Genomic DNA, 72,089 nt, shown 5'->3' with positions numbered 1-72,089 from the left:
AATCAACGTTATGATAAGTGAGACTTCGTTGCTAGGAAGCACGGTAAATAAAGAGAACCATGGGTTCAGAAACCCATGCCTTTTCCTCCTAAACCATCCAAGAAAAAGGATGATGAGGATTTTGAGCGCTTTGCTGAAATGATTAGACCTATCTTTTTGCATATGTGTTTGACTGATATGCTTAAAATGAATCCTTATGCTAAGTATATGAAAGATATTGTTACAAATAAGAGAAAGATACCGGAAGCTAAAATTTCCACCATGCTTGCTAACTATACTTTTAAAGGTGGTATACCAAAGAAACTTGGAGATCCAGGAGTACCAACTATACCATGCTCCATTAAAAGAAACTATGTTAAAACTGCTTTATGTGATCTTGGAGCCGGTGTTAGTGTTATGCCTCTCTCCTTATATCGTAGACTTGATTTGAATAAGTTGACACCTACTGAAATATCTTTGCAAATGGCTGATAAACCAACTGCTATACCTGTCGGTATTTGTGAGGATGTGCCTGCTGTGGTTGCAAATGTTACTATTTTAACGGACTTTGTTATTCTTGATATTCCCGATGATGATAGTATGTCGATTATCCTTGGTAGACCCTCTTTGAATACTGCAGGGGCTGTTATTGATTGCAACAAAGGCAATGTCACTTTTCATGTTAATGGTAATGAGCATATGGTACACTTTCCGAGGAAACAACCTCAAGTCCACAGTATCAATTCTATTGGAAAAATTCCAACGATTACTATTGGAGGTTTTGAATTTCCTCTTCCTACTGTCAAGAAGAAATATGATATTCTTATTGTTGGGGATGTGCATATCCCCGTTGAGGTAACCTAGTGCTATTCGAAAATTCTCTGGTTTCATGCGATTCTGAATGAGTTTGTTAACAAGACTTGATCAACCTTGTTAGTGGATTCCTTTTGATGAGCATGAGATGGATGAAGTTAGAGAGCACAACCTTCTGTACCCTCCTTTTACTTTCTGCTATTTAGATTAAATAAAGTAAAAATAGTATTTTTTGTCTATTTTCTGAATTATCCATGCAATAAAAAATATCCCAAAAATAAAAGTTCTCCAAATGCCCTGAAAATGAAATATGATTTTTTTTCTAGAATATTTGAGAATATTTGGCACTGAGAACACACCAAGGGGAGCCAGCACCTGGCCACGAGGGTCCAGGGCGCGCCCACCCCCCCTAGGCGCGCCCCCTGCCTCGTGGGCCCCTGGTGGCCCCCTCCACTTATTCCAGTACCCACACACTCCTTCTTCCTCCCAAAAAAATCACCAACCAGCTCAAGCACGAGTTCTAGCTCATCTTGCTGCCATTTTCAATCTCCTTGCTCAAAGCTCCACTCACAAAACCGCTTTGGGGGATTGTTCTTCGGTATGTGACTCCTCCAATGGTCCAATTAGTTTTTGTACTAGTGCTTTATTCATTGCAAATTCTTGCCGCTTAGGTGACCCTGTTCTTGAGATTGCATGTCAAATTTATTTGGTCCCAAGTAGTTCTGATGCATGATATAGTCTCTAGGCACTTGTGGGAGTAGTTGCTATCAATTTTGTTGAGTTTGGTTCACTTTTATTTTGAGTTACTAAAAATTTCAGAAATTGATGAAGAGAATTTTTAGGGGCTCTTCGAGCCGAAGCTCGAAGGATAAGCAAAGTGAAGAGGATAAGAGGCTCAAACATAATCTCCCTCGCACCGCGGAGGTTCGGCCGTGTGAATGGCCTTGTGATGAATTCTTGAGAGCAGCCGGGATTCATGATGATTTTTATCATTTGGCTGAGAATGCAGGCCTCATCAACTTCCTCCACGACCAGCTCGATCAGTATCTCCTACTCACTAATATTTTGTGCAAAGTTTTCATTTCCATGCTAGGAGATCACCACCTTCGGTGGATTTTTATTTATATGATGAGTATGAGGAGATGTCACTTCATGACTTTTGTGGGGTTTGCAAGTTGCCCTTTGAGGGCAGCATAGAGGAACCACACTGTAATGATGTGGAAGGGTTCATTGATATGATCGCTGTAGCGGAGATGAGGAAGGTTTCCGATGCAAGAATTACTAGCATACACTTTCCTGTTCTACGTTACTTTGCAATATTTGCTAGTAGATGCTTAATTGGTCGCGGGAACTGTGGAAACCTTAGTGCCCCTGATATTGTTATTTTGTGCCATGCTTTGTTTCGTGATAACACTTTTAGTTTAGGCGCTATTGTTGCCAAGCGGTTAAATCTGAACCGTACGAAGGGTCCCATCTTTGGAGGTATCTTTGCTTCGCAGCTTGCTAAATATTTTGAGATACCTATTAGACACTATGAGAAAGAGGAAAAGTTGTTGCCTCCTATTTTTCTAGACTATAAGAGTATGGTAGCGCATGATTTTCTTGTTAAGAATAAGAAAAGGATGCTTAACTATAGACTGATATTTGATAAAAATTATTTTGAGACTATTACCTTGCCTGCTCCTTCTTTGTTCAACATGTTTTCAGGCAAGTACCTTGTTCTGCCGGAGGCCATTCATGCCTACCGGAGCCTAATATCAGCTCCAGAGCCCGAGCCGGAGCCACCACTTGATCCTCACCGCCAGTCTGTTTATCAGTGGGATCCGGAGGGGATCGCCAACCAGTGGCACCCCAAGGATCCTTCTCAGTACGACCCCAACTACAACTTTTATCCTTGGGCATAGACCAACTTAGGCCAAAAGCCTAAGCTTGGGGGAGTACGTATTTCTCACCGACATTACATTCATGTTCACACACTCATTCTAGTTGTCGGTGCTCATACTTTTTCATTGTACTATCCATGCTAGTTTATTTCCCTTTTCTAGTCTTCTTCTTGTGTGTTTGAAAAAACTTAAGAAAAAACAAAAAAATTAGTTGTAGCTTTCGGCTAGTTTACTTTCCATGCCGGTAGTAATAATAATTAAAAAGAAAACCCAAAAAGATTTCTCGTTCTTCTTTTGCTTGTTGGGAGCTTTCCCGTGTAAATAGTTTTGTTTTATTTCTTTTCTTTGGGGGTCGAGAGGAGAAGACCATAATGAAAATGTTGAAGTGTCTCTTATATGCATTATCATTGATTTAACCAAGAGCCTATATCACCTTGTCTTCTCCCTTGAATTAAATGCTTGCAAATTCCAGCTTAGTCCAATTGCACGTGCACCATTATTATTATCCACATCGTTCGGTAGTGCAAGTGAAAGGCAATAATGACGATATATGATGGACTGATTGAGATGAGAGAAGCTAGTATGAACTCGACCTCTCTTGTTTTTGTAAATATGATTAGTTCATCGTTCCTGATTCGGCCTATTATGAATGAAACATGTTTGCAGTGACAATTAGAGATTATATTTGCTTATGCCATGCTTAATTTGCTAGGAGTTTATAATGGTTTACCTTGCGTGCCAACATGCTATTAAAATGGTTGTGATGTGGTATGATAGGGTGGTATCCTCCTTTGAATGATTCAAGTGGCTTGACTTGGCACATGTTCACACATGTAGTTGAAACAAAATCAACACAGCCTCCACGATATTTATGTTCATGGTGGATTATATCCTACTCATGCTTGCACTCAATGTTTATTAATTTTAATGCATGTTCATGACTGTTGTCGCTCTCTAGTTGGTCGCTTCCCAGTCTTTTTCTAGCCTTCACTTGTACTAAGCGGGAATACTGCTTGTGCATCCACTTCCATAAACCCCAAAGTTATTCCATATGAGTCCACTATACCTTCCTATATGCGGTATCTACCTGCCGTTCCAAGTAAATTTGTATGTGCCAAACTCTAAACCTTCAAATGAAATTCTGTTTTGCATGCTCGAATAGCTCATGTATCAACTAGGGCTGTCTGTATCTTCCATGCTAGGCGGGTTATTCTCAAGAGGAGTGGACTCCGCTCCTCACTCACGAGAAAATGGCTGGTCACCGGGATGCCCAGTCCCATGCTCAAATCAAATCAAAATAATTGCAAACAAAACTCCCCCAGGACTGTTGTTAGTTGGAGGCACCCGTTGTTTCGGGCCAGCCATGGATTGATGCTTGTTGGTGGTGGGGGAGTATAAACTTTACCATTCTGTTTGGGAACCGCCTATAATGTGTGTAGCATGGAAGATATCGAGATCTCTCGGTTGTTATGTTGACAATGAAAGTATGCCGCTCAAAATATTATTTATCTCTATTTCAAAACCGAGCTCTGGCACCTCTACAAATCCCTGCTTCCCTCCGCGAAGGGCCTATCTATTTACTTTTATGTTGAGTCATCCTCCTCTTATTAAAAGGCACCAGCTGGAGAGCACCGCTGTCATCTGCATCCATTACTATTAATTTATATTGAGTATGACTATGACTGGATCTCTTTTACCATGAATTACAATGTTTAGTCAGTCCTTGATCTTCAGAGGTGCTCTGCATTTATGTTTTGCGGTCTCAGAAAGGGCTAGCGAGATACCATCTTGTTATATCATATTATGATTGTTTTGAGAAAGTGTTGTCATCCGAGATTTATTATTATTGCTCGCTAGTTGATTATGCCATTGATATGAGTAAACATGAGACCTAAGTGTTATGTGAATATGGTTAGTTCATAATCTTTGCTGAAAACTTGAATGTTGGCTTTACATATTTACAATAACAAGAGCAAACAGAGTTTGTAAAAGTTTTTCTTTATCACTTTCAGTTTGTCAACTGAATTGCTTGAGGACAAGCAAAGGTTTAAGCTTGGGGGAGTTGATACATCTCCATCGTATCTACTTTTCCAAACACTTTTGCCCTTGTTTTGGACTCTAACTTGCATGATTTGAATGGAACTAACCTCGACTGACGATGTTTTCAGCAGAATTGCCATGGCGTTATTTTTGTGCAGAAATAAAAGTTCTCGGAATGACCTGAAACTTCACGGAGAATATTTTTGGAATTAATAAAAAATACTGGCGAAAGAATCAAGGCCAGGGGGCCCACACCCTGTCCACAAGGGTGGGGCGCGCCTACCCCCCTGGGCGCGCCCCCTGCCTCGTGGGCCCCCTGGTGCTCCACCGACCTCAACTCCAACTCTATATATTCACGTTCGGGGAGAAAAAAATCAGAGAGAAGGATTCATCGCGTTTTACGATACGGAGCCGCCACCAAGCCCTAATCTCTCTCGGGAGGGCTGATCTGGAGTCCGTTCGGGGCTCCGGAGAGGGGAATCCGTCGCCGTCGTCATCATCAACCTTCCTCCATCACCAATTTCATGATGCTCACCGCCATGCTTGAGTAATTCCATCGTAGGCTTGCTGGACGGTGATGGGTTGGATGAGATTTATCATGTAATCGAGTTAGTTTTGTTAGGGTTTGATCCCTAGTATCCACTATGTTCTGAGATTGATGTTGCTATGACTTTGCTATGCTTAATGCTTGTCACTAGGGCCCGAGTGCCATGATTTCAGATCTGAACCTATTATGTTTTCATGAATATATGTGAGTTCTTGATCATATCTTGCAAGTCTATAGTCACCTATTATGTGTTATGATCCGTTAACCCCGAAGTGACAATAATCGGGATACTTACGGGTGATGACCATAGTTTGAGGAGTTCATGTATTCACTAAGTGTTAATGCTTTGGTCCGGTACTCTATTAAAAGGAGGCCTTAATATCCCTTAGTTTCCAATAGGACCCCGCTGCCACGGGAGGGTAGGACAAAAGATGTCATGCAAGTTCTTTTCCATAAGCACGTATGACTATATTCGGAATACATGCCTACATTACATTGATGAACTGGAGCTAGTTATGTGTCACCCTATGTTATAACTATTGCATGAGGAATCACATTCGACATAATTCTCCATCACCGATCCAATGCCTACGAGCTTTTCACATATTGTTCTTTCCTTAGTTACTTTTCCGTTGCCACTGTTACAATTACTACAAAACTGCTACTGTTACTTTTGCTACCGTTACTGTTACTTCCATACTACTTTGCTACTAAATACTTTGCTGCAGATATTAAGTTATCCAGGTGTGTTGAATTGACAACTCAACCGCTAATACTTGAGAATATTCTGTGGCTCCCCTTGTGTTGAATCAATAAATTTGGGTTGAATACTCTACCCTCAAAAACTGTTGCGATCCCCTATACTTGTGGGTTATCAGGGAGCCCTTGAGCTCAGTGCCTAGCCTCACCTCGCTGCTTTCCCCCGGGAGGGTAGCGCGAGGGGGCTGGGCACGGGGGTTGCGCTCAAGTCACGCCTGGCGTACGCCCCGCCAGGTCCCTCGGACCTGGTCGTCGCGCGCCCCTCCCGAGCGAAAGCCCGACGAGGACAGGTATGAGGTCTGTTCGTACATCAAGGGGGACCCTTGGGCATCGTGACCCAAGGGCCTAACTGGTCACATAGCCTCTCACTCCTTGGTCTCGTCCTGGCGATCCGGATGACCCAACGGCGGCTGAGGTACGCGCGCGGCCGGGCCCTGCCGACGCAGAACGCTAAGGCATGTTCTTGCATTTCCTTCTCAAAGGCCGTTTGAGCATCAAGGGGGACTCCTGTGCATCGCGACTCGAGAGCCTAACTGGCCACGTAGCCCCTCACTCCTTGGTCCCATCCTTGTGTTCCGGACGGCCCAATGGCAGTAGAGGTATGTGCAGGGTCTGGCCCTGCCGACGTAGAACACTAAGGCCTGTTCCTGCATCTCCATTCTGTAAGCTGTTTGCGCGTCAAGGGGGACTCCTGAGCATCGCGACTCAGGAGCCTAACTGGCCACATAGCCCCTCACCCCCTGGCCTCGTCCTGGTGTTCCGGTCGAGTCAGCGGCGGCTGAGGTATGCGCGGGGTCGGGCTCTGCCGACGTAGAACGTAAAGCAAATGGGAAGGAAATCGCAAAATCTCAAGCAAATATTACAAGACATATTGTTCTCACAATACCAAATGCAAGTTTAAACGCCTCCATGAGGCATGGTGCATGTTGCAGGAGTTAAACAGGAAAGGAGCTGCCGGCAAGTCATTCCGTCATCCCTGGACACCGCCGTCGCCCGCAAGGGATGCTTCTTCCTTGGTGGCGACTGATAACCCACAAGTATAGGGGATCAATTGTAGCCTCTTTCGATAAGTAAGAGTGTCGAACCCAACGAGGAGCTAAAGGTAGAAGAAATATTCCCTCAAGTTCTATGGACCACCGATACAACTCTACACACACTTGACGTTCGCTTTATCGGAAACAAGTATGAAACTAGAAGTACTTTGTAGGTGTTTTTGGAAAGGTTTGCAAGAATATAAAGAGCACGTAAATAAAAAGTAGGGGCTGTTTAGGTAAAGAAGCAATAAAGTTAGTATAGCGAGTGTGGAAAAGTGGTGGTAGGAGTTGCGAAATTGTCCCTAAGCAATTGACTACTTTACTAGACCGATAGCAAGTTTTATGTGGGAGAGGCCACTGCTAGCATGTCATCCCTGACTTGGAATTCCATGCACTTATGATTGGAACTATTAGCAAGCGTCCGCAACTACTAACGTTCCTTAAGGTAAAACCCAACCATAGCATTAAGATATATTGGTCCCCCTTCAATCCTGTATGCATCAATTTCTATGCTAGGCTGAAGCTTCTGTCACTCTTGCCCTCCAATACATAGTCCTATCAACATACAACTAACCCTATGGTGTGATCCACGCGCGCGCTCATATGATGGGCACCAAAGGACAGCAACATAACCACAAGCAAATTAAATCAATCATAGCAATTCATCAACCACCGATAGGACAACGAAAATCTACTCAGACATCATAGGATGGCAACACATCATTGGATAATAATATGAAGCATAAAGCACCATGTTCAAGTAGAGGGTACAGCGGGTTGCGGGAGAGTGGACCGCTGTAGATAGAGGGGGGAAGGTGATGGAGATGTTGGTGAAGATGGCGGAGGTGTTGGTGTAGATCGCGGTGATGATGATGGCCCCCGGCGGCGTTCCAGCGCCACCGGAAGCGAGGGGGAGAGAGCCCCCCTCCTTCTTCTTCTTCCTTGACCTTCTCCCTAGATGGGAGAAGGGTTTCCCCTCTAGTCCTTGGCCTCCATGGCGTGGGAGGGGTGAGAGCCCCTCCGATATTGGATCTGTCTCTCTGTCTCTCTCTGTTTCTGCTGTCTGGTCTGCTGCACTTTCACCGTTTCGTGTATATATGGAGAACCGTAACTCCGATTGGGTTGAAACCTTCGCCTAAATCTTTTTCCAAAAATTAGCTTTCTTGTGGCCGAAGAAGGGCATCAACCGCCTTACGGGTGGCCCATGAGGGTCAGGGGCGCACCTGCCTTGAGTGGGTGTGGGCCCCACCCTCGTGGCCACCTCGGGCACCGTCTCCCGTTGATTCTAATTCCCAAAAATCACAAATATTCCAAAATAATTCTCCGTCCGTTTTTATCCCGTTTGGATTCTGTTTGATATGGGGTTTTTGCGAAACATAAAACATGCAACAAATAGGAACTAGCACTGGGCACTGGATCAATATGTTAGTCCCAAAAATAGTATAAAAAGTTGCCAAAAGTATATGAAAGTTGAATAATATTGGCATGGAACAATCAAAAATTATAGATACGATGGAGACGTATCAGCATACCCAAGCTTAATTCCTGCTCGTCCTCGAGTAGGTAAATGATAAAAAAAGATAATTTTTTATGTGGAATGCTACCTAGCATAGTCTTGATCATGTATCTAATCATGGCATGAATATTAAGACACGAGTGATTCAAGGCAATAGTCTATCATTTTACATAAAAACAATAATATTTCAAGCATACCAACCAAGCAATTATGTCCTATCGAAATAACATAGCCAAAGAAAGCTCATCCCTACAAAATCATATAGTCTGGCTATGCTCCATCTTCACCACACAAAGCATTCAAATCATGCACAACCCCGATGACAAGCCGAGCAATTGGTTCATACTTTTTAACGCGCTTCAGCCTTTTCAACCCTCACGGAATACATGAGCGCAAGCCATGGATGTAGCACTATAGGTGGAATAGCATATGATGATGGAGGTTGTGTGGAGAAGACAAAAAAGGAGAAAGTCTCAGATCGACGCGGCTAATCAACGGGCTATGGAGATTCCCATCAATTGATGTCAATGTGAGGCGTAGGGATTGCCATGCAACGGATGCACTAGAGCTATAAGTATATGAAAGCACAAACTGAAACTAAGTGGGTGTGCATCCAACTTGCTTGCTCATGAAGACCTAGGGCATTTGAGGAAGCCCATCATTGGAATATACAAGCCAAGTTCTATAATGAAAATTCCCACTAGTATATGAAAGTGATAACTCAAGAGACTCTCTATATGAAGAACATGGTGCTACTCTGAAGCACAACTGTGGTAAAAGGATAGTAACATTGCCCCTTCTCTCTTTTTCTCTCATTTTTTTCTTTTTTCTTTTTTTTCTCCCTTTTTTTGGTGGGCTTCTTTGGCCTCTTTTTTTATTTGGGCTTCTTTGGCCTCTTTTATTTTGGTAACCTCACATGGGACAATGTTCTAATAATGATGATCATCACACTTTTATTTACTTACAACTCAATATTACAACTCGATGTCTAGAACAAAGATATGACTCTATATGAATGCCTCCGGCGGTGTACCGGGATGTGCAATGATCTAGTGTAGCAATGACATCTTATGATCATGCAAAGCAATATGACAATAAATGCTCAAGTCATGTATATGATGATGATGGAAGTTGCATGGCAATATATCTCGGAATGGCTATGGAAATGCCATGATAGGTAGGTATGGTGGCTGTTTTGAGGAAGATATAATAAGGCTTATGTGTGATAGAGCGTATCGTATCACGGGGTTTGGATGCACCGGCGAAGTTTGCAAGGGCAATGCACGGTACCGAAGAGGCTAGCAATGATGGAAGGGTGAGAATGCGTATAATCCATGGACTCACATTAGTCATAAAGAACTCATATACTTATTGCAAAAAGTTTATTAGCCCTCGAAGCAAAGTACTACTACGCATGCCCCTAGGGGGATAGATTGGTAGGAAAAGACCATCGCTCGTCCCCGACCGCCACTCATAAGGAAAGCAATGAAAGAACACCTCATGCTCCGACTTCGTTACATAACGGTTCACCATACGTGCATGCTACGGGACTTGAAAACCTCAACACAAGTATTTCTCAATTTCACAATTACTCAACTAGCACGACTCTAATATCACCGCCTTTATATCGCAAAACTATTGCAAGGAATCAAACATATCATATTCAGCAATCTACAAGTTTTATGTAGGATTTTATGACTAACCATGTGAATGACCAATTCCTGTCATCTCTCTAAATAGATATAAGTGAAGCAAGAGAGTTTAATTCTTTCTACAAAAGATATGCCCACGCTCTAACAAGTATAAGTGAAGCAAAAGAGCATTCTACAAATGGCGGTTTTCTATGTAAAGAGAAACAGGCAATCCAAACTTCAAATGATATAAGTGAAGCACATGAAGCATTCTATAAAGCCATACTCAAAAGATATAAGTGAAGTGCAAAGAGCATTCTATAAATTAACCAAGGACTATCGCATACCAGCATGGTGCATAAAAGAAAAAAATGAAAAATAAATGCAAAATACGCTCCAAGATTTGCACATATCACATGAACGAAACGAATCCGAAAACATACCGATACTTGTTGAAGAAAAAGGGGATGCCTTCCGGGGCATCCCCAAGCTTAGACGCTTGAGTCTCCTTGAATATTTACTTGGGGTGCCTCAGGAATCCCCAAGCTTGAGCTCTTGCCTCTCTTCCTTCTTCTCACATCGAGACCTTCTCGATCATCAAACACTTCATCCACACAAAACTTCAACAGAAAACTCGGTATGATCCGTTAGTATAATAAAGCAAATCACTACTCTAAGTACTGTTGCAAACCAATTCATATTTTGTTTTTGCATTGTGTCTACTGTAATATAGATTTTCCATGGCTTAATACACTGATAGAAATTGATAGTTTCATCAAAACAAGCAAACTATGCATCAAAAACAGAATCTGTCTAAAACAGAACAGCCTGTAACAATCTGAACATTCACCATACTTCTGATACTTGAAAAATTCTGCCAAAATTAGGAAATATAAAACATTTGCATAGAAAGACAGTGCAAAAATAATCAGAACCATTTGACGTTCCAGTAAAAAATTAAAAATCACGCACTACAGCCAAAGTTTCTGTCCTGCACCGCACAAACCAACAAGCATTGTAAACATCCTAAAGGCAAACCTTGGCACACTATTTTTATAATACAATGGAATTGTACAAGGGGATAATTAATTTTTATTGAAAAGTTTCTGTGATCAAGATTCACAAAGTTTCCGTGAGCATGAACAAAGTTCAAGGCTAGCTCCCACTTCAACAATGCTTGTCTCTCTCACTTTCACTTTCCTTTTTGAAAAAGTTTTGGGTTCCCCTCTTTATTTTTGTTGTTTTTAAACTATATAAGAGCACTCAACAGAAATAAATGACTCTCTAAAACTTCCGGGTTGTCTCCCTGGCAGCGCTTTCTTTAAAGCCATTAAGCTAGGCATATAGTGCTCAAGTAGTGAATCCACCCGGATCCCAAGGTATATCAAAGCCAATTTTAATTAGCAATGATTTGTAATTTAGTAGTGAGCACAAAGCAACATATATCATGTAATGACGAAGTCTAACTCTCTTCCTATGCATCGGCATGTCATAAAAGAACAATTCATGCACACATAGTAAAGGCCAATGCATAGTATAAACAGTTTCTTGCGATTTTATCGTATTGGAAACATAGAGAGGTGGAGATATAGTTCCCCTCTCATAATAATTGCAAGTAGGAGCAGCAAGCACATGCATATTATATTCATCAAAATCATCATGTGCAAGGGTAAAAGGCAACCCATCAATATAATCCTTAATAAGTGCAAACTTCTCCGATATAGTGTAGTTGGGAGAATTCAAAAAGATAATAGGACTATCATGCGTGGGTGCAATAGCAACAATTTCATGTTTAACATAAGGAACTATAGCAAGTTCATATCCATAAGCATAATTTATATTGGCATCTTGGCCACAAGCATAGCAAGCATCATCAAAACGGGATATTTCAAGAGAATCAACGGGATCATAACAATCATCATAGCATTCATCCTTCGGTAAGCACGAAGGGAAATTAAACGATGTATGAGTTGAAGAGTTACTCTCATTAGAAGGTGGGCACGGGTAGCTAATCCGCTCTTCCTCATTTTGTTCTTCGCTCTCCTCATCATCTTTTTCATCCAATGAGCTCACAGTTTCATCAATTTCTTTTTCCATAGACTCCTCCAAAATATTAGTCTCCTTTTGGACAGAGGAGTAGTCCCCAATATATGGTTCAACATAGGCATTAGAAGCATAATTATTATAGCAATATTTAAGTATGGCAAAATTTTCAGATTTGTAAAGAGTAGCACCATACTTTTCAATCAAAGAAGCAATTTCATAAGCACCCTTAAATGCAACAAATTCTTCAATTTGTTGAACATCATAGTAATTATAAACACCCTTAGCATACGAAGATACGATTCCATTATCACTAAACTCACATTGATAGGGAAGGTGTTTCTTAGGGTTTTCAGAACAACAAGTAAAATCATATATTTCACATAAATTCCAAGCATAGCATTGCAAACGATGAATTTGACCCAGTAAAAGTTCCCTTTTTCAGATATACGGTGTCGCACATAACAAGCATGCTCATCTAAAGATTTGCCCTCAACTAGGCTAGTTGGGGTTTCAGCACGAGCACAAAGGGATCGAAGATGATCCAAGTAAAAAGCTTCAGGAGTGTGATAGATTTTGAGTGGTTCTTCAACCATTGGTTCAGTAGGTACAACTAATTTTTTTGGTATTTTGCGTTTCCTACCCATAACTAAAGACAGAAAACAACTAAGAACAGCAAATAACTTAGTGATAAAGCAAACAAGCACACACGAGAATATTCACCCCACGCTATGACTCCCCGGCAACGGCGCCAGAAAAAGGTCTTGATAACCCACAAGTATAGGGGATCAATTGTAGCCTCTTTCGATAAGTAAGAGTGTCGAACCCAACGAGGAGCTAAAGGTAGAACAAATATTCCCTCAAGTTCTATCGACCACAGATACAACTCTACGCACACTTGACGTTCGCTTTACCGGAAACAAGTATGAAACTAGAAGTACTTTGTAGGTGTTTTTGGAAAGGTTTGCAAGAATATAAAGAGAGCGTAAATAAAAAGTAGGGGCTGTTTAGGTAAAGAAGCAATAAAGTTAGTATAGCGAGTGTGGAAAAGTGGTGGTAGGAGTTGCGAAATTGTCCCTAAGCAATTGACTACTTTACTAGACCGATAGCAAGTTTTATGTGGGAGAGGCCACTGCTAGCATGTCATCCCTGACTTGGAATTCCATGCATTTATGATTGGAACTATTAGCAAGCGTCCGCAACTACTAACGTTCATTAAGGTAAAACCCAACCATAGCATTAAGATATATTGGTCCCCCTTCAATCCCGTATGCATCAATTTCTATGCTAGGCTGAAGCTTATGTCACTCTTGCCCTCCAATACATAGTCCTATCAACATACAACTAACCCTATGTTGTAATCCACGCGCGCGCTCATATGATGGGCACGAAAGGACAGCAACATAACCACAAGCAAATTAAATCAATCATAGCAATTCATCAACCACCGATAGGACAACGAAAATCTACTCAGACATCATAGGATGGCAACACATCATTGGATAATAATATGAAGCATAAAGCACCATGTTCAAGTAGAGGGTACAGCGGGTTGCGGGAGAGTGGACCACTGTAGATAGAGGGGGGAAGGTGATGGAGATGTTGGTGAAGATGGCGGAGGTGTTGGTGTAGATCGCGGTGATGATGATGGCCCCCGGCGGCGTTCCGGCGCCACCGGAAGCGAGGGGGAGAGAGCCCCCCTCCTTCTTCTTCTTCCTTGACCTTCTCCCTAGATGGGAGAAGGGTTTCCCCTCTGGTCCTTGGCCTCCATGGCGTGGGAGGGGCGAGAGCCCCTCCGAGATTGGATCTGTCTCTCTGTCTCTCTCTGTTTCTGCTATCTGGTCTGCTGCCCTTTCACCGTTTCATGTATATATGGAGATCCGTAACTCCGATTGGGTTGAAACCTTCGCCCAAATCTTTTTCCAAAAATTAGCTTTCTTGCGGCCGAAGAAGGGCATCAATCGCCTTATGAGTGGCCCACGAGGGTCAGGAGCGCGCCTGCCTTGAGTGGGCGTGGGCCCCACCCTCGTGGCCACCTCGGGCACCGTCTCCCGTTGATTTTACTTCCCAAAAATCACAAATATTCCAAAATAATTCTCCGTCCGTTTTCATCCCGTTTGGATTCCGTTTGATATGGGGTTTCTGCGAAACATAAAACATGCAACAAACAGGAACTGGCACTGGGCACTGGATCAATATGTTAGTCCCAAAAATAGTATAAAAAGTTGCCAAAAGTATATGAAAGTTGAATAATATTGGCATGGAACAATCAAAAATTATAGATACGACGGAGACGTATCAGCGATGCCTTCACCTGCACCGCCAGCCGAGGTTGCAGGATCAGCGGCACCGCCGGAAGGCGCGGGAGCGAAGGCGCGGAACTTCTTCAGCAGGGCCTCCGCCTGACCCTTCACGGCTGCGGCAGTGGTTGCGCAATGCTCGTCGTCCACAGGCTCCAGCAGCTCGTCAAGGCAGGCGGCGGGATCGCGAAGGTGGAGGTGGCTGAAGATGCGCGTCAACGCGGCTGAGGAAAGAACGCGGGCTTCTTCCTCTGCCAAGGGGCCGATACCGCTCACGCCTTACTCAAGCACCTCAACCAGATAGGGAAGCAGCTGGGTGGGGCCGTCTTCGTTGGTGGTCAGCGGCTCCTCCAAGCCCTTCTCGTAGAGTGCCTGCAGTGCCACGCGGGACCTCTCCTCGAGGAGCTCGAAGGCCGCGCGGTCCTCGGCCAGGACCTTCGCCTTGGCGTCAAGTTCGGCCTTCTCCACCTCCACCTTCTGCTTCAGCTTCTCCAGCCGGCTGCGCTCCGCGGCCTGCGCCTTCCCTGACTGCTCCAGCTCGGCGTCGTGACCCTTGATGGTGTCCTCCCGGGCCTTCATCTTCTCATCCTCCGCCTTGCGGCCACGAGCTTCTTCCGCACGCTCGTTGCGCAGAGTCTTCAGTTCAACATCCTTCAGCGCCACCTCACGAGTAGCTGCGGCTTGGGCGGCGGCCTGCTTGTCCTTCTCGGAGGTCGCTGCGGCCTGGCTCAGCGCCGCCCGAACGGACACGTCTGAATGAAGCCAGCCGGAGATCAGCTCCAAGCGCCCGGCTACCAGGCAGGCGGAGAAACGACCTTGGCCTTTCGGGGCACCATTGGTTGGAAGCTCGGAAGGGGATTGAAGCAAATCTGGAGATTTCGGAAGCAAGGGGCGAGAAAGGGGATCTGGAGCAAGACGAAGGAAAGCAATGAAGGCAAGCGTTGCCCGCGCCGGCCTCTTGTCAGGGGCAGTTGTCGAGGCAGCGTGGGGAAGCATAGACTCCCACGTCCAATCGATTGCCATGCGTCGACCAAGGCCGCATGCTGTTGGGGCCTACGGCGCTCCGCACTTGCCCTTTGGCTTCGCCTCGAAGCCAAGTCCGAGCGCGCCTTGGGCCCGGGGGCTACTGTCGGCGTTCTGGGAACGGGGGTCCCCAGACTTGCTTGCCTGCGGCCCATGGCGTGGCTCCACCAGCGGCCCTGTACGGCCCGTCTTCACCAACAAAAACTCAAGACCCTCACGAGGCGGACGACGCAAGACCTCCTCGGGGGCAGCCTCACTAGGCTGGCTCGCGAGGGGCGGAGAGATCAAGGCGAGGGGTACCTCGCGAGGTTCCTGTGACGTAAGCTATGACGACCAAGGCCAGGCGGGCGCCAGCGAGCACATTGTCCTCGTTTCCTCTTTGGTGCTAAAGAGGCAAGTGCAGGCGAGGAGTCCCGAGGCATCGGTCAAAGGTTTACATATCGGGGCAACGAGACCAAGACCAGCAGGACGGAGGTCACCGTGGAGCCCAAGACGGCGTCACCACCAGAGCCTTTGGCAGGAGAAGACCACCTTTAGTCAGGATAGCTTGTACTAGTTGTCCCCCTTCAAATTGGCCGTTGTGGCATCCCTTCCCGCTCAATATTTGGGAAGAGGACCAAGGCCTCTATAAATAGGACTAGCCACCACCGTAGGAGGCAACTCATCTTGGACTAGATCCATTCGATCCACTCACTCACCAAGCACAAGAACACCTCTCCTCAGGAGGTTGTTCTTCCCTTGTATTGTTCATCCTCAGCCCAAGAGGCAATCCACCACACCACACTGGAGTAAGGTATTACACCACATCGGTGGCCCGAACCAGTATAAATCTTGTGTCCCCTTGTTCCTTGGGTTCGTCGAGCTAGGCCGTGAGATCATGATGCGTGCGATCTAGAGGGAGGAGAGATCTTTGTGTGCACCCCAGTGTTCGAACCTCAAGGGTTTTGCCGGAACCCGAAATCCGACAACCTCCGTCATCTTCACCAACATCTTCATCACCTTCCCCCATCTATCTACAGCGGTCCACTCTCCCGCAACCCGATGTACCTCTACTTGAACATGGTGCTTTATGCTTCATATTATTATCCAATGATGTGTTGCCATCCTATGATGTCTAAGTAGATTTTCGTTGTCCTATCGGTAATTGGTGAATTGCTATGATTGGTTTAATTTGCTTGTGGTTATGTTGCTGTCCTTTGGTGCCCATCATATGAGCGCGCGCGTGGATCACACCATAGGGTTAGTTGTATGTTGATAGGACTATATATTGGAGGGAAAGAGTGACAGAAGCTTCAACCTAGCATAGCATGCGGATTGAAGGGGGACCAATATATCTTAATGCTATGGTTGGGTTTTACCTTAATGAACGTTAGTAGTTGCTGATGCTTGCTAATAGTTCCAATCATAAGTGCATAGAATTCCAAGTCAGGGATGACATGCTAGCAGTGGCCTCTCCCACACAAAACTTGCTATCGGTCTAGTAAAGTAGTCAATTGCTTAGGGACAATTTCGCAACTCCTACCACCACTTTTCCACACTTGCTATACTAACTTTATTGCTTCTTTATCTAAACAACCCCTAGTTTTTATTTACGTGCTCTTTATATTCTTGCAAACCTATCCAACAACACCTACAAAGTCTAGTTTCATACTTGTTCTAGGTAAAGCGAACTTCAAGCATACGTAGAGTTGTATAAGTGGTCGATAGAACTTGAGGGAATATTTGTTGTACCTTTAGCTCCTCATTGGGTTCGACACTCTTACTTATCGAAAGAGGCTACAATTGATCCCCTATACTTGTGGGTTATTAGCTATCAAACGTCACAACATAACTGGGTGATTATAAAGATGCTCTACAGGTGTCTCCGAAGGTGTTTGTTGGGTTGGCATAGATCGAGATTAGGATTTGTCACTCCGAGTATCGGGGAGGTATCTCTGGGCCCTCTCGGTAATGCACATCAAATAAGCCTTGCAAGCAATGTGACTAATGAGTTAGTTGCGGGATGATGCATTACGGAACGAGTAAAGAGACTTGCCGGTAACGAGATTGAACTAGGTATGAGGATACCGACGATCGAATCTCGGGCAAGTAACATACCGATGATGAAGGGAATAACGTATGTTGTCATTATGGTTTGACCAATAAAGATCTTTGTAGAATATATAGGAACCAATATGAGCATCCAGGTTCCACTATTGGTTATTGTCCGGAGATGAGTCTCGGTCATGTCTACATAGTTCTCGAACCCGTAGGGTCCGCACGCTTAACGTTCGATGACGATTTGTATTATGAGTTATGTGTTTTTGGTGACCGAAGATTGTTCGGAGTCCCGGATGAGATCACGGACATGACGAGGAGTCTCGAAATAGTCGAGAGGTAAAGATTGATATATTCGAAGATGGTATTCGGACACCGGATGGTTTCAAAGTAGTTCAGGTATTTTTCAGGGTACCGAGGGGTTACCGAAACCCCCCGGGGAAATATTGGGCCTACATGGGCCTTAGGGGAGAGGGGAGGCAGCCCACAAGGGGTGGCCGCGCCCCCCTCCCATAGGGAGTCCGAATTCTACTAGGGAGGGTGCGCGCCCCCTTTCCTTCTCCTATCACTCTCTCTTCCCTCTTTCCCCCTCCATGAGAAGGAAAAAGGGGGGGCGAATCCTACTAGGACTGGAGTCCTAGTAGGACTCCCCTCTCCTTGGCGCGGCCCAGGTGGCCGGCCTCCTCCCCTCCTCCTTTATATACGGGGGCAGGGGGCACCCATAGCACATCAATTTTTCTTAGCCGTGTGCGGTGCCTTCTCCACAGTTTACTCCTTCAATCATATCGTCGTAGTGCTTAGGCGAAGCCCTGCGCAGATCACATCACCATCATCGTCACCAAACCGTCGTGCTGACGAAACTCTCCCTCGACCCTCTGCTGGATTAAGACTTCGAGGGACGTCATCGTGCTGAACGTGTGCTGAACTCGGAGGTGTTGTACGTTCGGTACTTGATCGGTTGGATCGCGAAGACGTTCGACTACATCAACCGCGTTAAGTAAACGCTTCCGCTTTCGGTCTACGAGGGTACGTGGACACACTCTCCCCCTCTCGTTGTTATGCATCTCCTAGATAGATCTTGCGTGATCGTAGGAATTTTTTTGAAATTGCATGCTACGTTCCCCAACATTTGGTGCACCGAAGCATGTGCATGTAGTTTAATTTTGAATTGTGCACCTGAAATGCCTAGAAAACCAAGTTAATGTATAAAAATGTCCAAACAAACCGAGAATAATTCCAATTTTTTGACTACACACCTATAGTTGCATGTTTACTACAGATAAAATTTCTAGCAATTCAAACACCCTCCTTTGCCGCTGTGACCCCATTATGTAATTCAAATCAAGACGAAAAATCAAGTAGATCGCACACAGTTTATTATCACCAACTATGTGAGATGCAGTACAAAATATCTTGGAGCACCGTCGGAGTATAGTACGCATATGGCTTACGCAAGAAGGTGCATCGGCTACAGTCCATAAACGGCGTGTCAAGCACACTAGCTTGCTCCCCAAATATCATTTCACTGTTCAATCATCACCGGTGAAAGATGGGGACATGGACCCGCGTCGGGAGGGCAACTTCGGCGGCCCACTCCGGCGAGAGCGCGGCCGCAGTCGCCATGCGTGTGCTAACAAGCTGCTTGAGCGCGGCCGCAATCTGCGACCGGGCAGCCAAGGCAGCCCAAACGGCCGTTGTTGCTTCTCAGGTGGCGACAGCAACATCTGCCTCGGGGATAATAACTAGCGAGAGCGCCACAATAGCTGTCAGTTCCGCAGCGATGGCCTTAGCCCTGATGGAGGCCGCCCACGACCATGCCGAGGCCACCCACGCCCAGCTCCTGGCGGTCATCACACAAATCAAACGAAGCTTCTCGGACAACGGTCGTCAACCCACGGCCGAAGAGTTGGCAATCACCGAGAGCGTTTGAGCAGCCATCCGTTCCTTCGCGGCATACCTTGCCACAACGGAGCCTGTCCAGGCCCAGATCGCGGCCGCCCACGCCCAGCTCATGGCGGCCTTTTCCAAAGAGATGGCGGACGCGGATGGCGAGATGGTTGCCGAGTATAGTGCGATGGATGCCATGGAGCCCCTTCCCTAGGACATCGTCGAGCGCGAGCTGGACATGGAGGAGGCGGTGGAGATCGACGAGCACCTGCCGGAGTAGTACTCTTTGTTTTGTTTAATTATAAGAGCACAGATCTTTAATTTGTTAGAGTAATGTTTAGGTCAGCTAGATCTGTTTAACTGTTGAACTTGCTCGATTAAGAAGTGTGGGTGTGTTGTAGTCTCCTTTGTGTACCCAAATTATGCAATGACATGGATGACCACAGTAACCAGGGAAATTCGGACCAAAATTTGCATGTTCAAACTCATCACACACGAGGTAAGCTATATGAATTGTTTGTGATGTTCACATATCGCACACAGTGCTGAATAAGGGACCGTGTCTGATGACACTTTGCTCGCCAGTTTTTTCGCCGCACCGATCTAAAATTTTCGGCTTCCGCGGAAATATCTACCTCCCCGCCCCCTCCCCCTTACCAAAAGCCACATTTCCCCTGCTTTCGCCTTCCTTTCTAAGTTGAAACCTTCACTCCTTGCTTGCAGCGCCACCTCCTCGCCGGTGACCCTCCTTCACGCTGCTCGGCCTCGTCGATCCAGGCAGGTAATCCACACCTGACCCCCATCCTCCTCCTCCTTACAGATCCCACATGCCCCGACCGCCGGCTTGACACCTTCCACCCAAATAAGCGCTGCCCTAAGCCATGGTACATGTAGTATAGCCAGGAGCTCAAGGAGCATTTGGCAGCGGAGAAGTAAATCGCGGCCGCACGCGCGGATGAGGTCGCGATGGCTGCCATTCCTGCCGACCCCCAGATCTTGGAGGAGCACCTCGCTGTCGAGGCCACCATCGATGCCTCGCGCGCCGCCGCCGCCGCCGCGGTTGGCTGCTTTAAATGATAGTTCGTGGCGTTTTCTCAGGGCCATCGTCGGTGCCTTCGACAAAGACTACGAGGTGTTTTCTCAGCGTGCCCGTGCTTACCTCAATTCGAGAACTAGCAGGTTGGTGCTCGGAGCGGCTCAGGCAACTCACCACTACGACGAGGGCACCTACGATGTGGAGGCCTTGCCCTCTTCCATGTCCAAGGAGCCAATCATCATCGATATATCCGACGATGAGGAGTAGCTTGTCTTATTATCTCACTATAGGGACTTATGTTCAGTTTGCTAGCTATGCCGGTAAAGCATGCTCGGTTCACCCATTGCATGTGTTGCTCCTGCCTTTCCTTAACAAATTCTAGTGAATTGTCCTATCTACTTTTACCATGCAATCTGTTGCTCTAGTGTATATGTTCTATATGTCGTGCAATGTGGTGCTCACTTATTACTGTTTGGTTAATTAGTTGTCGTGTTCAGTTAACTGTTTGGTTCAATTCTGCTAATGTGATGTTCAATTCTTCAGGGTGGAATTTTGTATTGTCTTCCATGTGAGAAATAAATCGAATTTATCTGTACAAATACATGAGAAACAAATACAATTGCTATATTTTTAAGTTGTCAAGCATGCTTGGTTTGGTTAACTGGCAGATCTTCTAGTATGTTATATATTGTGCAATGTGGTGCTTAGTCAATGTTTGGTTCATTTGTTGTGGTGTTTAGTTAACTGTTTGGTTTAATTCTGCAATGCAATGTTCAATTGTTGTGGGTGCATTTTGTTATTGTATACCACGTGAGAAATAAATCGAATTTAGATGTAGTAAATACATGAGAAACAAATACAATTGCTATATTTCCAAGTTGTTAAGCATGCTTGGTTTGGTTAACAGTCTGATCTTCTATTAAGAGTATGTTATATTGTGCAATGCGGTGCTCAGTTAATGTTTGGTTCATTAGTTGTGGTGTTTAGTTTACTGATTGGTTTAATTATGCAATGCGATTTCCAATTGTCGTGGGTAGAATTTTGTATTGTTGTGCATGTGATGAATAAATCGAATTTGGCTGCACTTAATACATGAGAAACATATACAATTGCTATATTTCCTAGTTCTGAATCATGCTTGTTTTGGATAAATGGGTTTTCCATGTGTCTCGAATTAATCTGATGAATTTGCAATGTGTTTATTTTTCATCAACATATTTTACTGATAGCATGCGAACGCTCACTTAACCTGATCACTAACTACCTTATATGTGTTGCAGGGAAATAATGGGAAGCACTGAGGTTTACAATCGAGGTTCACACATGCATGGTCCTTTGTCTAATAGCACATAATTGTGCAATTGCAGGAACCATTCTAATATTTAGTTTTTTAACAATTTGGTCTTGCACGTGTAAGTCCTGCTGTCAGAGGTTTTGACCTACTGTTCGACCCTTTTTGCATATGGGGAAATGATTTATCCATGAATATCAGTCAAGTCAAGAAACTCGGAAAGATTGTTAGGATAAAGAAATTAGCAACAAAAAATAACAAGATCTTTGTCTGCACAATAAAGAAGATATCAGCTCACTACAGGATGATACTAACTAGTATACCTTGCCTTTTTTATTCCTTTGCCCCATTTCCAATATAGAGAACACATCCTTATTTTCAGGCATTTCCAAAGCAGTTCACTGATGATTACCTCTCAAACCACTTGTATGGTCATTAGGTGAGGAAGGTATACACACAACATCCACGGCTCAATATTGAAGTGTTCCTGAAGAGGACGAAGGATGGACGGTCAATCATCTAGAGGCACTGGCCTAAAGTTACAAAGACCTTCAACATCAATAAAGGCTCAATATTCGCCTTTCGCTTCAGCAGTTTTCCAGATGAGATTCATCTGTCTATGTCCCGTCTGTGATGCTAATTTCGAAAGGTTATAGATGTTGCATGTGAAACTTGGTGCTGGTGCAGTTGTGTAATGGGGTAGCTGAGTGCTGAAGTTATATGATGTTGTACTCTGATGTATTTCAATTATGAAATTCTGCTTCCTTAATATGAAAATGAAATATATTGTGTGCTTAATATGAAATATCAATTAGATTAATATATGGATTATTAATAATAGGACAAATAGCCTGCTAACGGCCAATTAGACTGCTAATTGTGTTTTTCTATTGCAAACGGTTATTGAGAAAACACCGTGGGCAATGACCTCAGGCAACTCACACAGTTTTTAGGAATAAACCGTGTTGGATCAATGAACAATCAAACACGACATCCTCTTGAAAACTATCTGTGTTACTCCACCTTGCGCAAACGTTTACCACATAAAAAGCGTGTGTGATCGACAGCCTATGCCACACAGTTTCTTCTACGCGCCATGTGTGATGCATTCAGTAACGCAAACGATAAAATTGTTAATATCGTCTGCAATGGCAACACTATCACAAACGATTTAATGAGAAAAATTGTGTGTGATGTACCTACGAACGGAAACATTTTCTGAAGTGACTGTGTGGGATGTATATACGAACGGAAACATAATTCTTCGATTAATTGTGTGGGATGTACATACTAACGAAAGCATATTCCTTGGATTGACTGTGTGGAATGTACATACGAACAAAAACGTTTAGCCGAGACTGACTGTGTGGGATGTACCTACGACCGAAAACGATTTGGCCTATATAATTGTATTTTTTTAGCACAACTGTACGTATAACCGTATTTGATCGCTCGCCCGTCGCACACGACCTCATTTTGCCGAGCGTGTGTGCCAGGAGGGCCTATCCCCGATGGTTTTTGGATCATGTGGGAAGGATCCCCTATCGCAGTCACTCACTTGGAGACGGTTCAGAACGCCGTCGCGGAAAGGGATTAGAAACCGTTTGTATAACACCTCGTTGTACCAGTGACATCATGTCATTTTGCTTACAACATTACTCCGTTTCTCCATGAACTTAATATATTAGATGCATGCTAGATAACGGTCGATGTGTGGAATAATAGTAGTAGATTCAGAACCGTTTCGGTCTACTAATCTTGAACGTGATGCCTATATATATGATCATTGACTTGGATATCGTCATAATTATTAGTTTTTCTATCAATTGCCCAACAGTAATGTGACGCTCGGGTAATTAAGCTACAGTAACCCTCTGGTATGATGCCACGTCACCACGATTACCGTTGCTAATCTCGTGTTAGTTCAGAACCGGTCCAAATTCAAATTCGAATTAAAGTCAAACAATAAAAGTTTTCAAACATAAAAACTAAAATGTTCAAAGTATGGCAAATAATCCCTAGATATTTGTCATGTTGAAAACCACATTTGGTAAAGAGTTTAAATGCCCTTTGGTGAATAAAACAGTGGCTTACACATTAAATTAAATGCCTTTTATAATTTATAAAATTTTAAACTATTTTAATTTGGTGTGAAACCTTTTGTGGCAGTGGTAAACCTAGTCACACTAATTTAGGTGCTCTTGTTTGTATTTTGTAAAACAAAAACAAATGGGAATAAAGATAGAACAATATAGAAAAAATTACTAAAATAATAACAATAATAATACCTCCCCCCCCCCGACTGGGCCTTGGCCCAGTTGGCCTGGCGACCAAGCGGCCTGCCGGCCCACCCCCGCACGTTGGCCTACAAGGCCTCCCTTTCCCCCACCGTAACCCTAATCCCCACTACCCCCACGATCCCCAACCGCCCCCTCGTTCACCCACACCGCCACCACCACACGCAACACCCACACACACACACACGCGCGCATCGTGCCTAGGGGAGGGGCGCCCCTGCTCGATCCCCTCCTCCCGCACGGCCGCGCCCGACGCAAGCCACCACTCCGCTACGGCCACCGCAGCAGGCACCGGTGCCGCCCCCCCAGGACCTCCTCTGCGCCCCTCCTCTCCCTCGCGCGGCGCCCGCCTAACGCCGCGGCCTCGCCTCGTCACCGACCCCGATCCCGTCGCACCTCGCCGGCGCCTCGACGCCCACCACCGTCGCCGGACCTCCCCGCGCCTCGCCGCCCGTCTTCGTCCTCCTCCACGACCGGAGCTCCTCCGCCTCGTCGCGCCTCGCCGAATCCACCTCGCCAGCCTGCCTCCTCTTTGTCACCGTCGTCCCCGACGACCTCCTCGCCCCCCCCGCTGCCCCTGTCCCTACAAATCCCGGTGAGGCCATGGCCTCCGCCCTCCTCCTTCCCCTGTCCCCGCGTCGTCCGCGCCTCCCTCGGTGCGCCACCGCGCGCACACGCGCCCGCGTGCCGGAGCTCACGCTCTGGGCAGCACGCGCTCACCCCGCGCCCTCCGGCGCTCCGCTCGCTCCCTGCACTTCGGTCGGGGACGAGCCCCGCCGCTGCCACCGTGCGCATACGCCCCCGCTCCCTTGGCCTCGTCCGTAGCCCCCCCGGTGCCCTGCCCAGCATCGCCTCCGTTCGCCGACCCGCCGCCGTCCGCCGGAGCCATCCGTGGCCGGGCTCCGGCGAGCCACCCGCCCGTGCCATGGTTTTGCCCGTTCGGGCGCCCACTGCCCGCTGGCGCCCGTCGCCTGTTCGGGTATTACCTGATGCCCGCACCCGCTTAGGCCCCTGGGGCCTATGACATATGGGCCCCACCCCCAAAACGAAAAGAAAAAATAAAAATAATAAAATAATAATAAATAATAAAAATAAATTTAATTAATTAATTAATTAACTAAATTAATCAAGTTTAAATTAATCTAATTAATTAGTTAATTTAATTAAACAGTAATTAATTAGCTAAACCCGAATTAAACTAAGCAGTGTATGACATGCGGGACCCGCACGTCAGTTCGACCCAGTCAACGCCCTGTTGACTGCTGACGTCATGCTGACGTCACGTCAGCATGCACTGTTCTGGATAATGTTGTATTAAATTAATTAAATAAATGCTAAAATTAATTTAAATCTTTTAAAATTCATATAAAATAAACCATAGCTCGGATGAAAATACTTTGTACATGAAAGTTGCTCAGAACGACGAGACGAATCCAGATACGCAGCCCGTTCGTTCGCCACGCGTCCCTAGCATAGTGAACCTGTAACATTTCACCTCTGGTTCATCTGTCCGAAAACGCGAAACACCGGGAATACCTTCCCGGATGTTTCCCCCCTTCGTCGGTATCACCTACTACCGCGTTAGGGCACACCTAGCACCGCATATTGTCATGTTACGCTTTGTGTTGCTTTGATTGCTCTGTTATTTATTGTGTTCCCCCTCCATTACTTCTTTCCGGTAGACCCCGAGACTACCGGCGACCCCCAGTTCGACTACGGAGGTGACGACCCCTACTTGCCAGAGCAACCAGGCAAGCCCCCCCCCCCCCTTGATCACCAGATATCGCCTATTCTTCTCTATACTGCTTGCATTAGAGTAGTGTAGCATGTTACTACTTTCCGTGAACCCTATCCTGATGCATAGCATGTCATTGTTGCTACAGTTGTTACCCTTACCTGCTATCCTACTGCTTAGTATAGGATGCTAGTGTTCCATCAGTGGCCCTACACTCTTGTCCGTCTGCCATGCTATACTACTGGGCCGTGATCACTTCGGGAGGTGATCACGGGTATATACTATATACTTTATATACATGACACATGTGGTGACTAAAGTCGGGTCGGCTCGTTGAGTACCCTCGGAAAAAGGACGACCCAGAGTTGTACCTTGACCTTATGATAACTAGAACTGGATACTTAATAAAACACACCCTTCCAAGTGCCAGATATAACCCGGTGATCGCTCTCTAACAGGGCGACGAGGAGGGGATCGGCGGGTAGTATTATGCTATACGATGCTACTTGGAGGACTTCAATCTACTCTCTTCTACATGCTGCAAGATGGAGGCTGCCAGAAGCGTAGTCTTCGACAGGATTAGCTATCCCCCTCTTATTCTGGCATTCTGCAGTTCAGTCCACCGATATGGCCCTTTACGCATACACCCATGCATATGTAGTGTAGCTCCTTGCTTGCGAGTACTTTGGATGAGTACTCACGGTTGCTTTCCTTCCTCTTTTCCCCCTTTCCTTTCTACCTGGTTGTCGCAACCAGATGCTGGAGCCCCGGAGCCAGACGCCATCGTTGACGACGACTCCTACTACACTGGAGGTGCCTGCTACTACGTGCAGTCCGCTGACGACGACCAGGAGTTAGTTAGGAGGATCCCAGGCAGGAGGCCTGCGCCTCGTCCGATCTGTATCCCAGTTTGTGCTAGCCTTCTTAAGGCAAACTTGTTTAACTTATGTCTGTACTCAGATATTGTTGCTTCCGCTGACTCATCTATGATCGAGCACTTGTATTCGAGCCCTCGAGGCCCCTGGCTTGTATTATGATGCTTGTATGACTTATTTATGTTGTAGAGTTGTGTTGTGATATCTTCCCGTGAGTCCCTGATCTTGATCGTACACATTTGCGTGCATGATTAGTGTACGGTCAAATCGGGGACGTCACAAGTTGGTATCAGAGCCAACTGCCTGTAGGAATCCCCCCTTCCAACTCCTTGGCCGAAGTCGAGTCTAGTCATTGAAAAACTTTTACTAACATGGCTGTGTGGCTTACGGGCCCACGTCGCCATTGGGTGGTATTAGGATCTTTTACTCCTTGTCTATACTCTGGGACTCCGATCTCTCTTCTATTCGGGTTAAATGAATTTTGCTAATTCTAACATTAGGATCTCGTTATCACTTTCACCCGGAGAGCCCCTTATTACTGATGATCGTCTGCTGCACGTGAGGACCCTGAAGACACTCTCCGCTGTTAACCCGAGAACTTGTGTTCATCACTTTTGCAATTCCCTTCCATCGATAAACTCGTTTGGATAACCACGTATACTCGCCATTCATACAATGTTTCCCAGTTGATCTTGTTATTACAAGATACCCCGAAATTCTCTCTGTTGTTCCGAGAATCCTTTGAGCTTACTGCCTTGCCATTCTTTGTCACCTGAATACCCCTACGGATAATTCTCGCACTTACCGAGTATCCGCTCACCCCCAGTTGATTCAAGTATTTCACAGAAGTGTTCAAAATACGATTCGATCTTCCGAAAATCCTCAGGAGCCTTTTTGCTCTTGAAATTCTTGCTTACTTGCATTATGATTAATCTTAAGTCTCATAATCTTATTGGCATCTCTTGTCATTATCATTTTGAGTCCGTTGATTCAATTTGTTGCGAATGCTCGCAATCCTCAATCAGATCCTAGAATTCATCCTTCCGGCTTAGACGTCATTTGAAACGTGAGCTGGTTCTCGCCAATCAAATTGTCGTTGATTGTGCCCCTATGTCTATTGAACTTATCCATCCTTGATCAGAGCGTCTGTTTCTGATCCTTCGCTTTGTAAATCATAATTCCTTTGCAATTGAGCTCTAAGTTACTTAGTTGTTTCTATAATCCAAGGTCTTTGCATTGATTCTTCCTCGGGTTGTGTGCCGATACTCACCTCAGATCCTTTATGGACCATCAGAACCTTGTTGGATTTTGTCCGACAGTGTCCTTCATATTCAATCACCTTGTGACATCTTCCCCTGATACATAATGCCTTTGGTACATTGTATCCTCTGCTTGGCCAACCATGCTCTGCTTTCGAGCTTGTGTATTTACTTTTGAAACTTGTGGTATATGTTACTAAGATGCCCGATGGGTTGAACCTATACCTTCCCTAAAAACCGTATGAACTCGAAAGTTTTCATGAGTCATACTCTTCTAGTATTTTGCCAGATAAAATTTTCAACACTGCAACTTCATCAAACGCGAGAAGTGAATAAAAGGTTATGCATTGAAGAAGTGGGAGTCGACCTTGAACCTTTGTGTTCATGCCCATGGACACGATGTAGATCCTATCATGGGAGCTTCTTGTAATAATAGCTATTTCCTTGATATAATATCCTTTGGTATCGGAGAATTGATCCTTTGCAATTGTGGTTCCGACCATATGTTCTTCTTTGATTCCATTTCTCGGGCAAGTTTAAGCACTTGTCTTCTGTGGATCAATACACCAGTCCAACCTTTACTTTGATCTTTCGTCGAGTATTACACCCTGGTATCTCGAGATTATCACAGAAGTGCATAACTTCTTATGAGTTCTCCATCAAGTACTACATTCCCATTGATTCAAAAAAATCATGGGCTCTGAGTTATTAAACACTCAAAGACACCTATAACTGAACCGAGTCTGCACTACGGTTCAACGACACTTGATAATCTTCTTTAAGTACGAGTTTGTACCCGATCACGCCATTCCTAGCCTGTATGGCTATATCATTGTCGTGGTGATTTTAACTGTGCTACCTGGTCCTTATTCCCGGAGCACCACTTTCGACGATGAGCTAAGCTTACGTCGATTTTCCTCGTCATATCATTTCGCCTTGAACAACAAGCTTGATTTTGAGTTTGCGTCGTACGCATGGTTCCAATAACCTTTTGCTTCATAATTCCTTTGACTTGATGTTATCTCCGATCGATTACATCTTCATGAAATCTCTCGACAAATGTGTCGTGATCATCATCAGCATTCCGAGCTCTTCCATGATATCAATTGAATTCATGGTGAGAAATACCAGCCTTGCCCTCGATGATTTGTGTTATCATCGACCACATCCTTGTCTTCCCTCAACACCGAACGTGTTCATGTTTTGGATTGAATCTTGAGTTCCTTGCTATCCAGCATATGTTCTTCTTCACCTTGGAGTATTACCATCTTTTATGTCAAGAAGGTCGTGAGAATTGCTCCGCCTCTTAAAATTTCTTGGTATAGTGATACTTCTCACCATCACCATTCTTTCTTGGCCCCAATGTTGATTCTAACCAGAATGCCAACAAGTGAACGGTGCTGCTTGGATTCTGTACTCCTTAGCAACCCTATTGCTTTGGAGTTAATGGTCGACAGTTCATCCTTAGACTATTGGATAACGAATCACCATTCTAACATTGATCATGCTATCTAATCCCACATTTCAGGTGCACCCTTCAACCAGTATTTAATTATGTATGTTTTCCTCGAGCACACACCATTATGTCATTTGCTCTGACTAATGTTATCTCCTTGTTCACATAATTGTGGAAATCCATCTTGTCAGAGATCTCGATGAATTGTCGCTGAGACCTCAGCCACCTCCTCATCCTCTCCTTGGTTTAATTATGAACTATTGTTTCAGGAAACCGCTCCCATAGTTTATTTCCCGAGAATCTTGCAATGTCATTTCATCGATTTGTGTTGCACCTTTTCTTCTCGGACATCCTGAGTCTGAGGTATCATGACACCAATCGGATCTGAATCTCGGTCAGATATGATGGTTGGGACAACTTTCCAGGAGTTATGATGTTGGTCCTTTGATGACCCGGTAAGGTGGTGTCATGCCGAGTACACCTGGCCGGAGGACCTATTGTTATAGTTTCCATCTTAGCAAGGTTAACCATTCTTCCATGAGGAAATTGTGAGACTTATTCTATAAGTTGTTCCTGATGAATCCTTTGTATATCCAAGTCCGACCTTTGCTTGAAGACCATGTCAATGCTATCTCAAAGCATGTCTGTGGTACTCCAATTTTCAACAAGAACATTTAAAGCCCAATGCTAAATGTTTCTTGCTCAATTATCCAAAAACCGTTGTATGGGTAATGTCATGAAGTTTCTCTCCCCTTACCTAAAGGGTTTTCTACATTATATCTTGTCACAGATATCAGGCTCTGCTTGTCCTTGGGAAGGATATGCCCCTGAAATATGTGTTTAAACACATTTTTCCTTTCCATTGTTCTATTTAATCAGATAATCATATTTTCCTTTCCATTGCTTGGTTTAACCTTTCTTGTGATCTATATGATCTAAGCAGTATTATTCTCCTGCTTATGTAAACACCATGGTGTACAATTCTGTCAGTAAGACCCTGTTGCTATTGTTGATGACATTCCAGTAACCACCGATGGACAAGAACTTTGCCTATTGGTCCGCCTCATTCAACGAGCAGGAGAATGGTTCTCTTCGTCCCTCGCCCTTGGTACCGATGATGTTGCCGACATAACTGACAGGCTATCCTCTGACTGGCCTTGCTTACATGATCGTGCAAGATGTCAGCACCCCTTTCTACTTTTAACCCACATGGTGGGCCCATAACCCACAGGTCCACTGGATCGAAACCTGACTCTTCGTTACAACCCGGATTCTAATGTATCCTTTGCACCTGGCTTCGTATGTGATTCACGAGCTAAATGCTATACCATTATTCATCCTGGCAATCAAATACCATGTTATTCTTGTTGTTCAAACCCCCATTCCAGCTTCTGTCTAGTCATCGAATGATTGCCTAACCGTTTGAAACTTTGGTACCATCGTATATTGCACTCAACGAATTCACTGAAATACAACTCGTGGGATACCTTATGTATTTCCCATTGAGTCCACTGTCAGATGCCCAGCTTTGTGGAGATGCGTTCTTCCGAAGTTTTTCCCCTTGGTCGCATTCGTAGGACGTTGCAGTTCCCGAAGAAAATGATAACTTCATCATGATTACCTGAAGCAGAGAAATGAAGACATCAATGTAATGGATCGACCTCTTCGAGAAGAGCAACCAAGACCGAGAAGATTCGTTAGGATTTCGTAACCAGACCTTTCCCCCTTATTCCACCTCTTAAATCTCGGGACGAGATTTCTTATAGTGGAGGGGAATTGTGACGCCCGGGTAATTAAGCTACAGTAACCCTCTGGTATGATGCCACGTCACCACGATTACCGTTGCTAATCTCGTGTTAGTTCAGAACCGATCCAAATTCAAATTCGAATTAAAGTCAAACAATAAAAGTTTTCAAACATAAAAACTAAAATGTTCAAAGTATGGCAAATAATCCCTAGATATTTGTCATGTTGAAAACCACATTTGGTAAAGAGTTTAAATGCCCTTTGGTGAATAAAACAGTGGCTTACACATTAAATTAAATGCCTTTTATAATTTATAAAATTTTAAACTATTTTAATTTGGTGTGAAACCTTTTGTGGCAGTGGTAAACCTAGTCACACTAATTTAGGTGCTCTTGTTTGTATTTTGTAAAACAAAAACAAATGGGAATAAAGATAAAACAATATAGAAAAAATTACTAAAATAATAACAATAATAATACCCCCCCCCCCCGACTGGGCCTTGGCCCAGTTGGCCTGGCGACCAAGCGGCCTGCCGGCCCACCCCCGCACGTTGGCCTACAAGGCCTCCCTTTCCCCCCACCGTAACCCTAATCCCCACTACCCCCACGATCCCCAACCGCTCCCTCGTTCACCCACACCGCCGCCACCACACGCAACACCCACACACACACACACACACGCATCGTGCCTAGGGGAGGGGCGCCCCTGCTCGATCCCCTCCTCCCGCACGGCCGCGCCCGACGCAAGCCACCACTCCGCTACGGCCACCGCAGCCGGCACCGGTGCCGCCCCCCAGGACCTCCTCTGCGCCCCTCCTCTCCCTCGCGCGGCGCCCGCCTGACGCCGCGGCCTCGCCTCGTCACCGACCCCGATCCCGTCGCACCTCGCCGGCGCCTCGACGCCCACCACCGTCGCCGGACCTCCCCGCGCCTCGCCGCCCGTCTTCGTCCTCCTCCACGACCGGAGCTCCTCCGCCTCGTCGCGCCTCGCCGACTCCACCTCGCCGGCCTGCCTCCTCTTCGTCACCGTCGTCCCCGACGACCTCCTCGCCCCCCCCGCTGCCCCCGTCCCTACAAATCCCGGTGAGGCCACGGCCTCCGCCCTCCTCCTTCCCCTGTCCCCGCGCCGTCCGCGCCTCCCTCGGTGCGCCACTGCGCGCACATGCGCCCGCGTGCCGGAGCTCACGCTCTTGGCAGCACGCGCTCACCCCGCGCACTCCGGCGCTCCGCTCGCTCCCTGCACTTCGGTCGGGGACGAGCCCCGCCGCTGCCACCGTGCACACACGCCCCCGCTCCCTTGGCCTCGTCCGCAGCCCCCCCCCCCCCGGTGCGCTACCCAGCATCGCCTCTGTTCGCCGACCCGCCGCCGTCCGCCGGTGCCATCCGTGGCCGGGCTCCGGCGAGCCACCCGCCCGCGCCATGGTTTTGCCCGTTCGGGCGCCCACTGCCCGCTGGCCCCCGTCGCCTGTTCGGGTATTACCCGATGCCCGCACCCGCTTAGGCCCCTGGGGCCTATGACATATGGGCCCCACCCCCAGAACAAAAAGAAAAAAATAAATAAAAAATAAATTTAATTAATTAATTAAGTTAATTAATCCTATTTAAATTAATCTAATTAATTAGTTAATTTAATTAAACAGTAATTAATTAGCTAAACCCGAATTAAACTAAGCAGTGTATGACATGCGGGACCCGCACGTCAGTTTGACCCAGTCAATGCCCTGTGACTGCTGACGTCATGATGACGTCAGCATGCACTGTTCTGGATAATGTTGTATTAAATTAATTAAATAAATGCTAAAATTAATTTAAATCTTTTAAAATTCATATAAAATAAACCGTAGCTCGGATGAAAATACTTTGTACATGAAAGTTGCTCAGAACGACGAGACGAATCCAGATACGCAGCCCGTTCGTCCGCCACGCGTCCCTAGCATAGTGAACCTGTAACATTTCACCTCCGGTTCATCTGTCCGAAAACGCGAAACACCGGGAATACCTTCCCGGATGTTTCCCCCCTTCGTCGGTATCACCTACTACCGCGTTAGGGCACACCTAGCACCGCGTATTGTCATGTTACGCTTTGTGTTGCTTTGATTGCTCTGTTATTTATTGTGTTCCCCCTCCGTTACTTTTTTCCGGTAGACCCCGAGACTACCGGCGACCCCCAGTTCGACTACGGAGTTGACGACCCCTACTTGCCAGAGCAACCAGGCAAGCCCCCCCCCTTGATCACCAGATATCGCCTATTCTTCTCTATACTGCTTGCATTAGAGTAGTGTAGCATGTTACTGCTTTCCGTTAATCCTATCCTGATGCATAGCCTGTCATTGTTGCTACAGTTGTTACCCTTACCTGCTATCCTACTGCTTAGTATAGGATGCTAGTGTTCCATCAGTGGCCCTACACTCTTGTCCGTCTGCCATGCTATACTACTGGGCCGTGATCACTTCGGGAGGTGATCACGGGTATATACTATATACTTTATATACATGACACATGTGGTGACTAAAGTCGGGTCGGCTCGTTGAGTACCCGCAAGTGATTCTGATGAGGGGGCTGAAAGGACAGGTGGCTCCATCCCGGTAGAGGTGGGCCTGGGTTCCTGACGGCCCCCGACTGTTACTTTGTGGCGGAGCGACAGGGCAGGTTGAGACCACCTAGGAGAGAGGTGGGCCTGGCCCTGGTCGGCGTTCGCGGATACTTAACACGCTTAACGAGATCTTGGTATTTGATCTGAGTCTGGCCATTTGGTCTATACGCACTAACCAACTACGCGGGAACAGTTATGGGCACTCGACATCGTGGTATTAGCCGAAGCTCTTCTTGACGTCAGCGACGGAGCGGCGCGCGCCGGATTGGACTGGAACGCCTGCTAGGCTAGGTCTGCTTCCGGCCGCCCTCGCAACGTGCAGGTGTGCAATGGGCGATGGGCCCAGACCCCTGCGCGCATAGGATTTAGACCGGCGTGCTGACCTCTCTGTTGAGCCTAGGTGGGGCTGCGACGTGTTGATCTTCCGAGGCCGGGCATGACCTAGGAAAGTGTGTCCGGCCAAATGGGATCGAGCGTGTTGGGTTATGTGGTGCACCCCTGCAGGGAAGTTTATCTATTCGAATAGCCGTGTCCCTCGGAAAAAGGACGACCCAGAGTTGTACCTTGACCTTATGACAACTAGAACTGGATACTTAATAAAACACACCCTTCCAAGTGCCAGATATAACCCGGTGATCGCTCTCTAACAGGGCGACGAGGAGGGGATCGCCGGGTAGGATTATGCTATACGATGCTACTTGGAGGACTTCAATCTACTCTCTTCTACATGCTGCAAGATGGAGGCTGCCAGAAGCGTAGTCTTCGACAGGATTAGCTATCCCCCTCTTATTCTGGCATTCTGCAGTTCAGTCCACCGATATGGCCCTTTACGCATATACCCATGCATATGTAGTGTAGCTCCTTGCTTGCGAGTACTTTGGATGAGTACTCACGGTTGCTTTCCTTCCTCTTTTCCCCCTTTCCTTTCTACCTGGTTGTCGCAACCAGATGCTGGAGCCCCGGAGCCAGACGCCATCGTCGACGACGACTCCTACTACACTGGAGGTGCCTGCTACTACGTGCAGTCCGCTGACAACGACCAGGAGTTAGTTAGGAGGATCCCAGGCAGGAGGCTTGCGCCTCGTCCGATCTGTATCCCAGTGTGTGCTAGCCTTCTTAAGGCAAACTTGTTTAACTTATGTCTGTACTCAGATATTGTTGCTTCCGCTGACTCGTCTATGATCGAGCACTTGTATTCGAGCCCTCGAGGCCCCTGGCTTGTATTATGATGCTTGTATGACTTATTTATGTTGTAGAGTTGTGTTGTGATATCTTCCCGTGAGTCCCTGATCTTGATCGTACACATTTGCGTGCATGATTAGTGTACGGTCAAATCGGGGACGTCACAAGTAATTTGTTTACTCGTCGTATGCTATTTTCTCGAGAGAAGCCTCTAGTGAAAACTATGGCCCCGGGGTCTATTTTCTATCATATTAAAACCCAAAATACGCTGCTGCTATTTTTTCTTATTTATTTTATTTTGTGTTTTAGTTATATCTATTTCTCAAAACCTATACAATTTAATATTTCTCTTGATCGTTGAGGGATTGACAACCCATCTACGCCTTGGGTTGCGAGTATTTGTTGTTTGTGTGCAGGTGCTGTTTACATAGTGTTGCTTGGGTCTCCTACTGAATTGATAACCTTGGTTTCATAATTGAGGGAAATACTTATCTCTAATGTACTGCATCATCCCCACCTCTTCGGGGAAATCCCAACGCAGCTCACAAGTAGCAGGCACCTAGATCTATGTGCTTCGGGTGGCAAAGTCGACGAGGGAGACTACGAATCGGGCACCCCGACAATCGCGTCCATGGAAACGAATTCCTTTCCTCCTCGTCTCATCACAACTCCTCGTCAGCACTTGTCATCGGCCTCCTCGCCAGTGACTAGCACGGACATCGTCGGCTCGATCCCCATCTAGGCAAACAAGACTGAGAGAAACGAAGATAGACGAGCTAACATTTAATATGGCACGACTACCTACCATTTATTTCTTATGCATATTGACCCGTATTTTTCACATAAAAATCGAAAAGGACACACATCCCGAGGCATCTGGATGACCCAGGCAACATGTGTGTTATGGAGCTAAACCGTTATTCTGAACGAGGATCAATTTTTCATTTTTAGGGCATTTCAGCATTCGAAAATTCAGGACCTGCAACTTTAATCTACAGGCTAATCTCCACCCTTGATCTCATCTGAAACCTTCCCCATGATTTTAACCGGTCTCCCTAATTTCACCCAGACCCTTAATTTTCCTCATGTCAATGCGTAATACTATTGCATAAGAGCAAGTATAATAAGATACAATCAGCATACTATAAGAATTAAACTATTATATGTGTTGACTTGGATGAGAGAGAAGAGGAGAGAGAAGAGCAGCCGGGTGTAGATTAATAGCCGGCTGCATCACAGACTTCAAAAAACATTATGAGAGTGTATGGTGGGTCATAATTAATAAAGTAGTAGTACTGCTTAGCAACTACTCCCTCCGTTAGGGAGTAGTAGTTACTACACATGTTGACTATTAGGTTGAGTATACGTGACATGAAAAAAATAATACAACCCTGCTGGCTATATGATGTTGCCATGTCATATATAGTCATCACTTATAGTCACTCATATAAGGTTATCTATAAGATTGGCTATAAAAATACTATTTTCTCATCTTCTCTTTATCTCTTTCTTTATATTTATTGTATTTGCCTAGGAGTACGCATGTAGCTAGACTCTTGCATGAGAGTCCACTCACATCATTTTTTCATGTCTTTCTCTTCCACATAAGTAAAAGTGACATGTAAGCGATATAAGCAGATTATTGTACTTGTTCTAAGGCCATAATAAACCACGTAAGTCCACTATTGCTCCCCAACATTTGGGCTGAAAGACACATATAGCCTTAGTCCCTGCTGCAACTCCAATCATTCATCGGTGCGTCAGCCCTCCGGTTAGCGCCGATGTGACCAAAATGCAGGTACACAGGCTCCGACGCCCCGAACAACCGCGGGGGCAGGCTCGTCATTTCGCGCCTCCCCGTCGCCCATGGCTATATCCTCCGCCCTCGTCATGGCCCTATCCCGTCCCCGTCCCTGTCCCTGCAGATGAACACACACACACACCCAGCGATAAAACTAAAAATTCAATTTTGTTTTATTAAAAAAGAACAGACGAAAATAGAAACAAAAAGCGGTTGCTGGAGAGGATAAATCCCAGAACGGGGAGCGGAAAATAGTCGGAAAATATTAATCATTTCTTCCCGCTGTCCGCAAGGAGAGAAAAAGGGTAGGCTTTCCCCCGTCCCTTATATTTTCCGGGGGGATCCATCTCCGTTCTGCTTGGGCGGCGTCTTCTGAGGCGCAGGCTTTCGCCCCCCCTCCGCTCTACCCCGGCGGCCGATTCGCGCCCCCCTCGCTCGACCCTCCAGGTGCGTCCCGTCCCGCCCCCCGTCTCCGCGCTGTTTTTGGCGGATTTTCCCGTGATTTTTTCGCGTTGGGTAATGGTGATCTGTCGAATTAGGGGCAGATCTGGGCGGCGGGCGGGCCGGGACGGCGGGTTCTAGGGTTTGGGGCGCGTGGCTCGGGTGAATTGGTTGCGTGCGCGTGCCCGATTTGAGGGGAAAAGCGCGTTCTTTCAATGATTTTCAGGGAGGGAATTTTTTTTCTTTGTCCTCCGGGAAGTTTAGTCCGCTGCTAATCATGCAACTGTTGACTTTCTACTCGATTCGCTTTCCCCGTTGATATGTGCCTGCGAATTCTACCGCGTGTTGACTTCGGTTCCATTTACTGCGGATTTTCTCGTCATGTTTGCTTGTAATTATTCCCGAAGTGCCCAGAAACTAGCGCGGGCAAACATATGTGACGCTGGAAATATGCTGTGGTGCTAATGGAATGGAAACTGCGGAAGGATTCTAGATTTGCAGCAATTCCTGTCGTGTTTGGCAACTGCTCTTACCATCCTGACTTGTGTAGGAAGTTCTAGACGCGCTTGGTTGTTTGCTCCATGTGCAATTTGTTTCAGCGAGACCGTGCGTGGTTGCTGATGTTGTCATTGGCCTTCTGTTTACAGGTCAGGGAGGTTTCTTTCCTAGGAGAGGATCAATGTCCAATTATCACGACGATCACGTCGAAGACATGGAGGATGATTATGACATGGACGACCCCGCTGAGGACATGGTTGACGCCCACCACGAGCGAGGTTTAAGAGACTCCGATTCGGAGGATGACGAGTATGCCCATTCGGTATGTCCATCAGTTGTTATTTTGTATTGTTGTGATCGCTGCAGTTGGAATTAGGTCTTACGTATAAATGCAGGTCTTGTTGTGTTATCAGAAGTTTGAACGTTTTTCCAGTGATGGTAGATTCGCTTACGTAGTCCTCATGCTATTTGTCGTATACTAGATACTAACATGGAGCAAGCCTGAACTGGGCAGTGGTTGCCCATTCTCTTATTTGGAGAGGAATGAACAAACGAAAAACAATCTCATGCTTGGGAGTGCTACGTAGTCCGCATGCTGCTTGTCGTATACTACATATTAACATGGAGCATGCCTGGATCAGTTATGTGAACATATAAATGACTTGATTGTAGCATTGATTGACCATTCTCTTGTTTAGAGAGGGATGAACAGAACGACAGCAGTCTTACGCTTGGGAGTGCTACGTAATCCTGATGCTGCTTGTCGTATACTACATATTAACATGGAGCATGCCTGGATCAGTTATGTGAACATATAAATGACTTGATTGTAGCATTGATTGGCCATTCTCTTGTTTAGAGGGATGAACAGAACGACAGCGGTCTTACGCTTGGGAGCGTTACGTAATCCTGATGCTGTTTGTCCTCTACTACATATTAACATGGAGCAGACCTGGATCAGTTATATGGACATATAAATGACTTGATTGTGAACATTGATTGGTCATTCTCTTATTTAGAGAGGGCTGAACAAAACGATAACGGTCTCATGCTTGGGAGCGTGTATTATTTAGAGGGTTGTCTGGAGTGATGGAGCTTGTCGTTTTAGACGGTTGCACACTGTCAAATGTCTTGTAGCGTCCATTCACCTACTCTTTTAATGTACACAGCTATCTGTTGCATGATTATGCCTCTCTTCTCATGATATCGACTTGCCATGCATATGTAATATGCTTCCACTGTTCCGTTTATTCTGGCTTCCATTTCTAGACCACTAGTTTGTTTGGACTATCGACATAGGATAAAGAAACCAGTTATTTCTCTTACTTAGTTTCTAACTTTACTTACCAATCTTGAACTTTACCAAAAAGAGTTTACATATATGTGATTTATTTCTGTTGTTTCTAATTTACCGTTGTTTTAACTACATAAACCATGCTGCAGTTCTCTAAATGGTTGTTCTTCCTTCTCTGTTTAGAATGATAAGATCCCAGATACTTCGGCAGCGGATGCAAGAAAAGGGAAAGACATCCAAGGAATACCCTGGGAGAGGCTAGCTATCACAAGGGAAAACTACAGACAGACCAGATTAGAGCAGTACAAAAACTATGAGAACATTCCTAATTCTGGAGAAGCAGCAGCAAAGGTGTGTCTTGTAGAAAGTTCAGCAGCCTATGCAAAATTTTCTGTCTGTTAACAGCTGATATGTTGTCTTGACACAGGAATGCAAACCGACTGTGAAAGGTGGAATGTATTATGAATTCAGACAAAATACTAGATCAGTAAAATCAACCATCCTACATTTTCAGGTGGGTTCATTCTGCCTCGCCACCCCTCCCAACACACACACACATCACACAGTATATTGTGTTGCCAAATAATCATCAGATGCAATTGTTTGTGTATCTTTCCATTGGCACACCTTTCTTGATGCTCCATGATAAGATTATGATGTACTGATCACTAATGCAATCTATTCATATGTGCTAAGCTACTCTATTAGCCAACATCCATTTTGGTATTTTGTCTTCACAGTCTTAGATGTACTATCTCCTTGAGTATATTGGAATCAAAGAATAAAGCAGCTGCAAAATTGCTAAGCTTAACTCCATATTTGAATGTTATTTTGGTCCACTACTTCATGCTTGATTGCAAATTCCAACTTCTAGTTTGAAGAAAATTGCATTGATGCTTTTAGCTGTATTGGTGTATATTAGTTTCTAAAGCTTGTAGCAATAACTTAAGTTGAATTAAACGTTTTAGAACATGAAATGCTTGCTAGAAAATTTAGAAGTTGCTTGCATGATGAAATGTATCCGTATATTAAAAAGAGAGGAAGGTGGTCCTTAACGTAAGGACCTAGGCTGGTCCTTGTATCTTTGGGGTTAATTCAAGTTACATGGCTGTTTGGAGAACCTTTTACCATAGGGATTCAACTTGTTGAAAGGTGTCTGCAAGTCCTGATTTTGTTTCTCTGCCTATAATCTGTGTAACCTAAGCTGTTGCTGTGTTTGATCTAACCATTTGCATTTGGTCTCAGATTCTTAATTGATGTTTTTCCCATTCCTTACACAGTTTTGATACTGTGACTTTCAAGTGCGTGAAACAATTGACATGATTTGTGCCTGCAGCTGAGAAATTTAGTATGGGCTACATCCAAGCATGACGTCTACCTAATGTCACATTACTCAGTGCTTCACTGGTCAGCGTTGAGTGGTGTGGACACTGAACTTATGAATGTCCAAGGTCATGTGGCACCAAGGGAGGTATGGTGCATGATTGTACTTTATAATCAGTCTCAATTTTTCACATCCTGTAGAGCTTGTCTCGTTCTTCTTCTATTAATGTTTGTGGATCTCTTATTTCAGAAGCATCCTGGAAGTCTATTAGAGGGGTTTTCTCAGACTCAAGTTAGTACCTTGGCAGTCAAGGACAATTTGCTGGTAGCTGGCGGATTTCAAGGGGAGCTAATCTGCAAGGTTGGTTGCCCAAAGTAACTCGAATCTTTTTGAATCTATATAAATCTGCTATCTCTGGCATGGTGGCAAACTTCCATTATTTGTGATGTCAATAACATTCGTTTACTGCATGCTCACCTAGCTCCTTGCTCCTAGTGCACTATTGATTCTAACCACTAGACTAATAGCTTAAGGGATTGAGGATTTTATGGTGGGATGTTTGTGGTGAACCAATATTGTTGGTTACCTGAGTGGCTGATTCTAATCACTGATTACCTGAGTGGCTGGGACTGCACCTCAAAAGAGACTGATATTGTTGGATTCAAAGTACTTGAGCCTGCTTCTTCAAGAGTAAAATCTATAAAAAGAAGATCATGTCTGGTGTTCAATAAACTCTTTGCAAAAGAGTTGTTCTTTTCTTCATTCTGAAAATTTTGCTGAAAATCACTAACTGATGACCACTATGTCACTGTTTTTCCTTTGCTATGATTTTGTGTGTGTGCTGAAAGTAACTAATTGATGGATGCTGGTGTGCTTGTGCTCACATGCTTAATCTTTATATAAACTCTTATTATTGATGTAATATTGATTTTTACCACTTCTGTTGATGTGGAATGCAGCACCTTGATCGAGAAGGAATAAGCTTTTGCTGTCGAACAACGTATGATGATAATGCTATTACTAATGCAGTTGAGATATTCAATACTGCTAGGTAATGTGATGCCCCTGTTATTAGGTTGTGACCTCGTTGAGTGTGTGTTCATGCTAGTTCTTGTTTTCCTTCCCAGTGGTGCTGTTCATTTCATGGCATCGAATAACGACTCCGGTGTAAGAGATTATGACATGGAGAGATTCCAGTTATGCAAGCACTTTCAGTTTGATTGGCCAGTAAATGTAAGTTCCTTTGTTTATTTCTACTACTTTTCTTGTCTTGTGAACCTGGAACACAAAATGTTTTTTACCTCTTGCTGCATATGGTTATGATCTTGTGTCATTGTTTCACTCAATATGCTTACTTTTGGCATCTTGCTGTTGTTGAACCTAGTAAAATTAGAATAGGAGTTTTTTGTGTAAAAAGCAAAACAGGAGTGTGTGAACTGATGGTGCCTTGGTTCAAGGAAAAAAAAAAGAACTGTTGCCACAACTGATGAGATTATGATGTTCTGTACTTCTGTTCTGTCTTCTGGATCTAGTTGATAATGAGAACTGGGAAGTATGGTTAGAACATGTCGAGCAGACTAGCCAAATTTGACCTTTTATATCTCCATTTGGCTGGCCATCTCCCCCTCTACCTCTATATCTCCATTTGGCTGGCCATCTCCCCCTCTATATCTCCATTTGGCTGGCCATCTAAAAAGATTCCCCCCTCTTATCTTCTACAACAGACCAGCCAAATTTCACCCTCCGTATTATTACTCTCTCTCATGTATGCCAGTAATATCTCGTAACTAACAGTATATCTGTTATGGCAACATTTCTAACGATTGTATTTATAACGGCGAGATAGATATTTAACGGCTATGTTTTGAACTATCTTTTGGTGCAGCTTTGCAGTTTGTGTATAGATTTCTGTACGTCTTATCGATCCGCCAGTCATTCTTTTTTTTCTGTCTAGGTTTAGAAAGCCGCAGCAAATTCTATTCTCGTACATGAACAAACATTATATCAACAGCGGAAGTTATGAAAGCAAATTTATGCCACTGAATACTACTCCCTCTGTCCCAAAATATAAGAACGTTTTTGACACTACACTAGTGTCAAAAACGTTCTTATATTATGGGACAGAGGGAGTATAGGAGAGGAATATCAAGCAGCATTCACGAATCAGCCATTATAGCAACGCCAGTCACTCTTTATCTAGCAGCATTCATGAATCAACCACAGATGCAAATAACGTATTGAAAATTCGGAATCAAACAAGCATGATTCATTGCTGAGCCCATCAGCCCATGCGCACAGAGAACTCAAGCACACATCTCTCTTGCATCTCTCATGACACCCACAATCCCCATTGATCTGTCCTCTGGCTCGTGCGACCAAAGCGCATGCATCTCTGCCTACCAAATTCAGCAGCAGCTGCCACGGCCATTAACACAGCAGGCCGCAACAGCATGCTCCGCTCTGTGTAGGATGTACCCCACCTGAGATGCATCGCTACTGCCACCTCCACTCTCGCATCCTGGCCACCACCCCTCGTCATCCACCACAAGCAACAGCAAGAAGCACCTCATCCATATCCTCCCGTCGGCCGCTCCTCGTCCACATCCAAGCACTTCCTCATCCACCAACTCCTGTCCACCTCACTCTTAGGCCCTAATCCAGATCATCCCAATCGCTTGCTTCCCTTCCTGCCTGCCCGCCGCCACCACCAACCTGCAAGGCCGTCATGCAGCCACCGTCTCTCCACCTGTGCTAGGAAGGAGAGGGGAGGAGGTGGATCCTACCTTTGAGGTGGGGACGGAGCTGTGACCGTTGTGGCGGGAGTGAAGCATCCGATGTGGTGTTTGAGCTCCGAACAGGGACAGAGGGCCCCACTCGGCACACGCCAGATGGCGTTTGTCCAGGCCAGGATGGATGGATCCAAAGATGGTGAGCCAGTGGGCGCGCGTGGCTGCTGGAGGAAGATCTTTCCTACTTTTGCTATTTTTTTTTGCATGTAGCTTGTGTGATAGAGCAGCTGCTGGAGATGCTCTTACATTTGTGCTAATAGGCATCCTTCAGGATTAATCTTGCACATGGGCGTGTGGCTGGTGGTGGAAGGTCTTTCCTACTTTTGCTATTTTTTGCATCTAGCTTGCGTGATAGAGAAGCTGCTGGAGATGCTCTTACATTTGCGCCAATAGGCATCCTTCAGGATTAATCTTGCACGTTTACGCGTGGCTGCTGGAGGAAGGTCTTTCCTACTTTTGCTATTTCTGGTGTCTAGCTTGCGTGATACAGCAGCTACTGGAGATGCTTTTACATTTGCGCTAATAGGCATACTTCAGGATTAATCTTGCATGTGCGTGCGTGGTTGCTGGAGGAAGGCCTTTCCTACTTATGCTATTTTTTTGCACCTAGCTTGTGTGATAGAGCAGCTGCTAGAGATGCTCTTACATTTGCACTAATAGACATCCTTCAGGTTTAATCTTGCACATGCCAACCACAGAAACCTCTTTTTTTTCTTCCTTTTTGCGGCGTGCTCCCTTTTCGACATTGTATTGATAGTAAATGGAGCAAAACACCATGTATACGCTCGTTATATATCAGAATTAATGAAATGCTCTTGCTTTACTCTGACCCTACACTGTTGTTTTGTTGGTGCAGCATACATCTCTGAGTCCCGACGGGAAGCTTGTTGTTATTGTGGGGGACGATCCTAATGGTTTACTTATTGATGCCAATTCAGGAAAGGTATATGATCCCAGGCATAAAACACCAGATGTTCACCAAACCCTGATTAATATTTCAAATTAAAACGCTGATACCATGTGTGATTAAGCGGGTGCACCTGTTTTGTACTCTGGACACAGACTCTTCATTCCATGAAAGGTCATCACGACTTCTCATTCGCATCAGCCTGGAGCCCTGATGGCCGAACGTTTGCTACTGGGAACCAAGACAAGACATGCCGAATCTGGGACGCGAGGAACCTATCAAAAGCAGTCCATGTATTGAAGGGTAACCTTGGAGCCATCAGATCAATCCGGTTTACGTCGGATGGGCAGTTCCTGTCGATGGCGGAACCAGCGGACTTTGTGCATATCTTTGACGTGAAGAGCGACTACAACAGAAGGCAAGAGCTGGACTTCTTCGGCGAGATATCTGGGATGTCCTTCAGCCCTGACACAGACGCCCTCTTCGTGGGCGTGTGGGATAGAACATATGGTAGCCTCCTCCAGTTTGGGCGTCTGTATAACAACTGGTACCATGACTCGATGCTTTGAGGCGAAAGCGGAGCGGATGTCGGGCCTGCATGTCTGTCCCCCCACAGCTGCACTGAATCTCGCAGCATAAGTTAGGTGTCTCCCTGAAATCGGAATTTCTTGAGTTGACCTGCATAATTCAAATTAATAAATGTTGTATCCTTGTATGTGTATATAAACAAATGTACAGATGCCTATAGCCTGTGTGCCGGGGTAGAGCGCATCTCATCATATATGTTTAGGTTCCAGTTAGTTGTAAGGCATCTTGACTCAAGTCGAGTGACGCTGTGAGCATCTTGACTCATGTCGAGTGACGCTGTGAACATTGTCGTCGATGATGGTGTGACTTGTGAGATGAACGGATGGTGTGACTTGTGAGATGAACGGCATCCGCTTCACCTGCCTTATGTTCTGCCTGTTAAATGTATGTAGTTTGCTTGCTGGTCAGAATCTGTGCTGTGGTACATAGGGCGGAGGCCCCTGTCAGTTTGAGTGGATGTCTGGTTTGGTGGTGCTTGTCATACGGAGCGGATGACATGGCTTTGTGTCTTGGACCTCCGGCTCTAGTTTCGACTGGCGATGACTGGTCGATCTCGGCCTTGTTGATGTGTGTGCGAGGTTTGTGTTTCTTGACTCCATGTGGTTAGATTTTGTGCCTTCTCTAGGACATCTAGCGTTTTCTTCTCGGGGCAGTGATTTGCTTGGCATTATGGTTGCCAATGTCTTATGATCTACATACTTTCTAGCCACGACCTTTCTACAAGTTACTGGGTTAGTTTCAATAAGTTCATGCTGAGGCGGAGGTCTGAAGGCGACATCGTATGCTCACAGCACGTCAACGATGCATGTAGAAGGAAGAAGACTTACTTCGGCACCCTTTATAGAGTGTCAGAAAACATCTTACATTTTGAAATAGATGAAGTATTTATCTTTTAATTTCTGTAAAGGCGTTTTTGAAAGGTCTCTACTACTTAATACATGGTCTTTTGACCTTCTGAAAAAGAAAATGGAGGTCTGTTTTTCTTTTCTTCGCTGCGATGGTGCACCTATCTCGGAGACTCGGAGGTGTGGTCTGACGCAGCGTTGTGTTTCCACAAGTGGAGGTGCCGAAGCGATCGATGGATCCATATGTAAAGCACCCAAGCTGGTCCGGAGAGCCAGCGTACGTAGATTTGCTCGCACCGCAAAGTTGGCAGCCACTCCACGGAGGCGGGGCAAACGGGAGGTAGGGGGATCAGTGCGCGACCACTACCGGCATCGACCATGCCGGAGTCTGGCCGGGCGATGAGGCGGATCCGCAAGGAACTGGAGCTGCTCTGGACCGACCCGCCGGCGTTCTGCCGGCCCGGCCTGGCGCCCGTGACGGACCTGTTCCACTGGGAGGTGGTCATCGACGGGCCGGACGGCAGCCCCTACGCCGGCGGCACGTTCCCCGTCGACGTCGCCTACCCCAAGGACTACCCCTTCGACCCCATCAAGCTCACCTTCAGAACCAAGGTGAGTCGGCCGGCACTGGCCTCTAGCTGCATGCATGCTTCCTCCATAAAAGACCGACCCACGCGTGTTCGTGCCAAACGATCGATGGGTCAATTGCTCTCCCATAATATCCTGACGCACGCGTACGTCTCTGCACTGCACTGCAGGTGTACCATCCGAACATCGGCCCGGAGGGGAAGGTGGCGCTGGACATCTTCGGGAGCGAGTGGAGGCCTTCTCTGACGATAAGCACGGCCCTCCTCTCCGGCGTCTCCGTCCTCCACGACCCCCTGCTCGACCGCCCCGTCCGCCGCGACGCCGCCCGGCTGTGCAAGCGCGAGCGGGGTCTCTTCGAGCACAAGGCCAGGGACTGGACCCGCAGGTACGCCTCGGCGCCGACCGCCTCCTTCTATCCGTCGGGGACGGAGACGTTCGAGGAGGCGGCGGCCAGCGGGGCAGTGGCACGGCGTCGTTCCTGCGGGGCAGGGCAATGGCGTTCGTTCGCGGCTCGTCTCCCATGCATCCAGCCATGAACGCATGCATGCACGGATGCACCACGTACGATTGTCGCCCAGCAAGAGCACAGTAAAGTTCACCACAAGAATCCTCCATCCATGGAGTATTATACTATACGTACTAGCTAATTGGTAATTTCCGTGGTGCGTGTTGTCTTGATTACTTGTTGATCCATGATCCTTGTTGGCTTTGGACCTTTGGCGTGGAACTCCTTGTACTGCACCGAGGCGATTGCAACTTCTGAAAAAAGTATATATAGCCTGGTCTTTAGTTGTGTGACTTGTTCCGTGTTCCTACGAATGTTTGTGTTACTTGATTGACAGGTGAAAGTTGTGAGCTGTGACGCTTTTCCTTTCATTTCTTTTGCGGCCATCACACCATCGAACGCGCACACACGGTAACACACGTGAATGTGCAGCCAATTAATGTGTCAAGAACCTGTGATGAACAAGCTAAGCAGAGCGAACGAACAGCAAAAAAGGCCAGTCACCATATCAGGTTCTCGGTAAAGCGGTGGAAAAGCCTGTTCTCGGTAATATACACGTGCCTTGCTCCGTGACAGCACTCGCACGATCCAGCCATACCCTTGGTGCCGTTGGCATCACCAACACGTTTGCCAAAAATGACAAAGGTTTTCCAAAAACAATAGAGCGCCAAGACGTGTGCGGTGAACCCAGGAGCAATTGTGGCAAAGCAACAACAGGTACGTCTCTCTCCCTAATAATAAAGCACGGGTTGAGTCGGCCTACGGCGATTAGAATAGCGGGTTTTGACCGCCGCCGGCGGCAGCGGCGGCCGTTGATCCTGTGTTACAGGTCATGGGCATCTTCATGCAATTACTTTGATGATCTGACGAGAGAAGGAGACGTGATGCGTTCATGCATGGATGTGTTGCTCCCGGCTGAGGCGTTGATGCAGTGTTCCTAGCTACAGCCTAGACGCTGCTGATAATGCGTTGCTCCCGGCCGTTTCAAAGGATTTGACGGCTGCGTTGTTCACGTCCCATCGCTCGCTCTGCGGTGCTGGTTTTTTGTCCCGGCACAGCTCCACTCAAGGTGCTGTGATCAGTTTATGGTTCTTACTTCGTCAACTACTATTTGTCCCTCCGCATCGCAACTGCGGCAGGTTTCTTAGAACAGTTTGTCTGATTTGTTTCAGAGGAACTGAACGTAATGAGGATATTAAGTTGGAATTGCCGAGCGCTTGGGAACGCCCCGGCAGTGCGTGCTTTGCTGGATGTTCAGTAAAGATGTGACCCCGAGGTGATGTTTTTGTCAGAGACACACCTTGACAGTTATCCGGCTGAGTGTCTACGTCGAAGGCTCAAGAATGGACCAGAAGTTTGTTTGTCCCAGTGACGGAAGGAGAGGAGGTTTACTGCTGTTATGGAAAAATAATGTTAAAGTTCAAAGATTAGCATTAGACTCTTTGTTCATTGATGTAAGAATTGAAGAAAGTAATAACGTCAGTTGGGCATTGCAAAGTCTCCCGTCCCCCGCGTCGCCTCTAGGCGGCTCGGGGGGAGCCCAGCACCGCCGGCGCCTCCTCCCACCCCGCCCCCTCCACCTCCCCTCGCCGCTGCCGAATGACGCGGCCGGGCTAAGCCCGCGCAGCGGACGGCGGCGGCGGGGCTCTCCTGGCCCGCAGCGGCGCGGGCGGCTCTGGATCTCGGGCGGCGGCCCGGTCTTCGCGGCGGTTGTCGGCTGCTGCGGCCGCGTGGGCGGCCCGGCGGCGGGGCCTGGTGGTGCTCCTGCCTCTCCCTTGGCGGCGCTCGGCTTTGGGGGCGTGGTGCTCTGGATCTCGGCGCTTCCCGTCGGATGTCCGTTTCTGCTCGGCTGGGCGGCGCGGGAGCCTTGGTGATGCTTCGGTGGCCGGCGGGGAGGCTGGCGGACGCTGGATCTGGCTGGGCGTGGCTGGATCCGGGCGTTCTTCGGGGGTTTTCTACTGCAGCCTGTTCGTTGCCTCCGCGTGGTGCGGTTCCTACGGCGTGGCGGCGGCGACCTCCTGCCCCAAGGCCTGGTGAGGGCGACAGCGTGAGGTTGGCCCGATGGCGGTGATGGTGGTGTGCGTCCAGGGCCCGGCATCACGGCTGCTGCTGGTCGGGCGGGCGCGCGGGACGGCCTTGGCAGGGGCGGGCGCTGATGGGAGGCTCCCCTCGGTGCTGGTTTAGTGGAGGTTTTATGGAGGTTTGATGGAGGTCTGTGGCTGGCCGGTACGGGCTGGTGGTGGTCGAGCTTCTCAGGGAGAAATCCTTCTTTCGGCCTTTGCCGGAGCTGGCAACGGCGGCGCCTGCGGGCGTCGCGCTCTTTCTTGGAAGCGTCGGTGATGTATGGTGCTCCACCCCTCACCCCGCGGCCTTGGCTCCGGAGGGAAACCTCTGATCTGCGGGATCGGGCGATGAAGGCGTCTTCACGTCTTCTTCCTCCTTGGGGGCATCGTCTTGGAGCCGGCTACAACCTGAGACCGGTGGATGGCGGCATCTTCGCCGCATGGAAGGGCGGCATCTTCGCCGCGTGGAAGGGCGGCATCTTCGCCGCGTGGTTTGCTAAGGCGGCCGTTTCGGGGGCGCCGATTTCTGTTTGGCAATGATGATGGCGTCAAGAGGAGCTTGGGTCGCAGCTTGGTCTTTGGTAGTCGGATCTTCCCGGCGTGCCCGAGGTGCTCTTTAGGGCACGGTCGGCGCAAGTCCTGCATATTTCCCTTGTGAGGCTCGTCGTCAAAGTCGGAGTTGTCGGTTGTTGGCGCGTGTGGCCATCTGTTGGCATGTGCCGTCATTGCTCTGTGTAGCTGTTTGTGGGGGCGGCTTCGTTGGTGGAGCTCTATGGTGAAGTCGGAGTCGCCCGTTCAGAGGTAACCGGTGATGACGATGACGCTTGCGACTCCCCGGTGGATGTCTTTTCTTCTTTGCAGCTCATGTTTCATGTCGGTGACCAGGTTGGCCGGCGGTGCCCATGTTATATGGGTTGGGTTGTATCGGTTTTAGCCCGATTTTCCGTCAATTAACCAGGCAATTCTCACTTCTTCTTAATCAATGAAAATGACAAGTCTTTTGCCTTGTTTCAAAAAAAAAAACGTCAGTTGGCGCTTGACTGGGATGTAAGGTGAGTTTAGATGGGAAAATAAACATATGACGTGGAGTCGTATGCGACAGTTGCATCGTAGCAACAACTTACCGTGGCTGCTGATCGGTGATCTGAATGAGATCCAATATCTACATGAGAAAGAGGGTGGAAATCCAAGACCAATCCAGTACATGCAGGCTTTTCAAGAGGCAATAGATGACTGTGAATTTCATGACATGGGGTATATTGGTGATCCCTTCACATGGCACAGAGGCAGAATACGTGAAAGACTAGACAGGGGACTAACCAATGATGGCTGGTCGGTCTTGTTCCCTGATGCAGCCTTACAAAATTTGGAATATAATCACTCTGATCATCGGCCCCTATGTGTGGATACAGACTATTTTTCTCACAATCAGATGGGAGGAAATAATGCACAGGTCAAGCGTTTTGAGGCAAGATGGTTGCGGGAAGAAAGCTTTAATGATACTGTTCTTGATGCTTGGACAAATGTAGGTGCTGATCCTAACGCTACAAGTATTTATGAGAAGCTCAATAAAATGCATGCAATATTCCACGATTGGGACCAGCGTGTCCTTAAGAAACCAAAAAAAAGGTTGCGCAAGGCCCAACGTGAGCTTGAGAGAGTCATGGCTGGTCCTATGAACGATGATAGTGACGTAAAGAGAAGGGAATTGGCTGAATTGATTGAGTACTTGCTTGAGTTGGAGGAGATTCAAACAAGACAGAGGTCACGGGCGACTTGGCTTACGAGCGGCGACTGTAACACAGCGTTTTTTCAGGCCTTTGCCTCGGCAAGGAGGAAAAGGAACTACGTCAAAAAACTGAAAGATGAAGCAGGGAACTGGCTTGAAGGTATGCCGGAATTAAACACTCACATTCAGAATTATTTTACTCACCTGTTTACTTCGGAGGTGCAGCATACAAATCCAAATCTTTTACAAAAGGTTCAACCCAAAGTAACTGAGCAGATGAATGATTTCTTGATGGCACCATTCTCAGCGGATGATGTTAAAAAGCAGTGTTTAGCATTGGGGATTTAAAGGCTCCGGGGCCTGACGGACTACATGCAATATTTTTTAAGAAATATTGGCATATCCTAAGAGATGAGATCACTCATGGGGTGCTATTTGCTATTAATTCAAGACAGATTCCGAATGAATGGAATGACACAACTATTGTCATGATACCCAAGATTGACAGTCCAGAACTGGTAACTCAATTCCGTCCCATAAGCTTGTGTAATGTTCTTTATAAAATCATCTCTAAAATGCTTGCACTTCGGTTGAAAAATATATTGCCTGAGATTATCTCCCCTACCCAAAGTGCATTTGTTCCTGGAAGGATGATCACGGATAATATCCTTATAGCTTATGAATGTGTGCATAAAATAAAGAACAAGAGGGCTGGTCAGACTGGACTATGTGTGGTTAAATTGGACACGCACAAGGCATATGACAGGGTGGAATGGTCCTTTTTGCATGATATGATGGTGAAGTTGGGTTTTCATGAACAATGGATTGAAATGATAATGGCTTGTGTTGGCTCTGTTAGATACAAAATAAGGTTTAACTCTCAGGAGACGGATGTTTTCACCCCGACTAGGGGTATTAGGCAGGGGGATCCACTCTCCCCTTACCCTTTTCTCCTTTGTGCAGAAAGTCTTTCTAGTTTATTGCAGTTTGAAGAAGAAGCTGGTGGCATAGAGGGAATTAGATTGTGTAGAAATGCACCATCAGTATCACACCTTTTATTCGCGGATGATTCTTTGATTCTCATGTAAGCAGACGTTTTAAATGCAGCTTCCTTACAGCATGTTCTAGATGCCTACTGTGAAAGCTCGGGACAATTGGTGAGTTTGGCTAAATCTAGTATTTTTTTCAGTCCTAATACACCTGCAACTTCTAGGACTGAAATATGCCAGGAGTTACACATTGATATTGAGGCATTATCAGATAAGTATCTTGGGCTGCCAGCTATGGTGGGTGCAGATAGGAATGACTGTTTCAGGCATTTTTATGACAGAATAAAAGAAAAACTGAAGGGATGGATGGAAAAACAGTTGTCTACTGGAGGGTAAGAGATATTACTTAAATCTGTAGCCCAAGCCATCCCAGTCTTTGCGATGTCTGTTTTCAGCCTGCCCAAGGGCCTATGCAAGGAGATAACTGATTTGATAGCACTTTGGTGGGGGGATGATGAGGAACACAAAAGAATGCACTGGTATACATGGTGGAAGCTTTGTTACCCAAAAAGTGAGGGGGGTATGGGGTTCAGAGATCTCTATTCTTTTAATCCTGCCATGCTCTCAAAGCAAGTTTGGCGGTTGATCACTAACCCGGATTCCTTGTGTGCAAGAGTATTGAAAGCAAAATACTTCCCTAATGAAAGTTTATTACAAGCTACCCTGAAGAGTGGTGCTTCGTTTACGTGGCAGAGCATTATGAAAGGTCTTGAAACATTTAAGTTGGGGTATATCTGGAGGGTTGGTACCGGTGAGAACATTAACATCTGGAGCGACCCCTGGATACCGTCTAGTCCGGACAGGAGAGTTTTATCAAACCGGGGGCAAACACTGATATCACGAGTTCATGATCTAATTGACCCTATGACTGGTTTTTGGGACGAGGAACTGATCAGATCTATATTCATATCGGTTGATGTAGACAAGATCTTGCAAATTCCCCTCAACTATGGGGCTTTCGAGGACTTTATCGCATGGCACCCGGATCATAAAGGGTTTTTCTCTGTGAAATCAGCATACAAAGTACAATGGATACGATCTTTCCAGGTACATGCAATGGTGATGGCATGACCTGAAGGCTCAAGAACTCCAGCAGTGTGGAGTACACTATGGAAACAAAAGGTCCCACGTAAAATTCAAATTTTTTGTTGGCGTGCTCTACATGGTATTATTCCGCTAAAGTCCATACTCACGAACCGTCATATTGGAACTAATGGGGCATGTCCTATATGTCATCAAGATGCGGAAGATGTCCGCCACCTACTGTTTGATTGTTGCAATGCCAAGCACCTCTGGGAACGCCTAGGCATTGCGGGAATGATTGAGGAAGCAAAGTTGATTGATCGCTCAGGGTCAGTTATATTGGAACATCTACTCCTTGCACCAGATTTACCCTTGTCACTGAAACCGAATATTACTGTCAAACAAGCTCTTATGGTGGGCAGCTGATACTTATGGTGGATAAGACGTGAACTCACTCATGATGGTAGACCACCACATCCCACGCGGTGGCATATGTCCGTCCTGGCAATTGCTAGTAATTATCATGAAGCTAATCGCAAACAAAATGATAATAGAGAGATGAAGTGGACGAAACCAGACCTCATGTTCATAAAGGTAAATGTTGATGCGGCCTATTTTGCAGATGAAAGTGCAGGAGCTTCGGCAGCTGTAATTAGAGATGATAAAGGGAACTTTTTAGCAGCACAATGCAAATATAGACCTCATGTTGCAGATGCAATGATGGCTGAAGCAATGGCGATGCGTGATGGTCTAGTGTTTGCAAACTCCCTAGGGTTTCCTCGTGTGGAGGCGGAATCAGATTCCTTAAACATCATAAACTTTTGTGATGGCCAATCTAGATGGTGGGATGCTGCAACAGCAATTTTTGCGAAATGTGTGGATGTTTCTTCTTTAATAGGGAAGGTTGTCTTCAAGCATTGTTTTCGTTCTTCCAATCAAGCGGCGCATGTGCTAGCTAACTTTTCTTATTGTAATAAGACCTCTTTAAACTGGACAGACGAGCCCCCGGGTTGTCTGATCTCTTCGCTTGTGGACGATGTAATGCCTATGTTAAATCAATAAAGCTAGCCATGATGGCCTTCCCTCAAAAAAAAAAAACAGCACGGTACGTAGCACAAGCATATATCTTCCTTGTGAAGCTTACAGAACAAAAGTCGATCGGGCTACCAACACTGACAGGTGAATGTCTAAGAATGACAAGAACAGACTTTGACCATCTACGGGCACCAAACCACAAAGCGTACGCGCGGGTGATCTATCAATATGTATGCATGTCGCTTCAACGTGCAACTATACGTAAAAAAAAGTTCGCCAGTACGAGCAATCCAACATGTGAAAATACTTAACCATTTCTAGTCTATTATGTTGCTTACATTTAATGGATATACAAACACCTGCATGGTTGCCATTGGCATCTTGCCACTGCCGCTGCCTTCTCCTGCCCCTCCCTTCCTTCTCCTCCCGACCATCATAACCCTTCTCACACCGCTGGACGCCGCGAGTCCCCGGCTGCGGCGAGCAACCCTAGGCGTCAAGACGTCAGGTGCTTGAGTGGCCAACAATGGATGCATTAGAGAGGGTTCAGGTGTCATGCTGCATGCGGTTGCTATGCCGCCTATGGCAAACAACGGTGGAGAGCCAAGCGACCCAGGCATGGCCTCAAGTTTCGGCACTTGCCTACTTGGTGACATCGAGGTGTCGAGCCAGAGCGCTTGGCAGCTACCCCAGGAGCAGCCTGCGAGGGACACGACGATTGTGGTGCCCGGGCTGCAGGAGTTGGCGGCAATGTCGCGCGGATAGAGGTTGTACCCATTGAAGAGCCATGTCGGGCTTGTAACCTCTTCAACCCCTGCCTAACCGAACAGACCCATTTTATTGACAGGAAGGCCTACATGGCTAGTTTTATTAAAAGTCAAACAACAATTATATCGTCCGTTAAGATCTTAATGATAAAATCCGGGGGTGAATCAAACCAAACCGATGGCTGGTTTCCATGACCCCATTCAGTTAGCACATGCGCTATTGCATTAGACTCCCTATTATAAAAATCGATACAAGCCTTCCCGAACTCACTTAACTCTCGACGACAATCATCTAATATAAGGGTTGCCACCATAGAATACTCATCCTGATTAAGAGCTTGAACCACCGTGATATTATCATTATCCATGCGTACAAAAATGTTGTTGCACCCCATCCGGTTAGCCAGCTTCTTACCTTCACACAACGCGGCAGCCTCGCTGACACAACATCAGGGACATGCTCAAGTTTTGCAGTTGCCGCTGCCAAGAAGAATCCTGCATAATCCTGCGTGATCACGAACCACTGCGCCACAAGAACCTGAAAAATCTGCCTTTGAAAAAGAAGCATCGACATTAAGGATAGTCTCGCCAGGTAGAGCCTTCCTGAACAAGCCCTTAGTGAGGGGATTAACCGAACAAGGAGTTAGGAGAGATGGAGGGGAAGAAAATGAATTGTTTTCCCCGCTGCTGAGCTTGCACGTTAGCTGCAGAGCATCTACAAATTATTAGAGCACACTCTGAAACAACTTTTGAGGCTGCCCTTTTAGAGTTGCTCTTGACAGCAACGTAAACTGATCTTACCCTATCATGTAGAGCGTGGTCTATTTTCTTAAAAGTGTATAGAGTGTGGTCCGACGCGGCGTTGCGTCCCCAAGTCAAGGTCTCCAGAAAGTGGAGCCATCCATATAAAGCATCCAAGCCGGAGCTGTGAGCATCGGTGCAAAAGCAGGTAATATACACATGCCTTGCTCCGTGACAGCACTCCAGGGTGCCGTTGGCATCACCAACACGTTTGTAAAAACTGAGAAGGCTTTCCGAAAACAATAGAGCACCAAGAAGTGCGGTGAACCCAGGAGCAATTGTGGCAAAGCAACAACAGCACGGTACGTAGCACAAGCATATATCTTGCTACTGAAGCTTACAGAACAAGACCTTGTTTGTTTCAGCTTCGCTTGGATTTTAATCACCCGTGGATTCACTTCAGTGCCGAAGCTGATTCCGAATCAGCTTCGCCACCGAAGTACACTTTGAGACGCTTCAGAAAATTGCACTAAAAATGGCCCAAATTTAGATTCAGCTTCACTGCCAAGTTGATTCCAAATAGTTGTTTGTTTCAGATTCCAGATTCGGCTTCACTAGCAAAGCTGAATCTAGTCCCAGAATTCAAAACAAACAGGGCCCAAAAGTCGTGCATGCATGCATCATCAGCAATATCGAGTTTGTGGCGATCAAACAGGCGACAAGATCCGACTTTCACGATCTACGGCCACCACACCACAAAGCGTATGCGTGGGTGCTATATCAGTATGTATGCACGTCGCTTCAACGTGCAACTATATGTAAGAGAAAGTCCGCCAGTACAAGCATTCCTGCATGTGAAAATACTGAACCGTTTCTAGTCTATTATGTTGCTTACATTTAATAAATTTACAATAAATCAAATGTATTTTAGTTTAATTCTCATATCATTAATCAAAATTTTCATGTTTCATAGAATCAATTCTCATTGAAATGTATTGCAACCAATTTACGTAACAACACACCATGTATCATTTAGTTTTCTTAATCGTAGGAGCCAATTTTCAGCTATTTTACAACTACGCATGGCACTTTCCCACAGAACCGAGAGTTGATATGCATGGAGATACCATTTTCTGATCAACAACCATTAGATCAAGCGGAAAACACCATGAAGCTGATTTTCATCCATAATTTGAACAAGCATTTTTGTCGTCATGATATGCATCAGCACCAACAGTGTAGCATGTTTCTATACCCACCATATTATTATGGAAAATTTTAGCCAAAAGGCTGAGAGAAACAACAACAACAACAACAGCAAATAGCTACGAAATGCATCCTAAACCTTTGCCCGAATCTGCTTAGGAAAGTCCTCGGAACTTGGCTGTGACAAAACCAACAAGATGAATGACCACTCGGTAAAGTCAGGGCAATCTCGACTAGGGGTTGTTTTCCCATAATTTAACTGCCACAAAAACTAGGAAAAAAAAAGGAACTTGCAGTTTCATTCTTGGCAGGAATTTCAGATTGACCACACTGGGAAGCTTTGTTGTTGCACGATGATTTCAGGCACCCGAAGGACGTCTTTGACATGAAGTGCGATTAGAACAGAAGGCAAGAGCTGGACTTCTTCGGCGAGATATCCAGGATGTCCTTAGCCCGGACACAGACGCCTTCGTGAGCGTGTGGGATAGAATGTATGGCAGCCTACTCCACTTTGGGCATCTGTATAAGAATTGGTACCACGATTCATTGCTTTGAGGCAAAAGCAGAAGGATGTCGGGCTTGCTTGTTCCCCCTTAGCTGCACCGAATGATTCACGCAACATAAGTTCAGTGACTCCACGAAATCGGAATTTCTCATGTTGACCTGCATAATTCAAATTAATAAACGTTTTATTCGTGTATGTGTATATAAAGAAATGTACAGATGCCTATAGCATGTGCCTGGGGTAGAGCGCATCTCATCTTATATGTTCATGTTCAGTTGGTTATAAGGCCTCTTGACTCAAGTCCAGTGATGATGTGAACATTGTCGTCAATGATGGTGTGACTTGTGAGTTCAACAATATCGGCTTCAACTGCCTTATGAACTTGCCAACTAATGGGCTCTAGTTTGTTTGCTGGTCAGAATATGTTATGTGATGTGCCAGTGCCGGTGCTGCAAAACTGCGAGTCGTGTTGCCGGTGGAAAGGTAGAAGGATGCTATACGTGAAGAGACGAGAACCAACCTAGGCGCCTAACTCAGAGACTCGAGAGTTGCACAAAACCGCCTGATCTCAATAAAAACTCCTTTTATGGAGTATATATTGCAAAAATCTCTATCAAATATCCAAAAGTGGTCTCCACCCCTAATTTATTTTGGGGAGCTCTAAATCTAGACCTTTACCCTCCCTTCCCTCCAGGACGTGAAGGATATTTTTGAGTGCACTAGATAATCTTTTTGGAGTTTTTTTAGAAATAGAGGGTAGAAATCCCCATCTGATCATGACCTCGCTTTAGAAAAAGATTGATCCAGTTTATAAGAAAACCTAACCGAAACCCTCAACAACCCATAGTGCAATATTCTCCTAGGAGTGGATGGAGGGAAATTTCCATCAACTGCCTCACCATGAGTGCCCCTGGTTTCACTGTTACTGCCCGGAATCGATCTCCAACACCTGCATAGCTGCTGTTGGCATCCTACCACAGGCACTGCCTTCTCCTACCCCTTCCTTCCCTCTCCTCCCGACCATCATAACCCTTCTCACACCGCCGGACGCCACGAGCCCCCAGCTGTGGCAGGCAACCCTAGGCCTTGACACGTCAGGTGCTTGAGTGGCCAACAGTGGATGCGTTTGAGAGGGTCTGGGTGTCATGTTGCATGCGGTTTCTATGCCGCCGCCTATATCAAACAACAACGGAGAGCCAAGCGACCCAAGCATGACCTCAAGTGTCGGCACTTCCCTACTCGGTAACATTGGAGGTGTCGAGCCAGAGGGCCCAACGGATACCCAGGAGGAGCCTGCAAGGCACACGCTAATTGTGGCACCCTTGCTGCAGGAGGCGGCGGCAATGTCGTGCGGTTATAGGCCGTATCCTTGGAGGAGGTAGGCGGCGGCGCCATGTCAGGGAGAGCGCGGCGGGTCCTACATTAGGGCTTGTTCGGTCAATGCCCCCTCAATCCCCTACAAACCTCTTCAACCCCTGCATAACCGAACAAGCCCCATTTCTTGACAGGAAGGCCTACATGACTAGCTTTATTAAAAATCAAACCATAGTTACATTGTTCGTCCGTTAAGAAGTTAATGTTAAAATCCGGGGATGAATCAAACCAAACCGAGAGCTGGTTCCCACGATCCCATTCAGCTAGCATATGAGCTACTACATTAGACTTCCTATTACAAAAATTGATACAAGACTTCCCGAACTCACTTAACTCTCGACAACAAGCATCTAATATAAGGGTTGCCACCATAGAATACTCATCCTAGTTAAGAGCTTGAACCGCCGTGATATTATCCATGCGTACAAAAATCATTGCACCCCATCCGGTTAGAGCATCTCCAGCCGTTGGCCCCCCAGGAGGCGCTAAAAATCGCCCTCGGGGGCGCACCGGCGCAAAACGCGCGCTGGGGGCGTGATGCCACCCAGTTACGGCGCCCACGGATTTTTTTGAAAATTAAAGTGCGGCACAAACATGTCGCAAATTCAACCATTTTCGGCGAGTTCATACATATTTCGGCGAGTTCAAACCAAATTCAACCAAACACGGCACAAACACGCCCACTCATACATATTTACAATATTTTACAAAAAAGAAAAAAACACACTACTAGGCCCGCCCGCCGTCTCCCTCGCCTCGCCGCTCCTTGCCGCCCGCCGCCCGCCGCCCTTGCAGTTCTACATGCCGAGGAGGCTGTAGAACCGCGTGTAGTCGCCGCCGTCATCGTCGTCGTCGTCGTCGTCGCCTCCGCCGCGGCCGCCGTCCCTGCTGCAACCCTCCCCCGGTTGGCGCGGCGGATTGGACGGTCCGGCGTCCTCCTCGTCGTCGCTGTCGAGGATCACGACGCCGTGCTCGTCCTCGCGCCCACGCTTGCGGGCGGCGATCTCCTCCAGGGCCCGGCGCTGCCGGACCATCTCGTCGCGGAGGTACTCGTCGCGCGCCCACCGTAGGGCGTCCTCGTCGGAGAAGCCGCGCCGGGCTATCTCCTCGTACTCCGGGGGAAGGCTGGGCTCCGGTTTGGGCGCGACGAGGATGAGGCGGCCCGAGGCGGGGGTGGAGTCGGCGATGCGGACACCGGAGCTGCGGGTGCGCCGGCTGACAGGCATGTCCTGGGGCTCCGGCTTGACGGGGCGGAGGCAGGGAGAGCCGGTCGACCGACCGGACGAGGAGGAGGACGCCCCGGGGTCCATGTGCCTCGGCGTCCACGAGCTCCCACGGCGGCGAGAGAAGGACGGGGGCTCGGGGTACTCCAGCCTCGGCGTGTTGCTGCCCTCGATGTACTCGAGGACGGCCTCCAGCGTGCGGCCGGGCATGCCCCACCATCGGCGCCGCCCCTCAGAGTTGAGCCTGCCGGAGGACACGACGCCGTTGGTGGCCTCGAGCTGCTCGGCGTGACGGCGGCGGAAGTACGGCTCCCAGAGCGGGCTGTCGGGGACGTAGCGCGGCCCCTCCCTCGCCGCCCGCGGCAGGAAGGCGCGGATACGCGTGATCTCCGCACGCCGCGCCGCCCCGGTGGGCGGTGGTGGCACCGGGACCCCGCCGGCGCTGATTCTCCACACCCCGGGCACCCGCATGTCCGGCGGGATCGGGTACTCGGCCTCGAAGAGGAGCGGAGTTTCGTCCTCGTGAAGGTGACGACGGCCGAAGCCGTTTGCCGCCGCGCCGTCGCCTGGGAAGCGTTCGGCCATTTCTTTGAACTGGGGACGGCGAGGGGAGAGGGAGGAAGGGGAAGAGAGGGCGCGTCGGTGGTGGAGACTCTGTGCGTGCCACCGGCGCGCTGGGGGTCGGCTTATATAGCCGGAGGCGCCGCGCGCACGCGTGGCCGCCGCGTTTACGCGTGGCATGCGCGGGGACGCGCGTCGTCACGCCTTCACTGCGCCGCCCGTGAGGCATCAATGGCGGAGGCTGACCGGCGCGGCAGCGCGCGGCAACTTTGGCATTGGTTCGCCACGGGAAACGAGGCGATGAGGACGACGAAGCGGCGAGAAGCGAGACGAGTCGCTGGCAAGGAGGGCCCGCGGCTCTTTCGCGCAAAAAACGATTCGCCCGGCGCCCCCAGCTCGCGGGGTCGGGTGGGTCCGCCGACGCCAATGCGGCCCGAGCCGGCGAAAATTAGGCCCTTGGAGGCGCGACTGGGCCGATTTTTTAACACCGGCGACCGAAAAGTCGCCTGGGGGGCCTTGTTGGAGGCGCGGTTGGAGATGCTCTTAGCCAGCTTCATACCTTCACACAACGCCACGGCCTCAGCTGACACAACATTAGGGACATGGTCAACATTTGCAGTTGCCGTTGCCAAGAAGAATCCTGCGTGATCATGAACCTCTGTGCCAGAAAAACCTGAAAAATCTGCCTATGAAAAATTAAGCATTGACATTAACGATAGTCCGGCCAGCTAGAGCCTTCCTGAACAAGCCCTTAGTGAGGGGATTAACCGAATAAGGAGTTAGGAGAGATGGAGGGGAAGAAAAATATTTTTTTCCGCTGCTGGGTTTGCACGTTAGCTGTAGAGCATCTAAAAATTATCGGAAATGCTAACGCCCACACCATCTCAACCACACGCCTCCATCGCCGTCCAGCAGTATCTGCACGAATCTTGGCACGTTTTGACTGATTTTGTGTGTCACGTAGGACAAGACGTGTGTGTGGTGTGTGAGAGAGGTCGCCCATACATCCGTTTTACCACAGGGAGGGGCCGGTGTGTGGGCGTTTAGCAGTTTGCCCACACACCAGTTTTCAGTCACGCACAAGGGCTGGTGTGTGGGCGTTTGCCATCTCGCCCACACGCCCGCCTCCTCTCCCACACCCCAAGCTGTCAGTTGCCATGCGTTTTGCAGTGTACATGGCAACTGCCCTAGTGTGATTGCAAGAAGATGACAACTCTCTTTTTTTTTACCCCAAACATGTCAGTTGCCCTATTTTTGCATGGTACATGGCAAACTGCCCTAGCTTGCACGTAAGCAGGTGACAACTCTTTCATTTTATATGGCAACTGCCCTAGCGTGCTTGTGAGCACATAACAACTCTCTCTTTTACCCGAACATGTTTTTGTGCCATGCCTTTTTTTGTAGCGCTACATGGCAACTGCCTAGTGTTAGTAGGTGTCAACTCCTAAAGTTTTGAAATCATGGCAACTGCAGTATACCAGACCACACATGGCAACAGCTGTAGTTGTAAAAAAAAATGGCAATCTGGAACTTTGACCTGAGATGGCAACTGCAGTTGAGCAAACATGGCAACTGTAGTTGTCCGACATGGCAACCGTAGTTCAGCGACATGGCAACTGCACTTAAACGAACATGGACGAGGGTCCGGCCCATGGCAACTGCGGGCGCGCGGTAAAGTGTCACGTGGGGCGTGCGGGACCACGAGGTACGAGGCCTGACGTACCGGGCGTGTGGGCGTTATCTATTTTGCCCACACGCACGCGTGTAAGAGGGACCGGGAGGGAAAAAAGAGCCGTGTGGGCGCTAGTTGTTTTGCCCACACACAGGCGTGTGGGCTGGTCCTCTTAGGCACCACACAGAACATGTGGGCAGATCCCTTAACGCCCACACGTGTGGCAGTTAGCGGCGTCCAAAATTATTAGCAGTTTTGCTAAGTCTTAGTCGGGTGAGACTTCGTTATGTCTCAGCCGATGCTATATATGTTGGGGAACGTAGTAATTTCAAAAAATTTCCTACGCACACGCAAGATCATGGTGATGTATAGCAACGAGAGGGGAGAGTGTTGTCCACGTACCCTCGTAGACCAACAGCGGAAGCGTTATCACAACGCGGTTGATGTAGTCGTACGTCTTCACGATCCGACCGATCAAGTACCGAACGTACGGCACCTCCGAGTTCTACACACGTTCAGCTCGATGACGTCCCTCGAACTCCGATCCAGCCGAGTGTTGAGGGAGAGTTTCGTCAGCACGACGGCGTGGTGACGATGATGATGTTCCACCGACGCAGGGCTTCGCCTAAGCTCCGCAACGGTATTATCGAGGTGTAATATGGTGGAGGGGGGCACCGCACACGGCTAAGAGATCTCAAGAATCAATTGTTGTGTCTCTGGGGTGCCCCCTGCCCCCGTATATAAAGGAGCAAGGGGGAGGCAGCCGGCCAAGGGGAGAGGCGCGCCATAGGGGGGAGTCCTACTCCCACCGGGAGTAGGACTCCTCCTTTCCTTGTGGGAGTAGGAGAAGGGAAGGGGGAAGGAGAAAGAAGGAAGGGTGCGCCCCCCTTCCCTAGTCCAATTCGGACCAGACCATGGGGAGGGGTGCGGCCACCTTTTGAGGCCTTTCTCTCCTTTCCCGTATGGCCCATTAAGGCCCAATACGAATTCCCGTAACTCTCCGGTACTCCGAAAAATACCCGAATCACTCGGAACCTTTCCGAAGTCCGAATATAGTCGTCCAATATATCGATTTTTACGTCTCGACCATTTCGAGACTCCTCGTCATATCCCCGATCTCATCCGGGACTCCGAACTCCTTCGGTACATCAAAACTCAATAAAACTGTCATCGTAACGTTAAGCGTGCGGACCCTACGGGTTCGAGAACTATGTAGACATGACCGAGACACGTCTCCGGTCAATAACTAATAGCGGGACCTGGATGCCCATATTGGCTCCCACATATTCTACGAAGATCTTTATCGGTCAGACCGCATAACAACATACGTTGTTCCCTTTGTCACCGGTATGTTACTTGCCCGAGATTTGATCGTCGGTATCTCGATACCTAGTTCAATCTCGTTACCGGAAAGTCTCTTTACTCGTTCCGTAACACATCATACCGCAATTAACTCATTAGTCACAATGCTTGCAAGGCTTATAGTGATGTGCATTACCGAGTGGGCCCAGAGATACCTCTCCGACAATTGGAGTGACAAATCCTAATCTCGAAATACGCCAACCCAACAAGTACCTTTGGAGACACCTGTAGAGCACCTTTATAATCACCCATTTACGTTGTGACGTTTGGTAGCACACAAAGTGTTCCTCCGGTAAACGGGAGTTGCATAATCTCATAGTCATAGGAACATGTATAAGTCATGAAGAAAGCAATAGCAACATACTAAACGATCGAGTGCTAAGCTAACGGAATGGGTCAAGTCAATCACGTCATTCTCCTAATGAGGTGATCTCGTTAATCAAATGACAACTTATGTCTATGGCTAGGAAACATAACCATCTTTGATTAACGAGCTAGTCAAGTAGAGGCATACTAGTGACACTCTCTTTGTCTATATATTCACACATGTATTATGTTTCCGGTTAATACAATTCTAGCATGAATAATAAACATTTATCATGATATAAAAAATAATAATACTTTATTATTGCCTCTAGGGCATATTTCCTTCAGTCTCCCACTTGCACTAGAGTCAATAATCTAGTTCACATCGCCATGTGATTTAACATCAATAATTCACATCACCATGTGATTAACACCCATAGTTCACATCTTTATGTGACCATTACCCAAAGGGTTTACTAGAGTTAGTAATCTAGTTCACATCGCTATGTGATTAACACCCAAAGAGTACTAAGGTGTGATCATGTTTTGCTTGTGAGGTAATTTTAGTCAACGGGTCTGTCACATTCAGATCCGTAAGTATTTTGCAAATTTCTATGTCTACAATGCTCTGCATGGAGCTACTCTAGCTAATTGCTCCCACTTTCAATATGTATCTAGACCGAGACTTAGAGTCATCTAGATTAGTGTCAAAACTTGCATCGACGTAACCTTTTACGACGAGCCTTTTGTCACTTCCATAATCGAGAAACATATCCTTATTCCAGTAAGGATAATTTTGACCGCTGTCCAGTGATCTACTCCTAGATCACTATTGTACTCCCTTGCCAAAATCAGTGTAGGGTATACAATAGATCTGGTACACAGCATGGCATACTTTATAGAACCTATGGCCAAGGCATAGGGAATGACTTTCATTCTCTTTCTATCTTCTACCGTGGTCGGGCTTTGAGTCTTACTCAATTTCACACCTTGTAACATAGGCAAGGACTCTTTCTTTGACTGTTCTATTTTGAACTACTTCAAAATCTTGTTAAGGTATGTACTCATTGAAAAACTTATCAAGCGTCTTCATCTATCTCTATAGATCTTGATGCTCAATATGTAAGCAGCTTCACCGAGGTCTATCTTTGAAAAACTCCTTTCAAATACTCCTTTATGCTTTGCAGAATAATTCTACATTATTTCCGATCAACAATATGTCATTCACATATACTTATCAGAAATGTTGTAGTGCTCCCACTCACTTTCTTGTAAATACAGGCTTCATCGCAAGTCTGTATAGAACTATATCCTTTGATCAACTTATCAAAGCGTATATTCCAACTCCGAGATGCTTGCACCAGTCCATAGATGGATCGCTGGAGCTTGCATATTTTGTTAGCACCTTTAGGATTGACAAAACCTTCTGGTTGCATCATATACAACTCTTCTTTAATAAATCCATTAAGGAATGCAGTTTTGTTTATCCATTTGCCATATTTCATAAATGCGCAATTGCTAACATGATTCAGACAGACTTAAGCATAGATACGAGTGAGAAACTCTCATCGTAGTCAACACCTTGAACTTGTCGAAAAACCTTTTTGCGACAATTCTAGCTTTGTAGATAGTAACACTACTATCAGCGTCCGTCTTCCTCTTGACGATCCATTTATTCTCAATTGCTTGCCGATCATCGGGCAAGTCAACCAAAGTCCACACTTTGTTCTCATACATGGATCTCATCTCAGATTTCATGGCCTCAAGCCATTTTGCGGAATCTGGGCTCACCATCGCTTCTTCATAGTTCGTAGGTTCGTCATGGTCTAGTAACATAACCTCCAGAACAGGATTACCGTACCACTCTGGTGCGGATCTTACTCTGGTTTACCTACGAGGTTTGGTAGTAACTTGATCTGAAGTTACATGATCATCATCATTAACTCCCTCACTAATTGGTGTAGAAGTCATAAGAACAGATTTCTGTGATGAACTACTTTCCAATAAGGGAGCAGGTACAGTTACTTCATCAAGTTCTACTTTCCTCCCACTCACTTCTTTCGAGAGAAACTCCTTCTCTAGAAAGGATCCATTCTTAGCAACGAATGTCTTGCCTTCGGATCTGTGATAGAAGGTGTACCCAACTGTCTCCTTTGGGTATCCTATGAAGACACATTTCTCCGATTTGGGTTTGAGCTTATCAGGATGAAACTTTTTCACATGAGCATCGCAACCCCAAACTTTAAGAAACGACAACTTTGGTTTCTTGCCAAACCACAGTTCATAAGGCGTCGTCTCAACGGATTTTGATGGTACCCTATTTAACGTGAATGTAGCTGTCTCTAATGCATAACACCAAAACGATAGTGGTAGATCGGTAAGAGACATCATATATTGCACCATATCTAATAAAGTACGGTTACGATGTTCGGACACACCATTACATTGTGGTGTTCCAGGTGGTGTGAGTAGTGAAACTATTTCACATTGTTTTAACTGAAGGCCAAACTCGTAACTCAAATATTTGTCTCCGCGATCAGATCATAGAAACTTTATTTTCTTGTCACGATGATTTTCCACTTCACTCTGAAATTCTTTGAACTTTTCAAATGTTTTAGACTTATGTTTCATCAAGTAGATATACCCATATCTGCTCAAATCATCTGTGAAGGTGAGAAAATAACGATATCCGCCACGAGCCTCAATATTTATCGGACCACACACATCTGTATGTATGATTTCCAACAAATCTGTTGCTCTCTCCATTGTTCCGGAGAACGGCGTTTTAGTCATCTTGCCCATGAGGCATGGTTCGTAAGCATCAAGTGATTCCAACATCCCATCAGTATGGAGTTTCTTCATGCGCTTTACACCAATATGACCTAAACGGCAGTGCCACAAATAAGTTGCACTATCATTATTAACTTTGCATCTTTTGGCTTCAATATTATGAATATGTGTATCACTACGATCGAGATCCAACAAACTATTTTCGTTGGTGTGTATGACCATAGAAGGTTTTTATTCATGTAAACAGAACAACAGTTGTTCTCTAACTTAAATGAATAACCGTATTGCAATAAACATGATCAAATCATATCCATGCTCAACGCAAACACCAAATAACACTTATTTAGTTTCAACACTAATCCCAAAAGTACAGGGAGTGTGCGATGATGATCATATCAATCTTTGGAACTACTTCCAACACACATCGTCACCTCGCCTTTTACTAGTCTCTGTTTATTCTGCAACTCCCGTTTTCGAGTTACTACTCTTTAGCAACTGAACCAGTATCAATTACCGAGGGGTTGCTATAAACACTAGTAAAGTACACATCAATAATCTATATATCAAATATACCTTTGTTCACTTTGCCATCCTTCTTATCCACCAAATAGTTGGGGTAGTTCCGCTTCCAGTGACCAGTCCCTTTGCAGTAGAAGCACTTAGTATCAGGTTTAGGACCAGACTTAGGCTTCTTCACTTGAGCAGCAACTTGCTTGCCGTTCTTCTTGAAGTTCCCCTTCTATCTCTTTGCCCTTTTCTTGAAACTAGTGGTCTTGTCAACCATCAACACTTGATATTTTTCTTGATTTCTACCTTCGTCGATTTCAGCATCACGAAGAGTTCAGGAATTACTTTCGTCATCCCTTGCATACTATAGTTCATCACGAAGTTCTACTAACTTGGTGATGGTGACTAGAGAATTCTGTCAATCACTATTTTATCTGGAAGATTAACTCCCATTTGATTCAAGCGATTGTAGTACCCAGACAATCTGAGCACATGCTCACTAGTTGAGCGATTCTACTCCATCTTTTAGCTATAGAACTTGTTGGAGACTTCATATCTCTCAACTCGGGTATTTGCTTGAAATATTAACTTCAACTCCTGTAACATCTCATATGGTCCATGACGTTCAAAACGTCTTTGAAGTCCCGATTCTAAGCCGTTAAGCATGGTGCACTAAACTATCAAGTAGTCATCATATTGAGCTAGCCAAACGTTCATAACGTCTGCATCTGCTCCTGCAATATGTCTATCACCTAGCGGTGCATCAAGGACATAATTCTTCTGTGCAGCAATGAGGATAATCCTTAGATCATGGATCCAATCCACATCATTGCTACTAACATCTTTCAACATAATTTTTCTCTAGGAACATATCAAAATAAACATAGGGAAGCAACAACGTGAGCTATTAATCTACAACATAATTTGCAAAATACTATCAGGACTAAGTTCATGATAAATTTAAGTTCAATTAATCAAATTACTTAAGAACTCCCACTTAGATAGACATCCCTCTAATCCTCTAAGTGATCACGTGATCCATATCATCTAAACCATGTCCGATCATCACGTGAGATGGAGTAGTTTCAACGGTGAACATCACTATGTTGATCATATCTACTATATGATTCACGCTCGACCTTTCGGTCTCTGTGTTCCGAGGCCATATCTGTTATATGCTAGGCTCGTCAAGCTTAACCTGAGTATTCCGCGTGTGCAACTGTTTTGCACCCGTTGTATTTGAACGTAGAGCCTATCACACCCGATCATCACGTGGTGTCTCAGCACGAAGAACTTTCGCAACGGTGCATACTCAGGGAGAACACTTATACTTTGATAATTTAGTGAAGGATCATCTTATAATGCTACCGTCAAACAAAGCAAGATAAGATGCATAAAGGATTAACATCACATGCAATCAATATAAGTGATATGATATGGCCATCATCATCTTGTGCTTGTGATCTCCATCTCCGAAGCACCGTCATGATCACCATCGTCACCGGCGCGACACCTTGATCTCCATCGTAGCATCGTTGTCGTCTCGTCAATCTTATGCTTCTACGACTATCGCTACCGCTTAGTGATAAAGTAAAGCATTACATGGCGATTGCATTGCATACAATAAAAACGACAACCATATGGCTCCTGCCAGTTGCCGATAACTCGGTTACAAAACATGATCATCTCATACAACAAATTATATCACATCATGTCTTGACCATATCACATCACAACATGCCCTGCAAAAACAAGTTAGACGTCCTCTACTTTGTTGTTGCATGTTTTACGTGGCTGCTACGGGCTTAGCAAGAATCGTTCTTACCTACGCATCAAAACCACAACGATAGTTTGTCAAGTTGGTGCTGTTTTAACCTTCGCAAGGACCGGGCGTAGCCACACTCGGTTCAACTAAAGTGAGAGAGACAGACACCCGTCGGTCAACTTTAAGCAACGAGTGCTCGCAACGGTGAAACCAGTCTCGCGTAAGCGTACGCGTAATGTCGGTCCGGGCAGCTTCATCTCACAATACCGCTGAACCAAAGTATGACATGCTGGTAAGCAGTATGACTTATATCGCCCATAACTCACTTGTGTTCTACTCGTGCATAGCATCAACGCATAAAACCTGGCTCTGATCCCACTGTTGGGAACGTAGTAATTTCAAAAAATTTCCTACGCACACGCAAGATCATGGTGATGCATAGCAACGAGAGGGGAGAGTGTTGTCCACGTACCCTCGTAGACCAACAGCGGAAGCGTTATCACAACGCGGTTGATGTAGTCGTACGTTTTCACGATCCGACCGATCATGTACCGAACGTACGGCCCATGGCAACTGCGGGCGCGCGGTAAAGTGTCACGTGGGGCGTGCGGGACCACGAGGTACGAGGCCTGACGTACCGGGCGTGTGGGCGTTATCTATTTTGCCCACACGCACGCGTGTAAGAGGGACCGGGAGGGAAAAAAGAGCCGTGTGGGCGCTAGTTGTTTTGCCCACACACAGGCGTGTGGGCTGGTCCTCTTAGGCACCACACAGAACATGTGGGCAGATCCCTTAACGCCCACACGTGTGGCAGTTAGCGGCGTCCAAAATTATTAGCAGTTTTGCTAAGTCTTAGTCGGGTGAGACTTCGTTATGTCTCAGCCGATGCTATATATGTTGGGGAACGTAGTAATTTCAAAAAATTCCTACGCACACGCAAGATCATGGTGATGTATAGCAACGAGAGGGGAGAGTGTTGTCCACGTACCCTCGTAGACCGACAGCGGAAGCGTTATCACAACGCGGTTGATGTAGTCGTACGTCTTCACGATCCGACCGATCAAGTACCGAACGTACGGCACCTCCGAGTTCTACACACGTTCAGCTCGATGACGTCCCTCGAACTCCGATCCAGCCGAGTGTTGAGGGAGAGTTTCGTCAGCACGACGGCGTGGTGACGATGATGATGTTCCACCGACGCAGGGCTTCGCCTAAGCTCCGCAACGGTATTATCGAGGTGTAATATGGTGGAGGGGGGCACCGCACACGGCTAAGAGATCTCAAGAATCAATTGTTGTGTCTCTGGGGTGCCCCCTGCCCCCGTATATAAAGGAGCAAGGGGGAGGCAGCCGGCCAAGGGGAGAGGCGCGCCATAGGGGGGAGTCCTACTCCCACCGGGAGTAGGACTCCTCCTTTCCTTGTGGGAGTAGGAGAAGGGAAGGGGGAAGGAGAAAGAAGGAAGGGTGCGCCCCCCTTCCCTAGTCCAATTCGGACCAGACCATGGGGAGGGGTGCGGCCACCTTTTGAGGCCTTTCTCTCCTTTCCCGTATGGCCCATTAAGGCCCAATACGAATTCCCGTAACTCTCCGGTACTCCGAAAAATACCCGAATCACTCGGAACCTTTCCGAAGTCCGAATATAGTCGTCCAATATATCGATTTTTACGTCTCGACCATTTCGAGACTCCTCGTCATATCCCCGATCTCATCCGGGACTCCGAACTCCTTCGGTACATCAAAACTCAATAAAACTGTCATCGTAACGTTAAGCGTGCGGACCCTACGGGTTCGAGAACTATGTAGACATGACCGAGACACGTCTCCGGTCAATAACCAATAGCGGGACCTGGATGCCCATATTGGCTCCCACATATTCTACGAAGATCTTTATCGGTCAGACCGCATAACAACATACGTTGTTCCCTTTGTCACCGGTATGTTACTTGCCCGAGATTTGATCGTCGGTATCTCGATACCTAGTTCAATCTCGTTACCGGCAAGTCTCTTTACTCGTTCCGTAACACATCATACCGCAACTAACTCATTAGTCACAATGCTTGCAAGGCTTATAGTGATGTGCATTACCGAGTGGGCCCAGAGATACCTCTCCGACAATTGGAGTGACAAATCCTAATCTCGAAATACGCCAACCCAACAAGTACCTTTGGAGACACCTGTAGAGCACCTTTATAATCACCCATTTACGTTGTGACGTTTGGTAGCACACAAAGTGTTCCTCCGGTAAACGGGAGTTGCATAATCTCATAGTCATAGGAACATGTATAAGTCATGAAGAAAGCAATAGCAACATACTAAACGATCGAGTGCTAAGCTAACGGAATGGGTCAAGTCAATCACGTCATTCTCCTAATGAGGTGATCTCGTTAATCAAATGACAACTTATGTCTATGGCTAGGAAACATAACCATCTTTGATTAACGAGCTAGTCAAGTAGAGGCATACTAGTGACACTCTCTTTGTCTATATATTCACACATGTATTATGTTTCCGGTTAATACAATTCTAGCATGAATAATAAACATTTATCATGATATAAGGAAATATATAATACTTTATTATTGCCTCTAGGGCATATTTCCTTCAATATATTCCTTTGATTTTGCATAGATTTGTAGTCTCTCCGATTCTTTTTACTTTGTATATAAGAATTATCTGAAGTCAAACTTTATAAAGTTTGACCATATTTATATGAAAAAATATTAACATCTACAATGCTAAATTTATACGATATGGAAATTAAAGTCATGACGCATCTAATGATGTTGATTTGACATTCTGAATGTTTGTATTTTTTTTATAAATTTGGTTTGACTTTAGACAAATCTTATATGCGAACTAAAAAGACCGGAGGTGCACAAATTATGTTTTCTGTTTTTTTCTTCTTCTTATACACTATGCCACATGACTAAAATTTGGTTAAATCTCAGTCGATTGAGGGGCAAGTAGTGGCTGAAACCCAGCTCGATGCACCCACGCAAGAAAACATTGCAAAATATTTCAAAAAAAAATGAAACTTTCTGGGAATGACTATGAACAAATGTTAGAAGTACTTGCAAAGTTTTATGGTCAAATGACATCCGAGGAGCATTGTACAATTTTTTTTTACAAATTTTGCTCAAACAGTGCACATATATTTTGAGGAATTTTGTTTTTTTTACAGAGCTCCTCGAATGTCATTTGACCACCAAACTTTGCAAGCACTTCTAACATTTGTTCATAGTCATTCCCACAAAATTTCAGTTTTTCTTTGAAATGGTTTACTATATTTTCTTGGGTGTAGCGTGGGTGCACCGAGCTGGGTGTAGAAAACCACTGTCATCGAATGAGACCTAGACACACCCAATTATTAGAGCACAGTCTAAACAATTTTTGAGGCTGCCCTTTCAGAGTATCTCCCAGAGTTTGCTCTTGACAGCAACGTAAACTGATCTTACCCTATCATGCAGAGTGCGGTCTATTTTCTGAAAAGTGTTTAGAGTGTGGTCTGACGCAGCGTTGCGCCTCCAAGTCAAGGTCTCCAGAAAGTAAAGCCATCCATATAAAAGCATCCAAGCCGGAGCTGTGAGCATCTACCTAGCTAGTACTGCAGATTTCATTACCCAACGTAGCTGCGGCTAGCCCACGGAGGCGGGGCAACCGGGAAGTGGGAGGATGAGCGCGCGAGCACCACCGCCGCCGACCATGCCGGAGTGCGACTGGGCGGTCAGGCGGATCCGCAAGGAGCTGAATTTGCTCTGGCTCGACCCCCCGGCGTTCTGCCGGCCCGGCCCGGCGCCCGTGACGGACCTGTTCCACTGGGAGGTGGTCATCGATGGGCCCGACGGCAGCCCCTACGCCGGCGGCACGTTCC

At 46.5% G+C, this 72,089-nt stretch overlaps 3 protein-coding genes across 4 annotated transcripts in view; all 3 read left to right on the top strand.

Annotated features, from left to right (window-relative positions):
• Window positions 1-36,875: 36,875 nt before the first annotated feature.
• LOC123145322 (uncharacterized WD repeat-containing protein C2A9.03) lies at window positions 36,876-44,970 on the top strand. 2 transcript variants are annotated; one of them, XM_044564705.1, is made up of 10 exons: window positions 36,876-37,067; window positions 37,851-38,023; window positions 39,179-39,346; window positions 39,423-39,509; window positions 40,332-40,466; window positions 40,569-40,679; window positions 41,279-41,370; window positions 41,447-41,552; window positions 43,965-44,051; window positions 44,171-44,970. In XM_044564705.1, exons 2-10 carry the CDS (start codon window positions 37,883-37,885, stop codon window positions 44,582-44,584), a joined length of 1,341 nt encoding a protein of 446 aa, XP_044420640.1. In that variant the 5' UTR covers window positions 36,876-37,067; window positions 37,851-37,882; the 3' UTR covers window positions 44,585-44,970. The 2 variants fall into 2 exon arrangements, with proteins under 2 accessions (XP_044420640.1, XP_044420639.1); XM_044564704.1 differs by having other exon boundaries at window positions 36,880-37,209.
• Window positions 44,971-45,718: 748 nt separating this feature from the next.
• On the top strand, window positions 45,719-46,834 carry LOC123145321 (ubiquitin-conjugating enzyme E2 5A-like). Its single transcript, XM_044564703.1, has 2 exons — window positions 45,719-46,060; window positions 46,207-46,834. The coding sequence occupies exons 1-2, from the start codon at window positions 45,827-45,829 to the stop codon at window positions 46,570-46,572; spliced, it is 600 nt and encodes a 199-aa protein (XP_044420638.1). The 5' UTR covers window positions 45,719-45,826; the 3' UTR covers window positions 46,573-46,834.
• A 24,993-nt stretch (window positions 46,835-71,827) lies between these two features.
• Window positions 71,828-72,089, top strand: part of LOC123141720 (ubiquitin-conjugating enzyme E2 11) — a 1,235-nt gene continuing 973 nt past the window's right edge. Inside the window, exon 1 of the mRNA XM_044560799.1 lies at window positions 71,828-72,089. This exon is cut by the window's right edge and continues 65 nt beyond it. Coding sequence (XP_044416734.1) covers window positions 71,891-72,089 — 199 coding nt within the window. The 5' untranslated portion in view covers window positions 71,828-71,890.

Source organism: Triticum aestivum, chromosome 6D, assembly GCF_018294505.1.
Source record: "Triticum aestivum cultivar Chinese Spring chromosome 6D, IWGSC CS RefSeq v2.1, whole genome shotgun sequence".
NCBI classification, from domain to species: Eukaryota; Viridiplantae; Streptophyta; class Magnoliopsida; order Poales; family Poaceae; genus Triticum; species Triticum aestivum.
This window is presented reverse-complemented; position numbering and strand designations above follow the sequence as displayed.

Coding starts and splice junctions, on each gene's coding strand:
- LOC123145322 (XM_044564705.1), top strand. CDS start 37,883: ATGTCCAATTATCACGACGATCACGTCGAAGACATGGAGGATGATTAT. Junction 39,510..40,331: donor CAACCATCCTACATTTTCAG/GTGGGTTCATTC, acceptor TTGTGCCTGCAG/CTGAGAAATTTAGTATGGGC. Junction 40,680..41,278: donor AAGGGGAGCTAATCTGCAAG/GTTGGTTGCCCA, acceptor TGTGGAATGCAG/CACCTTGATCGAGAAGGAAT.
- LOC123145321 (XM_044564703.1), top strand. CDS start 45,827: ATGCCGGAGTCTGGCCGGGCGATGAGGCGGATCCGCAAGGAACTGGAG. Junction 46,061..46,206: donor AGCTCACCTTCAGAACCAAG/GTGAGTCGGCCG, acceptor ACTGCACTGCAG/GTGTACCATCCGAACATCGG.